The 53839-nt window shown below is 55.6% G+C and overlaps 6 protein-coding genes and 1 long non-coding RNA gene across 7 annotated transcripts; all 7 read left to right on the top strand.

Annotated features, from left to right (window-relative positions):
- The first annotated feature begins 9304 nt into the window (after positions 1–9304).
- Positions 9305–13226, top strand: LOC149914992 (keratin, type I cytoskeletal 14-like). Its single transcript, XM_090124852.1, has 8 exons — positions 9305–9882; positions 10889–10971; positions 11373–11529; positions 11661–11822; positions 11899–12024; positions 12108–12328; positions 12720–12757; positions 13020–13226. The coding sequence occupies exons 1-8, from the start codon at positions 9376–9378 to the stop codon at positions 13115–13117; spliced, it is 1392 nt and encodes a 463-aa protein (XP_089980978.1). The 5' UTR covers positions 9305–9375; the 3' UTR covers positions 13118–13226.
- Positions 13227–15872: 2646 nt separating this feature from the next.
- LOC116233661 (keratin, type I cytoskeletal 14) lies at positions 15873–19838 on the top strand. The gene is made up of 8 exons (XM_090124851.1): positions 15873–16593; positions 17418–17500; positions 17751–17907; positions 18039–18200; positions 18277–18402; positions 18486–18706; positions 19054–19103; positions 19588–19838. Exons 1-8 carry the CDS (start codon positions 16087–16089, stop codon positions 19683–19685), a joined length of 1404 nt encoding a protein of 467 aa, XP_089980977.1. The 5' UTR covers positions 15873–16086; the 3' UTR covers positions 19686–19838.
- A 3823-nt stretch (positions 19839–23661) lies between these two features.
- On the top strand, positions 23662–26348 carry LOC116233703 (keratin, type I cytoskeletal 19-like). The gene is made up of 6 exons (XM_031600765.2): positions 23662–24293; positions 24618–24700; positions 24937–25093; positions 25185–25346; positions 25645–25770; positions 25945–26348. The coding sequence occupies exons 1-6, from the start codon at positions 23799–23801 to the stop codon at positions 26203–26205; spliced, it is 1284 nt and encodes a 427-aa protein (XP_031456625.1). The 5' UTR covers positions 23662–23798; the 3' UTR covers positions 26206–26348.
- A 4696-nt stretch (positions 26349–31044) lies between these two features.
- Positions 31045–35970, top strand: LOC116233701 (keratin, type I cytoskeletal 19-like). Its single transcript, XM_031600763.2, has 8 exons — positions 31045–32188; positions 33071–33153; positions 33562–33718; positions 33943–34104; positions 34382–34507; positions 34614–34840; positions 35055–35200; positions 35734–35970. Exons 1-8 carry the CDS (start codon positions 31604–31606, stop codon positions 35757–35759), a joined length of 1512 nt encoding a protein of 503 aa, XP_031456623.2. The 5' UTR covers positions 31045–31603; the 3' UTR covers positions 35760–35970.
- Positions 35971–39328: 3358 nt separating this feature from the next.
- On the top strand, positions 39329–45185 carry LOC116233702 (keratin, type I cytoskeletal 19-like). The gene is made up of 8 exons (XM_031600764.2): positions 39329–41054; positions 41826–41908; positions 42422–42578; positions 42768–42929; positions 43369–43494; positions 43629–43855; positions 44331–44461; positions 45002–45185. The coding sequence occupies exons 1-8, from the start codon at positions 40566–40568 to the stop codon at positions 45025–45027; spliced, it is 1401 nt and encodes a 466-aa protein (XP_031456624.2). The 5' UTR covers positions 39329–40565; the 3' UTR covers positions 45028–45185.
- Positions 45186–45188: 3 nt separating this feature from the next.
- On the top strand, positions 45189–46765 carry LOC149914991 (uncharacterized). The gene is made up of 2 exons (XR_016459951.1): positions 45189–45873; positions 46173–46765. It is a non-coding gene; the product is annotated as an uncharacterized LOC149914991 (long non-coding RNA).
- A 1777-nt stretch (positions 46766–48542) lies between these two features.
- On the top strand, positions 48543–53377 carry LOC116233682 (keratin, type I cytoskeletal 19-like). The gene is made up of 8 exons (XM_090124862.1): positions 48543–49548; positions 50135–50217; positions 50649–50805; positions 51143–51304; positions 51406–51531; positions 51736–51962; positions 52188–52486; positions 52992–53377. The coding sequence occupies exons 1-8, from the start codon at positions 48940–48942 to the stop codon at positions 53129–53131; spliced, it is 1803 nt and encodes a 600-aa protein (XP_089980988.1). The 5' UTR covers positions 48543–48939; the 3' UTR covers positions 53132–53377.
- The last annotated feature ends 462 nt before the right edge of the window (positions 53378–53839 follow it).

Below are 53839 nucleotides of genomic sequence, written 5' to 3'. Positions count from 1 at the left end.
TCCTATCCCCACACACATTGCTCACACCACAGGACGGTGCTGAGCAGCACTGTGCTGGGAGCCCTCACCTGGGTGCTCAGCAGCAGCCAGGAGCAGCAGAGCAGCCCGAACTCACAGCAGGGAGCAGGGATTGGGATGGAAAGATGGGGAGATCCCCCCACCACACCCCATGTTGTCCCTGCCTGCCCTGTGCAGCTCCGCTGTGGAGCAGAGCTGCTGCTCTGGGACACGGTGATCCCTCTGCACGAACCGCCTCTGGGGATGCCCCCTCCTCACTCAGTGATGGGGATTGAGGCCAAAAGGTCTTCTGCTGTGGAGGAGCTGAGATATAGCACTAAGGCAGCTCAGGGTGCAGGGCAGGGGGCCGGGTGGGTTCTCATGCTGTCTCCTGACAGAGGCACAGGGCTGACTCAAAGCCATTGCAGCACACCAGGCACTGCTGTGCTCAGCAGCTCTCGGCCCCATTCCCACATGTCAGCAAAGGCTCTGCTGCCAGGTGTGCCCGCTGCCCTGCTGCTCACACACCGCTGCGACTGAAGGATGATAAAGAGGTGCTGTGAGAAGGGGCTGAGCTGCCAGGGCTCACAGCCAGATCCCACTGGGGTGCGGCAGGGCTGGGGCTGAGGCAGAGGAGCACAATGGGACATGGGGGACAGCGGGGCTGTAGCACATCTCCTGAGGAGCACAGAGACAATGGGAGCACACCGCTTCCCACTGCATGCCAGGGAGAGGTCATGGGGAGGTGTGAGCTGGGCCAGCCCTGGGCAGCTCTCAGCCCTGGGAGGTTGGTGCCATTCAGCAGCTGGGTCTGGGCCCCGTCCTGGGCGCCCACTCACAGCGTACCTCCAATGCTCTGGGCAGGACAGTGAGGCCCTTGGTGTGGTGCCCCCGTGCTCAGCCCCATTCTGCTGTGCACAGTGGGGCCCGAGGCAGAGCCCCTGTCAGCCAGGAGCTGCCCCGCAGCCAGCACAGCGCTGCGCCCTGCAGCCTCATGGAACGGCCTGGATCAGAAGGGACCTCAAAGATCACGCAGGGAAATGGGAGCGAGGTGCCGGAGTGCTGAGCAGGGGAGGGGGGAGCGGGGCTGCTGGGGGTGCGTGCAGCAGCAACGGCAGCGGCGGAGGTGGCAGCGCCTGGCAGAGTGCCACAGCCCGGCTCTGCTGACTGAGCTGGGGGCCGGGGCCAGGCAGCCGAAGTCAGCACCTGCTTCGCCCCACTTCGCGTTTCCCTTACGAGGCAAAACCCACGAGGTGTGTGCGGGAACGGGCGCCCAGCCCCGCGGCCCCTCCCTGCTGGGCGCTGCCTACACGCAGCAACTCCCCGAGGGCCAAACACGGGCCGCCCGCCAGCGCCTTCCGCGCAGCCCCGTCCCGGCACGGCCCGGCGCCGCGGGGATCGGCCGCTTACACAACGCGGCCACCGCCCTGCCGGCCGAGGGAGCGGCAGCAGCGCCGCGTGCTCCCCGTGCCCGGGCCGTGGGGGCGGCGCGGTCCCGTGCTGCCGTGTCCCGCGGCTCCGTCCCTTGTGCGCTCCGGCTCGGGGCACGGCAGCAGCCGTGTGCTCTGCCATGGAGCCCTGATCTCAGCCAGCAGTGCGTGCCGGCCTGGAAGAGGAACGGGGAACTTTCGTGGGCCGTGTGGAGGCTGGCCAAAGCCCGGCCGCTGTCCCTGCTTTTGGCTGGGAGAAGTCAGTGAGCACAGTGCCACCCCTGCAGGCCCCAGATCTCCTGCTGCCCTTCTGCTGGCGCTCGAGCCGGTGCCTGCATCAGGCCCCAAACCCCAGATGGGGACTGCTGTCGTGCTGAGCTGCACATCTGCCATGGGCACAGCTCTCCCAACAGCCAGCTCCAGGCTGCACCGACAGCCACACCACGACAACGCTGCTGCCTTTCCACCACGGTCTCAGCCCCACGCTCACCAGGACCCCCCTGGGTTGGCAGCAGGTGAAACCCATGAGGTCGGCTGCTCCCCACAGCAGCACCGCAGTGTGCAAACCCTGCCCAGCTCTGCGCTCTGCATCACCCTGCTCCAGGACGGGCTCCATGTGGATCTCAACCTTTCCTTTCAGACCCTGGCTGCAGCCTATCCAGGAGCAGCATCAAACACACGCTGGGAGCTTCCTCAGGCCGGGGCCCCACGCTGAGCCCATTGACTCGCAGCCCAGGGCAGGGGCTGCCCGGCAGACCCCTGGGTCGGGGGGCTCCAGCTGCACTCAGCCGGCAGCCATTTCGGGGACGTGGCCGTGCCCTGCCACGGCATGCCCAGGGCGGGGAGCAGAGAGGCGGGGGCCCCCCGGCGTGTTCCCATCGCTGTGTCAGCGCCGCCGCCCCGCCGCCAGCCGGGCGTGCCGGGAACCGCCTGCACCTCTGATTGCAAAACAGCCGGGCTGGGCGCTGCGCTGGTGCCACGTTCCCAGCAGCTCCCGGGAGACGCTGGAGGCCAAGGCGGTCCCCCCTTGCACCCTGCAGAGCCCCCGCGGATGTTCTGAATGCCATTTGGGGTCCCCGTAACGTCAGAGGAGGGGGGAGGGATGCGGGCATGGAGCTGTGGTCTGAGTGTGGAGCAGCAGCGGCTGTGGGAACCGCGTCCCATGCATGGCTGCAGCACGGCCACGGTGTGGGCACAACGGCTGTGCTCTGCGCCATGGCTGCGCTGCACAGTGCCCAGCTCCTGCCCTGGGCTGCAGGGGGTGGGCTCACTGCCGGGCTGTGCCACATGCCGTGCTGGCCTGGCTGCTGTCAACCACATCCCAGGGCTCACAGATGAGCCTGGGACTGCTGCTGGGTGCAGGGCCTCACTGCAGTGAAGCTCACATTCCTGCAGCAGCTTTTGCTGTTGCTCAGCGCTGCGGCACATGCTGGTCAGGATGGCAGTCCCACGGTGTCCCCAGCACAGGGTGGGAAGCAGGGTGGTGGCTGGAGGTCAGTGGAGCAGTGCAATGAAGCTGGGCCAGGGCTGCCCACGGCTCTCCAGGATCACAGGGATATGGTGAGGCTCAGGCAACAGGAGAGATGCAGAGCCTTCTCTGCTGGTTTAGCACCAGGAGGGCTGGCACATGTCTGATGGTGCTCAGTGAGTCCTGCCCTTGTGTACAGTGGGGGGAATGCTGACACCCTGCTCGTTTCTGACCCCTCAGCACATCCCACTTCTCTCTCTCCCACCACAGGCCTGGGCACGGGGCAGCCACTGTGGAGCCAACCCATGCCAAATAGGGCGAGGGCTGAAGGACCTCCTTGGCCCAACGCAGCCACTTGTGATGCTCCGATCTCCTGGGGACACCAGTGTGAAGCCCGCAGCTCTGTGTCACTGAGACCCACATGTTGTGAGCCCATGGGTTTGGCTGCTCAGAGCCCAGCTGTGCCGGTGGATGGACCTGCTTGGCACCACACAGGGACAGGGCAGGCACGAGCCCCCCGGAGCTGTGGGACCCCCGGGCAGCAGCACTGGGCTGGTTCTGCCCGCAGTGCAGGTGAGCCCAAACCGGGGCCGATGGGGCCGGTCTGCCCACCGAGCTCCTCGGGCGCAGCAGTGCGGGCAGAGAGCTGTTTCTCAGGCTCTGGCTGATGGTGAAAGCTGTTTCCCAGGCGTGGGCCGGGAGGAATGCAAACCCTCTGAAGTCCTCTGTAATTACCGCCGGGCGAGTTGCAGCGTGGAGCCGAGCCCCAGCCGCGGGCGTGGGAGCGAGCGGGTGACGCACGGACCCGTCCCCTCCTGCCCCAGGAACGCGCCGCGGTGACTCACGGGGCCGCGGGGCGGGTGGGGACACGCGGCGTGAATGGGAACGCGCAGAGTGCGGGGCTGCACCCCGCTGCAGCGTAGAGCCCCCCTGTCCCGCGGCCGCTCACCCCGTGGGGCCGAGCTCCCCGTGCTGCCCGCACCTCGGGCACCGAGCCCGGCTCTGTCCCGCAGTGCCACCGGGCGCAGGGAACGCCGTTCCCCGGCTCTGCGGACGGCTCGGGCCGCGCAGGGGACGCGCTGTGATGCGACCCTCGCATCCCTCCAGCACCCCCAAGCTTCCCTCTCCCAGCCCGCTCTCAGACACAGCCCCGGACGGTGTCACGCGGCCGCGTTTCGCACAGCCCTGAGCCAGCAGGTGCCGAAGCGCCTCTCAGCGCTGCGCTGCGGCCGGTGTTTGGCCACGGCCGGCTGTGCGGCAGTACGGCGGTGGGCCGGGCGGCCTCGGGCCTGGCAGGGAGCCGGGGTCAACGTGAGGGGCGTCCCAGCGGGAAGGGCTGGGGCGGGTCGGGGGCTGTGGCAGGGCAGAGGCGCAGCCACAGAACCGACTCAGAGCTGCCCGCAGACGTGCGTTCACGTTCTTGCACATACGTGTGCACCGCTCACACATATCCGTGCCGTCCCCTCCCCTCTCCGCCCGACACGGGCTCAGCTCTGTCAGCCGGGCACCGGCGCAGCCCCCGCTCCGGGACGCTGAGCCCGACCTGGAGCAGCACGAGGTGCGTGCGGGGCTCCGCGCCCGACGTCTGCGGGGTGCCGGCTGCAGGAGCTGCACGCAGCGCGCCCGCACCGCGAGCACTTGAGGGCCGCAGACAGGGAACGGCTGCCCGCACTGCAGTACCCCCGCACAGCGCTGTCCGCACCGCAGCCCTGTGAGCTCCAGAGCAGCTCCACGCTGCTGCACCCCCGACTCCCCCGCGCCGCTCCCCGCGGCCGCCGCCGCCCCGCCCCGCCGCACCCCGCCCCGTTCCCGTCCCGCTCCGCCGCCAGCGGAGGGCGCCCGTGGGCAGCGTTTGTGCCTCCGGCAGCGCCCGGCGCGTCCCCGCGGGGTTGGGAAGCGCTCATCAGCGCGTCGCCGTTGGGCTCAGGGGTCGCTGCGGGTCTCTCGGGTCCCAGCGGGTCCCTGCGGGAGGACCCGTCCCCGTCCCAGCGCGTCCCGGAGCCCAGCGCATCTCTCCCCGCTTCGTGTGCCCCCCCCGCCCGGGGACACCGCCGCCACCGCCGCCGGGAGCTCTCAGGGCGGCGCCGGGCCGGCAGCTCGCGGCTGGGGATGCCGGGCTGAGGGGTTACCCCGAGGGTTCACTTCCCTGCAGTGGCTGAGCGCAGCTATTTGGATTTTTAAAAAATCAAATAAATGATAATGAAAAAAAAAAAAACAAAAACAAAAAAAAAAAACGGGAAAGAGCTGATGCGAAGAAGAGGCTGATAATTACTGTTGCTTATCGGGAGGATCGGCCGCGCTCCAGGCGAGAGGAGCACAGCGCCAAGCGCGGTGCCGGGCCCGGGCAGATCCCAGCCCTGTGCCAGACAGCCGCCCGCGGCCCTTCGCTTTGAACGCCGCACAGAAAACCATTAAGGGCTGCGAGGCGTGCGCCGAGCCGGCGAGCTGGAGGCAACCCAGAGCCCGCTGATAGGGGGGGCCGGCAGCACCCAGGGGCGGCGGGGCGGGGCTGACGGCTCGGAGCGCACGGCCGCAGCCCCCTGCAAGGGGCCGGGATCACAGCCAGCGCCCTGCGAGGATTGGGGCTCCCCTGGCGAGAGCCTCGGGAACGCAGCGCCCGCAGCTCGGGGCTCACAGCCGCCCGAGCGCAGCGCCGTGGGCAAGGAGTGAGAGCGGCCGCTCTCTGCCCGCGGTCAGCGTAGGAAAGAATGCGCGCAGCTCCGTGCTGCGTGCCGGGGTGAGGGGTTTACAGACGGGGCGTGATCGCGTTTGCACGCTGCCAAGACGAAGGTGAGGAAATGCAAGAGCCTCTCGCTGCCTGGAAAACAGATCCTGAAAAAACTCCGAAAGTTGGGGAAAATAGAGCTGAAACACTTTGTGATAGCCTGAGAGTTTGGCTCTTCTCAGACACAAAGAGCATCCTCTTGTCTGGGGTAACACAAACTCGGTTTTGTCGTCCTGCCTCTCCCTTGCCAAGTCCCGGCCGTGCCCCTGACTGCAGCACGAAGGAATTCCCAGGAAGAGCTCTGGGCTCTGCACCAGGGAATCCCCGGCCTTGGGATGCTCTGCGTGCGGCTGCTGCCCTAAGTGCGAGCTGAGCGGGGCTGGGGCGGCACCGCAGCGCCTTCAGGGGCACCAGCGGAGCACAGCAGGCTGCCCAGGGCCGCATCCAGCCTGCTCGTGAGCACCTCCAGCACAGAGCTTCTCTGTGCCTCACCACTCTCGTGCTACAGACTTCCTTCCTGAAAGTCACCCCCGTGACCCCCTCCCATCAGCCCCTCGCCCTGCTGGTCCCACTGCTGCCTGTAACCTGCTCCATCCTGCTGTCAGCACGCTGGGAGCAGCTGGGTGGCCTCGAGCATCACTCATTGCCCATCGCCCACCGCTCATCTCTCATTGCCAGCGCCCCTCTCCCAGCTCCTGCCTGCCGGCTGAACGCCCCGGGTCTGCCCAGGAGGGAGTTTCCACTGCACACAGACCATGAAGATTCCTTTCATGGTAACAAACCTAAGAATGCTTTTTTCCAGATAATGTGTGGGGGCTGTCAGGACATGTCCTCGCAGATGATAAAGAATCAGCAGCCGAGATAAAAAGAAAGGCAGTGCATTTCACTCCACGCCTTGATGTATTTGTTACCCATCCTGGTGCTGTTCAGCCCTACGGAGCAGAGCTGCCAGCAGAGCACAGCCCGTCTCTTCCACGCAGCTTTCCCAGCCCCGCGTCCTTCAGCACTTCCTACAGAGCTGTGAAGTGCTGTGAATTGCACTTAGGAGAAGCTGGCCCATAGGGGAAACACAATGATTCCTAATTAGCTCTCATTCATTACATTAAAAGCTCAATTAAGTGCTATTGTCTGAGGCAAGCGCAGCACGCTGACCCCGGCCTTTCACCGCAGCCCTCAGCACCGGCTGTCCCTGCTGCAGCTCAGCCCCATCCCACGCCGCACACCTGCGGCACAGATAGCATCTGCGGCGCGCCTCTGGCTGGAACGGGCGCCGACGGCGTCTCCCGAATGTTGTGATGTATTTTTATCGCAGGGGAATTTACCGTGGGTGTCTCAGGAGCGCCTGGGAGGCAGAATTCTTCCACCACGAGCTGGGGAGGGCAGCGCTGGGGGCTGCGGCTGCGAGGGGATTCCGTGAGAGTCAGCCGGGGCAGCAGCGGGGTTAAATGTGGGCTGAACTTCTGTATTCCGATGGTATCGAACGAAGGCCCCTATTTCGGGTCTTTCTGCCCGTGGGGCTGTGGCAGAGTTTTGACTCTTTGTGGCGGTTGTCACCTTCGGGTTTGGGATGCGGTGGGGCACTGAGTGCGCAGGCAGAGCTCAGCGCAGGGTCTGCCCAGCGCCGGGGCTCGGGGCCGACGTGGGAATCGCTCACGGCACGAAGTGTTTGCTGGGAGCCGCAGCGTGAGCAAAGCCAGCACAGCTGCACGGCTCAGCGCAGGGGTGGCCGAGGAGCGCGGCTCCCACACGGCGCTGTGCCACCGGCGCTGCTGGGAAACGCCGACCCCCCTGTTTGCCAGAGGGCAGCGTGCCAGAGCGGGGTCAGAGCCACGCATCTGCCTGGGCTGCGGTGCGCTCCTCTGTGCTCTGCTGCTGCCAGGCCCCGGCTCTGAGAGGGACGTGGCACTGCCATCCCAATTTGCAGAGTGTGCGGTGTGGAGAATCAAAACACAAATCCGGAGCAAATGAGCCCCAAGGCTGTTCTGCAGAGCAGAGCCCTCAGCTGAGGGTCCTGCACTGGCCCCGGCCAGGCTGCTCCGTCTCACCGCCCTCTGCTGCTGCGGGACAGAGCAACTCCCTGCGAAGGCCTTGAGGTGCACCACGGATGCAGCTCGGTGTTGTTGCTGTTGTGATCTTCAGGGAATAGATGAAAGGAAGGAGGCACCCCGAATTACTGAGGGTGAGGCTCTGGGAACATTTTAGCAGCTCCAAAATCAGTTAAGTTCTTTAGAATGTGAAAACAGCCAGAGGGGCCCCGGGAAGGAAGGAGATCACCGCGGGAGAGAAGTACAAAAGCTGCCTAATCCCCATAACTCCATTGCTGCCTCACAGGAACCTCTGCTAAAAGCAAGAATCACTTCTCTTATCCGCAGATGACATCTCTGGAGCCAGCCAGGCCAGCAGCTTGGGTGTGCGATTTTCCACTGCATACTGCAACACCTGGCGCCGCATCACTGAAGGGATTGTTTTTTTCCAAGCAAAGAATACAACGGCGCAGTGTCTCCCTTCCTGCTTCTCTGCCGCCTTTCAGGCTAATACCCGTCCAGCCACATTGCTACAGCCACAGCGCCCAGTCTCTCTGTATTGGTGCAGGTGTGGCCCCGTCCCCCACGGCTCCGGGCGGTGCTGCTCAGCCCCCATTCCCAGTGGCTGCGGGGTTCTGCTCTGCGCCGCTCCCTGTGTGCCCCCACGCACCCCATGCAGGCAGTGCTGCCCCGAGGAGTTCAGCATTGCTGCCTCGCAGCAAAACACTGCCCCGTATGAGGCACAAGCACAGCTAAGGGCCGATTGCATTCTTTGCACTGGTAACTGTGTCTAACATGTCCTGGCAGGGGGTATCTAATGCAATTCCAGTTCTCTTTATCTGACCTCATCTGCCTGAGCATCACACCTTGCCACAGCAGTGAGACAGAGGGAATGGAGGCACAAGCATTCCCGATTCTACAAACTTTGCAGAAGCCACAGCTGCTGCTGAAGGCGCTGCAGGAAAGCAGTCAGGTCTGAAGCCATGACCCAGGTGCCACCAGGAAGCAGTGAGCATCTGCACCTTAAGCGACCGAAACCCATCGCTGTGGGGACTTTCCGACCTCTTCAGAGATTCGCCCTACACCGCTACGTCAGCAGAAACCACTGCAGTTTCTTCTCTTTTGAATTACAGGGTTCTGCCAAATGCAGTATCAGTACAAAGTACCGCCAGGTCTGTGCTTGTCCTGGATAGAGGTCCTGGCTGGAAGGTTTCCATCTGGCTTTGGCTCAGCCCTACATACAAATAATGGATGCTCAGAGCTCCTAAGTCAGCAGCTTATGTTGGCTTCGGGCACTTTAAAAAAGCAAATAGATAAATGTGTAGATCTTAAGGATATCGGGTGCTCGTGGACAGTGTCACAGGGGATTCACTTGTTGCTTCATGAAGCAGCGCAGGGTGGAGTTGGAGCGAGCACCTCCACGTCTCAGGTGCAATACTGAAATGCTAAAACGTAGCCCTGAGCGAGGAGCCTCCGTCCTGAATCACAGCCGTGCTGGGAACGAAAGCGGAAAGAGCAGATCCCGGTGTGCCTCAGCGATGCTGGTGGGAAGTGACAAAAGATGTGAAACAGGGGCGAGAAAAGTGATGATTCTGGAATTTGGCTGCGAGTGTCAGGGGTGACGAAAAGCAGCGGCAACGCCTCCCGCGTGGGCTATAAAGGGCTGCGGGCAGGGGAAGCGCGCACTGCTGCCTGCGCTGCCAGCCCGCTGTGCCCAGCCTCTGCCCCACCATGAGCACCACCGTCCGGCAGTTCTCCTCCTCCACCTCCCTCAAGAGCCTGGGGGGCGGCTCCAGCAGGCTGTCCTGCGGCCGGGCTGCGGGCTACCGGGCCCCCAGCGTCCACGGCGGCTCCAGCAGCTACTCCGTCTCCTCCCGCATCGTCTCGGGGCTCGGCGCCGGCTATGGGGGCGGCTACTGCGGCAGCGTCGGCGGGGGCTTCGGCGGGGGCTTCGGGGGCGGCTATGGGGCCGGCTATGGGGCCGGCTTCGGGGCCGGCTTCGGGGGCGGCTTCGGGGGCGGCTTCGGGGGCGGCGATGGCATCCTCCCGGCCGGCGAGAAGGAGACGATGCAGAACCTCAACGACCGCCTGGCCGCCTACCTGGACAAGGTGCGCGCCCTGGAGGAGGCCAACACCGACCTGGAGGTGAAGATCAGGGAGTGGTACAAGAAGCAGGGGCCCGGCCCCGAGCGCGACTACAGCCCCTACTACCGGACCATCGAGGAGCTGCGCAGCAAGGTGGGTGCGGTGGTGCACACGGTGGGACACCCAATCAGATGTTAAGCAGGATGCCGCCTCTCATTAGTGAGCACCAACGGTGAGAGCATCTCACATAACCTGTGCAGTGTCTGGATGGAAATTCACAGATTTCTCAATACCAGTCAGTTCTGATTGCATTCTTCTAGATGCAAATACAGATAATTTTCACTGGAAGAAACCGATGTAAAAGAAGATAACGCAAAAATGAAGAATTAGGGACAAGTCTGCTTTGATAATGTGCCTTTTTTTGATCCTTTTAAGCCAATACTTGGGAAGGTTGTAGGTGTCTGCAAACTGTGAAGCACTGCGGTGATATTTGTAAACACTGCTGTGAGATTTGTAAACATGAAGGTGGTATTTGTAAACACTTGGTCACAGACTTTGCAGACTGCTGTTCCCTGTTCCAGGGAAGGCCGTGCGCAGCAGAGATGCAGGGATGCTGGCATGGGATGCAGGAAACCCCTTCCTCTCTGTCTCCTTTGCACCAGAGCTAATGTTCTCCCAAACTCTGCCTCCAGTTTTCTCCCAGCGTGCATTCTTTGCTCCTATATTTGTAATACAAACATCAGAGGCTGTAGGCACCTGTTCTCTGCAGTCTCCTCCATTTCTGCAGTCAACAAATCAAATCCATCCCAGGACCAAAGGGCACCAAGTTTGCCATGCAGGAGCTCCCTGCTGACCTGTCGGCCTACCAGCAGAGCTGCTGTGTGCTGGGGTGGGAGCAGTAATTCCTGCTTGACCCTTGCACAACCACCGTGTGCCCTGGGGCATGGGAACCAGTGCTGTTATCTCATCTCACATCTGACATGACTCCTGTGCTGCCTTTTGAAATACTTAGTGATGGAATGTTGGAAACTGAGGTCACAGAGGTTTTGGAAAGCCCCAGGCTGCCCCAGAACTGTCTCTGTCCCCACAGCCTCAGTGTGCGTTGCTCCCTGGGTTCTGATGCTCATCCATTGCTTTCTTTTCATCCTCCCTCCTCCAGGTCCTGGGGGCCACCGTTGACAATGCCAACCTCCTGCTGCAGATTGACAATGCCAGGCTGACAGCTGATGACTTCAGGACCAAGTAAGTCACATCTCCTGGAAAAAGGGAACAAGGTCTGCAGAGGTGTTTGATGAAAAGTGGGAGAAAATTCCCATCCCAGACCCAGAAAGGCAGCTTGGAAACAAAGCCCTCAAAATGAAGATGTGATTTCCAAAGCAGCCAGTTACCTAAATCCTGTAGGCACTCCATACCTTCACTATTGCTTGTGTTAGCACTGGGCTTCTGCTGTGCCTCCACCTTCCATGCACACAGCTCAGAGCATTACCAAGGCCCAGTAATGAGCAAGGCTGTGCTGTGGGCTCAAGTGACACTGCTCTGCCAGCTGTGACACTGTGCACAGTGTGCGATGTGAGCAGCAGCCAAGGGGCTCTGCCCGACCAGATGTGATCTCAGCACACCTTGTCCCTCTGTTGTGTCGCCAGGTTTGAGACGGAGCAGGCCCTGCGCCTGAGCGTGGAGGCCGACATCAACGGGCTGCGCAGGGTGCTGGACGAGCTGACCCTGGCCAGGGCCGACCTGGAGATGCAGATCGAGAACCTGAAGGAGGAGCTGGCCTACCTGAAGAAGAACCACGAGGAGGTGGGCGCAGCGCCGGCGCCCGCTGGGGCTGTAACGTGCAGCCAGGGCAGAGGGGGTCAGGCACGGGGCGCGGGGCCGTCTGCCATTCGGGCTGTCACTCCTGTGTGCATCATGCATTTCCTTTTGCCCAGGAAATGAACGCGCTGCGCGGGCAGGTGGGAGGAGAGATCAGCGTGGAGATGGACGCGGCTCCCGGCATCGACCTCACCAAGATCCTGGCCGAGATGCGGGAGCAGTACGAGAGCCTGGCAGAGAAGAACCGCCGGGACGCCGAGCAGTGGTTCTTCAGCAAGGTGAGCTCGGCGCCCGCGGCTGCACGGCACGGCCGTGCCCACGCCGGGCTGTGACGCGCGGCTCGGCTTCTTGCAGACGGAGGAGCTGAACCGCGAGGTGGCCATCAACACGGAGCAGCTGCAGAGCGGCAAGACGGAGATCACGGAGCTGCGCCGCACCATCCAGAGCCTGGAGATCGACCTGCAGTCCCAGCTCAGCACGGTATGCGGGGCCGCTGCCTGCCGGCGTGGGGCCGGGGCCCTTCCCCGCCGCCCCCCTGAGCCCGTCCTCTCCTCCGCACGCAGAAAGCGGCGCTGGAGGGCACCCTGGCCGACACCGAGGCGCGCTACGGCACCCAGCTGGCCCAGCTGCAGGCGCTGATCACCAGCGTGGAGGAGCAGCTGGCCGAGCTGCGCTGCGACATGGAGCGCCAGAACCACGAGTACCGCGTGCTGCTGGACGTCAAGTGCCGCCTGGAGCAGGAGATCGCCACGTACCGCCGGCTGCTGGAGGGCGAGGACGCCCAGTGCGTGGGGTTTCGTGTGGCAGCACAGTGGGAGGCGATGGGATGTGGGAAGGGGCAGTGAAGCTCTGTGTTCCCTGTGCCCATGCCCTGATGCTGAGCATGCACGGGGTGTCCCTTTCTGCTGCTGCTGCTGCACAGTGGGGGCCCCGCAGTGCTGTGCACCTCAGGACAGGGAGCAGGCACTGCTGGGAATGGACTGCCACCTTGCTCCGATCCCCGGCACACACCACCCCAGCACTGTCTTTCTCTTAACATAACACAGAATGGTTTCCTGAAGGCCTTATAAGCATATTCTGGTACAAGAAGAGAAGGCAGGGCTTTAAATAATGGCTTTGTCTCAGTGTCTGCTCTCTTTTTTCCATTTTTGACCTTATTTCATTTCCCCCTGCAGCATGACCTCCCACTACGCCTCGCAGCCTGTGAAAGAAGGTGAGGACCCCTACGTCTGACGCACAGACTGCACTCATAGCACCTTCCTGCCATAGTCCCATGCTCTCTACCTTAATGCAATTACTATTTTATGACATTTTCAAAGTGTGAATTGGCAGGAATTGTTCTCCTAATATACCAAAAATGTGTTTTAGACGATTATCAGTGTAGAGGAACTGTAATAACAATTGTTAAGGTGTGGGTTAAGAGCAAACCCATGGCACAGCACCGCCATATGGAACACTTCCTTCTCCCCTTGCAGGGCCCGTGACCACACGCCAGATCCGCACCATCTTCGAGGAGGTGCAGGACGGGAAGGTGATCTCCTCCCGTGAGCAGATCACACAGGCTGCTCTCTGAGCGCTCCGCTCCCACAGCTTCGCTTCGTGCCACACCGCTGCAGCCCACCCCCCTTCTCTAAGCACCCTGCTGAGTGTGGGCATCAAATAAAGCTTCTGGCATTCGTGCACACCTGTGCCCCGTCTCACTGCTTGGCTGGGCCTCTCATTTATTCACCTGCTGGACGCGGGGCTCTGGTGAGCACCCTGTGCAGTGCAGCCAGTGGGGGGGCTGTCAAAGGAGGGCTTGGGGTGCAGGGGGTGACGCCCCTCTGGAAATACGGAGTCCAAATGGGCACAGCCCCTGCAGGTGGTTGAGGGCCCTCCTGCGAGGCACTGCCCGCAGCCCTGCCTGTTCCTGGAAAGCAGCTCACATTCTTGGCTGCATTCTGCCACATGACCTCATAATTCACAGAATCACAGAGATGACTCAGAAAAGTGCTATTCACTGTATGTAAGAACAGAGAGCTGGCCATGCAGTTTTAAGACCCCTTTCAACAAGCATCCATGGGGAGATGAGACAGTTCTGATGTACCAAAGCACTGAGGGATGCCGCTGTGCAGCCTGCAGAGCTGCCCTGCACTGGGTGGGTTCGGCGGGGCTGCAGCAGGGGGGTGGCACAGACACAGCCCCACTCACCACCCCATGAGGATCCCAATTGCCCCTGGCAGAGCACTGCCAGAGGAGCTGCACGTCGTTTCTCCCAGAAAAGTGAAGCACGCCCCTGCAGCTATAGGAACAGCAAACAATGGCTTGCTAACAAAATCCCGTTTTAATTACACCCGCTACTGCAAATTGTGAGGAAGGCGTGGAAAGCAGATGTCGGCTGTCCCACCTCAAGCAGCAATAAGCAGCACTGACCCCGCAGAGCTGTGGAGCAGGAGGCAGCTCCAGGCACGCCTGGCCGTGCGCTGGGGTTCCAAAAGGCACTCTGACTTCCCCAGCGCTGAAATCCTCTGACACAAAAGACCACTTTGGAAGCAGAAATGAAGGTGTGGCTTTGCAACCTTTTATGGAAGCTCTGCACAGTAATTTGATCTCTTATGAGCCCATTGAAGTCGCGTGGTTCCAGGACAGATGAAGGAGATGCGCTTTGGTCCTGCAGTTCTGGCTCCCAGATCTGCTGTAGTCGGAGCTGCTTCTTCCACCTCTGCTCTCCTCCTGCACTTGGACAGAAGTGCACACCTGAACAGCAGTGTGCTGCAGTGAAACTGCTGTGATGCCACAGAATGGGCATTTTGGGGTCAGAAATGTGTAAGAAATGGGCTCACAGTATGTATGGGAATCTGACTTGTTAATAGTTGGCCTTTCCTTCAAAGGAGAGTGCACAGTCATTGCGGCTGTGTGTGATGGAGATCGCATTAAAAATGTCTTAGAATTGTTAATTTGTTGTCTTACATCTTAATTAACAGCTCATCATTTTAATTGCTGCCGTGTGGCAGTATCAAAGCATCACAGATATTTGAGCTGTGTGTGTTCTGACGGCACTCGCAGCGGTTAAACGAGAGATGAAAGGGAGGCAATTCCATGCAAAGAAAGCTGTGCTGGGACGGGCACAGAGGGCACAGCAGAGCTGCTCTCCTGGAGGGCTCTGCTGGTCAACACGTGGTTCTGCAGGAACTTCTGCTGGTGTCACTGAGTACAGATGGCAATGGGGAGGGATGTGCTCCTTGGGGCCGTGTCGCTGCCCCCCCTGCCCCCACACTGTGTCCAGTCCCAAGGAATTGGAGTCCAAGGGAACATTTCACACACCCCCTCCCCATGCTGCTTTCCTCACACAAGAGAAGGAATTGCATCACCCGGAGCCACTCAGCAATGTACCTTTGCTGCTTATTTCCAAACTCTCCCCCCATCATTGGCAGATGATCTAAGGAACACTTGGCTGTTGGAAGGGGCTGTCGGGGCCTGTCGGGGAGCAGTCAGACAGCTCACCGTGCACACACATGAGAAATTCCTGCTCCTCCACACCCTGCACCACCGCCGGTGCCGCTCCGCTCGGTGACGCACGCGGCAGCAGCGCAGCCAGGCAGCAGCGCCCTGAGCCCACCGCCCTGCGCAGCGCACTGTGCGCCCACCGAGCTGTCAGCTGCAGTCCCACACGGCTCTGTCCTCCCGGTCACAGCAGCTCGGGGCGTTCACGCAAAGAGCAGCTTCACCACAAGCCATGCTGCTGCCAGCTGTGAGCTCTTACAGGGACCTGTAGTTCTTTTCCCTATGACCTTCAACTGCTGGATGCTGTTCTGCAGTTTCTCTTGGAGAATCTCATGGTTTTTAAGTTATTCCAGCTCACAGCCATCCCCTGCCCTTCTGGAGCACTTGCTAGGCTCCTGCTTATAAATTCACAATGGCACAGTTCCTCCTCATTGCCTTTCCATATTCCGTCCCTCCTGGGTGGTCTCTGAAGTGAAGAATTAAGCAAGCCCTGAAGGATGAACTCCTTTTAATGCCAGAGAAAAGCCCACCTGCAGATAGGAGAGGAGAGCTGCACCTCCGTGCCGGCTGCCCAGCGCTCCACCCCCGGACACAACACTGCACTGCGCCCTGCACGGCTGCTGCCCATGGGACAGAGGGGCTGAGCTGCTGGGGCAGATGCAGCAGAAGAGCTGCTGAATTCCTCCACTTAAACACCGCCTGAATAGATCCATTTCAGAGGTAGCACTACAAAGGAATATTAAAATGTAGCCCTGAGCAAGGAGCCTCCTCCTTTGAATCACACCTATTTACTTGGAAACGGAAGAAGCATAAAAACGCCCTTCGTGAGATAAGAGCTTTCGAGTGAAATATGACAAAAAGCGTGAACAGAACAAAGGAAAAATGACGAATCTGGAAGTTGGCTCAGATTTTAGGAGTGATGAAAATCTTCGGGAATGCATCAGAAAAAAAAAGAAGCAGCGGCAACGCCTCCCGCGTGGGCTATAAAGGGCTGCGGGCAGGGGAAGCGCGCACTGCTGCCTGCGCTGCCAGCCCGCTGTGCCCAGCCTCTGCCCCACCATGAGCACCACCGTCCGGCAGTTCTCCTCCTCCACCTCCCTCAAGAGCCTGGGGGGCGGCTCCAGCAGGCTGTCCTGCGGCCGGGCTGCGGGCTACCGGGCCCCCAGCGTCCACGGCGGCTCCAGCAGCTACTCCGTCTCCTCCCGCATCGTCTCGGGGCTCGGCGCCGGCTATGGGGGCGGCTACTGCGGCAGCGTCGGCGGGGGCTTCGGCGGGGGCTTCGGGGGCGGCTATGGGGCCGGCTATGGGGCCGGCTTCGGGGCCGGCTTCGGGGGCGGCTTCGGGGGCGGCTTCGGGGGCGGCGATGGCATCCTCCCGGCCGGCGAGAAGGAGACGATGCAGAACCTCAACGACCGCCTGGCCGCCTACCTGGACAAGGTGCGCGCCCTGGAGGAGGCCAACACCGACCTGGAGGTGAAGATCAGGGAGTGGTACAAGAAGCAGGGGCCCGGCCCCGAGCGCGACTACAGCCCCTACTACCGGACCATCGAGGAGCTGCGCAGCAAGGTGGGTGCTGTGAAAATCAAAGTCCTCATTAAAGTCACTTTTTAATAGATTAAATGGCAAGTGATTGGTCTGAGATGGGAAAACAGAGTGCCTGGAAATAAGTACTGAGCACTCCGCAGTCGGGGACACGCTGTGGCCTTGGCACTGCTTGCTGCTGAATATGACACGCAGTGATGCTAAAGCCAGATCCTGCAGTTTCTAGCTTAGTGCAAGGCTGTGGATAGAAGTTAACAAAGAAAGGAATGGCTCATGGGATGCTTGTTCTTTGGGAGGTGCAGACACAGGAGCAAGGAAAAACCGTGGGGAACCCAGCCATGGGGAGTCGGTGGTTCAGAGGTTCTTTGGGCAGAGCCTTCCTCCCCTGCTGCAGCTGGGACGCAAAGACATCCAGATCTGCAGCTGGATTCCTTCTGGATATCCCCTGGAGCACCACAACTCACTGCGAGCATTTCATTAGCTTGTGGCTACAGAAATTACTGCTCATTAAATGGCCAATCCTTCTCAAAATCCCAGAACAAATATTTGCACCTTGGTGTAATTATGACAGCCATTTGGGCGCCGTTGCTCCTCCTCAGCTCCTTTTCCTCCCAGTTGGGCTCTTTGCAGTGCCTGCGGTGACATAGGCACGCTGCAACCCGCACGGGCAAATGCTGCCAGGCAGGGGTGCAGCTCAGCATCACACTGTGCAGAGTCCTTGTGCAAAGCCAAGCCAAGGGGCAGAAGTTGGGTGCACTCTGGTCCTCTCAAACAAGATCTCCACCAGCAGCATGCGACATTGTGTAATGACTTTTTCATTCCCTTTTCTGCTTTTTTTTTTTGCCTAGATTCTTGCTGCAACTGTTGAGAATGCCAACATTGTCCTGCAGATTGACAATGCCAGGCTGGCAGCTGATGACTTCAGGACCAAGTAAGTGCAAAGCTCTCAGGGAAAGGAAGGGACAGGGCAGCATGCTCCACGCTGTGCTATTTGCACCTGGAGCTGCCCCACAGCTCCTGCTGGCTGCTGGTGGCCACGGGGTCCTGACAGTCCTGCACTGCGGAGAGCTGTGCGTGCACCCCTGGTGTGAGGTGCTGGCAGACATAGACAAGCTGGGGCAGGGAAGAGAAAAGGACTGCTATCAGCAGGACCCAAGCTGAGACCGTGTGCATGTCGCCAGGTTTGAGACGGAGCAGGCCCTGCGCCTGAGCGTGGAGGCCGACATCAACGGGCTGCGCAGGGTGCTGGACGAGCTGACCCTGGCCAGGGCCGACCTGGAGATGCAGATCGAGAACCTGAAGGAGGAGCTGGCCTACCTGAAGAAGAACCACGAGGAGGTGGGCGCAGCGCCGGCGCCCGCTGGGGCTGTAACGTGCAGCCAGGGCAGAGGGGGTCAGGCACGGGGTGCGGGGCCGTCTGCCATTCGGGCTGTCACTCCTGTGTGCATCATGCATTTCCTTTTGCCCAGGAAATGAACGCGCTGCGCGGGCAGGTGGGAGGAGAGATCAGCGTGGAGATGGACGCGGCTCCCGGCATCGACCTCACCAAGATCCTGGCCGAGATGCGGGAGCAGTACGAGAGCCTGGCAGAGAAGAACCGCCGGGACGCCGAGCAGTGGTTCTTCAGCAAGGTGAGCTCGGCGCCCGCGGCTGCACGGCACGGCCGTGCCCACGCCGGGCTGTGACGCGCGGCTCGGCTTCTTGCAGACGGAGGAGCTGAACCGCGAGGTGGCCATCAACACGGAGCAGCTGCAGAGCGGCAAGACGGAGATCACGGAGCTGCGCCGCACCATCCAGAGCCTGGAGATCGACCTGCAGTCCCAGCTCAGCACGGTATGCGGGGCCGCTGCCTGCCGGCGTGGGGCCGGGGCCCTTCCCCGCCGCCCCCCTGAGCCCGTCCTCTCCTCCGCACGCAGAAAGCGGCGCTGGAGGGCACCCTGGCCGACACCGAGGCGCGCTACGGCACCCAGCTGGCCCAGCTGCAGGCGCTGATCACCAGCGTGGAGGAGCAGCTGGCCGAGCTGCGCTGCGACATGGAGCGCCAGAACCACGAGTACCGCGTGCTGCTGGACGTCAAGTGCCGCCTGGAGCAGGAGATCGCCACGTACCGCCGGCTGCTGGAGGGCGAGGACGCCCAGTGCGTGGGGTTTGCGTGGGCAGTGTGGTGGGAAGGGCTGTGGGGGTCCCTAACGTGCTGCTTGGGGCCTCATCCTGACTGCAGCCTTCAGGCCTCGTGATTCTTTGCATTCCTAGCTCAGTTACCCAAAGGTTCCTTCCCTGATTGCTGCCTGTGGAGGGATGCTCAGTATCAGCACTCCCTGCTGCAAGGAGCAGTGGTCCCTCAGCCTGCAGGGGCACCCAGTGCAGCAGATGTTATCATAGTTCCTACGACTTTTCTTCTTTCCTCTCTTGCCTGCATACAGTGCTGATGAAACAACAAGAGTTTGTCCCTAACTTCCCTTTTGTTTTCTCCTCTTCTTGCAGCATCTCTTCCCAGTACTCCTCTGCGATGTCCTCACACTCTGGCAGAGACGGTAAGAATGCATCTTGTTCCACATGCCCACGGCACACAGCTTTGAGACTTCTCTTTGAGCAGCTGCCAAAGTGATGCAGGGAAAGGCAGCCCCCAGGGCGTTGCTGGGTGAGGCAGAGGCAGGATAGCACAGGAGCACCCCATAAAAAGCAACCACAAGGAGAAGCTGTAGGGGTGGGAGATGCCCCACGTTCCTTTATCCCAGGGGTGCTTCACACCAGACAGACCCTGTAGCTGAGCAGCCCCCACACTGCACAGAGACAAAGAACTGAACTACCCTGTGAAATCATAGAGTGAGCCCTTTGTGTTCCTGAGCCTTCCCATCAGGCGGGCGCTTCCCTCTTCTTGGCCAGTGCAGGGCTGTCCCAGGCTGCGTGTTCTGATACCCCACAGACTTTCCCATGTCTTTCTCCAGCCCACGTGGCACCTGACAGAGTCTTAAGGAATTTCTCTCCCTCCCCATCCCTCTCTGCCTCTCCCTGCAGCCATTACATCCTCGCGCCAGGTGCGCACCATCGTGGAGGAGGTGCAGGACGGGAAGGTGGTCTCATCCCGGGAGCAGGTGGCACTGACCACACGCTAGTGGGACCCACAGCAGCCCCAGGCTCTGCCCGACGGAGCTGCCGACACAGCTGGCTTCGCCCCTCTGCTTCTCCCCCAGCGACCCTTAACCACGTTCAGCTGCCATCGTGCACTCTGTACACATTTAATAAAGCTTTGTTTTTCATTCATGCAACTGCAGACTTGTCCGTCACTGACACAGGAGCTCTCAAAGCCGAGGGGCTGGGCACTCACGGCAGGGAAGTTCCAGAAATCCACAGCTGGGAGTGTGGGAGGAGATGTGCGTGCCTGGAGCAGCAGGAGTCCGGGCAGCTTGTTTGTGGAACTCAGTGCTGATGGGTGCAGGAACTGAGATGTGACCTGGTCATGTTGATGTGAGAAAAAGGCAATGATGTTTTTAGACGAAGTGCCAAATGAGAACGGACTGAAGCCAGCAAACACAAAGCTGTGCTCTCTGACGCTCAGTATCAGGAGGAGCTGCTCCCTCCCGCAGGCGGAACCCCAAAGAGCTCAGCAGGACCGTGGCTGCCACGTGCACTGCACACAGACACGAGCAAGCATCAGCTGGCAAACCTCATCCAAATGTTCCTCCCGCCTCATTTGACTGCCTTAAAATCACACCGTTAGGCACCCAGCACCAAGGCTTTACACAGCTATATTAATGTTGCCGACGGCTGCGTTTAATACCTCTGTAGTAACCACTGCTTAATCTGCAGGGGGTGAGCAGCCATAACTCTGTATATAATGATTCTGACACCCAGCAGATCCCTGCTAAATCCGTCCTGCAGCATTCCAGCACTGGGGCACTGACGCAGGGTGGGAGGGCTCCTGCCTGCACATCCTGGAGCTGCCGGGTCGCACAGGATGGAAGGGGCTGTTGGGGGAGGGCTGCTGCCATCACTGAGAGCGACTGCTAAGCAATTACAGAAGAAGGCAGGAAGTGAAACACCAACCAGAGGGCAGAGTTCACCGCGCCGCGCTTTGCCAGAACTGCAGGCCTTGCAGCAATAGGAACCATCTGACCCCATGAGCTACACCTGCCTCAAAATAGAATACAGATCAAACGAAAACAAACTTCAGCTCAGGTTGTCTTCATAGCAATGGACAACGGTGCAGGGTGAAATCCAGAGTTAGCTGAAAATGTACTATTTTTTGCCATTGGAAGACAGTGATTTTATCTCAGGTGTGCATGTTGGCAGCTACTGAACGCTTGAGCTCCCTGCAGAATGCCCCATGTGTGCCAAAGACAGAACGGAGTTCTGGAAAATACAGCCACTGCAGAGTATATGCAAGTGGAAGGCTACAGGAGCCCATCTGTGCCACTGACCCACAGTGCCAGAGCCTCCCATCCACAGAAAGGCCCAGCCTGAGCATTGGAGTTGCTGGGGGCTGCTGGGAGCCCAGGTCCGTAGAAAATCCATTTGGTTTCCTTGGAGGACTGCACCAGGCATGGTTCTGATTCATCCATGTATGTATGCTTTAGTAAAAAGGCTTAAATTCAGCACAGGGCTCTGCAAACCCTGTGATCACAAAGATGAAAGCCTGTGCTCAGCATGCATAACTGCTGTGCTATATGACAGCCATCTCACAGAAGGAAAATACCACCTACAGTTCACATCTGTGAAATGCGCACGGATTTCCACATCCACGACACAGAACGCTGCTCAGGAGTGTTCCACATTTCCTGCAGGATGCCAGAGCAGGAAAAGCAGTGACTGAATTCAGCAAGGAATTCAGATGTAAGTCCTCAACACACAATGGCAAAACTTGGATGGACAGCGAAACAAAAAATGGAAACCAGGAATATCTTCGAAAGATATTCCATCAGCAGGGACACCAAGAGACATGAAGGACGTGCCAGACTAAGTGCGAACTATAGAAGCGCACACAGCAACTGCACTCTGCACCAGCATTGTGTCCCAGCAGAAGGCTCTGTGCTTGCACTGCACGTTTCATCCTTGGGAAGGAGAGCTGTTAATAACTGCCATTGCTGTTCCCATCCCATCGAGCACCAAACTGAAACCCAGAGAAATGCAGGAGTGCCCGCAGTGACTCACAGTGCTGTGCTCAGAGCTCTGCAGCCCTGATGTCCCCATGAGCTGCAGGGCTCGGGCAGCAGCTCCTCCTGGGCAGCTTCACAGAGACAGCTGAGTCAACATTTAGATAAGAGAGCACCTGTAAGCAGCAGCACAAGGATTCTGCGTGGGTAAAACTGTCCTAAAGCACTCCGAGACCACAGAGGGCTCCTCCCAGGGGAGATCCAGTCCTGCCTTCTCATTTCCCTCACTCATTTGAGCCTGGTTGTTCCATGGGGCAGAGCAGCCCTTGGGAGTGACGGCGGGTGCCTGTCCCCTTTGGAACGTGGGGCATCGGGACACCACGGGAAGCCAGAGCACAATTCCTTTCTTTCTAATTTTTTAACAAAATTAAGAGGGAGCAGTACCTTTACCCAGGGGAGGCCTTTCCATCCTCATTTCTTCTTAAAGCAATAATGGTTCCTTGTTGGTCCTGCATGGCAGGCTGCAAAGTGCCAGTGGAGGTGCACACACACACTCATACGTATGCACACACACACCCTGTGCTGGGCTCACACACACACACACACACACACACACACACTGCAGCTCACTGCATCCAGCTGGGGAGCACTTCCAGCAGCGCTGCCATTACACACTTGGAGAGCATCGTTATCAAATTGCTCCATCAAAAATGAAAATCTCTTTTAGTAAAATAAAGACGGCAGCTGCTGGCAGGCCTTGAGGTGTGGCCTGGTGTAGATGCATGTCAAAGCTTCCCATTATGAAAAGGAAAAAAACCACTGTGAAGAACACACAAATTGCACTGAAATCCCCTACAATCACGAGTGAAACACTTCTCCATAGAAGTTGTAGTATTCATCACTGGCTACAGAGACCTACAGCTGTGTCTGAAGTTCAAAATGGACGCACACAACCCACACCACATGTAAGGTTTTCTGGATTTGCAGTGCCAGGATAAAACCAAGGCTAATGAACCTGGCTGAATGGCACGGCAATGCCCCAAAGCAGGCTGCACCGGGCGCGTCCTTCGTGTGACAGGTCTGGGTGAGTTGGACTCCAGGGACGATGCTGAAGAGCAGCCATGTGACAGGCACCACTTGGCTGTATTAATATTATTAACAAAATGAAAAACCTGGATGACAAAGCATTGTAATTATCTCTCCCGTCCCTCAATTCAGCATCCCTAGACTAAAAATATGTTGAATATCCTTTTTCTTTTGTAGTCTCTTGGACACGCTTCCCCCAAACTGTGCTTGGAGGAGCTCCGTGCTGCTGCCAGGATTGGCGTCAGACTGCTCCCAAAATTCTCCATGCTTCTGTTTTAGAAACGCAGAGCACCATCTCCTGTGGCTGTCCTCTCCTGGCAGCGAATAGCCATAGCTAACTGCAGTGCCTGGGAGGAAAAGGAAATATCCTTTTCTCTTTTACTTTGGGTAAATATTTGCATGTTTTGTCTAGCAGAACACATACCCTGGTGTCCCTCCTCTGGAAGGGGATGTCACGGTGCATGCTGGAGGAAGGGAAGCAGCGAGCCATCACTGCTCAAGCTCCATATTTTCTGTGCACTCCATTTCCATGGTGCAACGCCAGGGGCCCTGGCGGGACCTCACCCCATTGCTGCTGCCCAGGGGGTCCCCCCCCATCCCCTGGGGCAGCTGCACCACGGGCGCCTGCACCCGAGGGGGCCGAGCAGGCTCTGCCGGGTGGTGGCACCAGCCCACAGCGATCCCCTCCAGCAGGACTCGCCCCCCATGGGTAATTGCTGCTTCGTTCCCCAGGCAGTCTCAGTTATCGTCGCTGTTTGTGTCACTTGTTTGGTTGTCATCACAAGTCAGACCTGATGATTCAGGAAGTCACATTTTTGATGTAGTTTTGAAACACGCTGCTATTAACCAAAGCATCTTTCTGTTGTGGGATCGCCGGAGACAAACGCCCATAGGGAAATATTCCGGGCACAGAACTACCAGGTAGGGAGGAGGAAGAACAAACAGCGCTTCTCCAGCGGCAGCATCCACGGGGCGGTATAAATAGGGAGCAGTGGGACCAGAGGCCGGCAGCAGCTCCTGCACCGCCCGCGCAGCTCGCGCGGCTGCACCATGAGCTGCGCGCGGCAGTGCGGCACCTGGGGCAGCGCGGGCAGCCGGGCGGGCACCATGCAGGGCTCCTCTGCCTCCGCAGGACGGCACGCAGCCTTCGAGGTCGCGGCCGCAGCCGGGGCTTTCTCTGGCGGCAGTTTGGGCGAGGCGCTGCTCGGGCAGCAGCTGGGGGTCGGCAGCATGAGTGGGGGCAGCTTCGGAGCGACCCCACGGGCCTGTTCCACCCTTGGGTTCAGCACGGGGGGCGTGTGTGCGCGCGGCGTCGGAGGTTTCGGCAGGGCCGGCGAGGGGATCCTGTTTGCCAACAATGAGAAGGCAACGATGCAGAACCTCAATGACCGCCTGGCCTCCTACCTGGACAAGGTGCGGCTGCTGGAGAGCGAGAATGCCGAGCTGGAGTGCCGCATCCGGGAGTGGTACGCCAAGGTGGGCCCCAGCTGTGAGCCGCGGGACTACAGCTGCTTCCACAAGGAGATTGAAGACCTTCAGAACCAGGTAAAGCATCTCGAGAAACGTCTCACACTTCTTTGCGCCTCGCTTCCACACGTGGACAGACCGATGCCCGGCAGCAGCCTGGAGGAGCAGGAGGTGGCAGCTGGCATTCAGCGATCAGAGGGCAGCAGCTCACAGAGAGCCGACGGTCCTGCAGCCCGCCATGCAGGCTCCCCGCTGTGCTGCCATTTAACTGATTAATAACCCCCAAACACGAAACCATTATAAAATAACCATGTTGCAGTGCTCCGGGTGGACAATTCCTCCAGGCCTCCTGCAGCCGGCAGAACCTGCCAGCCCAAATCTCTTCCTGTGCTTTCTTTCCAGATCCTGTGTGCAGCCATGGAGACCAACAAAATCCTTCTGAACATTGACAACAGTCGGATGACAGCTGATGACTTCCGAGCCAAGTGAGCCCTGCGCTGGGCTGTGGGTCAGGGGAAGGAAGGGGTGGGCACTGAGGTGGTGTGGGGCTGAAACCTGCCCGCCCTACTGTTGTATTAAAGCACAGATCCCTGTGCAAGGCAATGTCCGCAGCATCACATGCCTGAAGCAAGAGAACTTGGTCCTAATTTCATCCCTCACACTCAGCTCAAGCACTTGCAGTGCTTTGCTGGCATGTTGAGTTCCTGTTCCTGTGCTTAAGGTATGAGACCGAGTGCAGCCTCCGGCAGAATGTGGACGCGGACATCTGCAATCTGCGCCCTGTGCTGGACCAGCTGGCCAGCTGCAAGGCTGACCTACAGCTGCAGTGCGAGGCCGTGACCGAGGAGATGTGCTGTCTCAAGGCGAACCACGAGGAGGTCAGATACCCCTCACCCTAAAGAAATCTGTGGGAAGAGGGGAACTTCCCCCAGCTGGGAACATGACCGTCCCGGTGTGCGCTGCCTGCAGGAAATGAGCTCCCTGAGGAAGCAGGCGACCGGAGATGTGAGCGTGGAGGTCAACGCCTGTCCTGGCCCAGACCTGAGGAAGATCCTGGAGGAGCTGCGCTGTCAGTATGAGACGCTGATGGAGCGCAACCGCAAGGAGACGGAGCAGTGGTTTGCCTGCAAGGTACGGTGCGCTGTGCGGCTCTGCCCTCTGCCTGCTGAGGGAGAGGGAGAAGTGAGAGAGCAGTGCTTCTCCACTTCCTGGCAGTGTGTGGACAACAGCAGTTCCAGCTAGGAGAAACTCAGACTGGTTCCACAGCCCCACTGCAGCGCTCTTCTGCTGGCGGCTGAGGAGCTGCAGTGCTGCAGGGTCACGGGGCATGTGGGCCTGGGCTGGGAGCACCTGGGGGCTGCAGCACAAGCGGATGTCCGGGGCTGTGGTGTGGGATGGGCAGGGCACACAGCGCTCCTTCTGACCTCAGGTGGAAGAGGTGAACCTGGAGGTCATCACCAGCAGCCAGGAGATAGAGTCGAGCAACAAGCAGGTCACGGAGCTGAGACGCCAGCTGCAGGGCCTGGAGATCAACGTGCAAGCCCAACTGACCATGGTGAGTGATGCACGATTCTGTCTCAGCCCCCAGCTCCCTGCAAAGAGCTGCAGGAGCAGAACCGCACGGATGGGTACAATGGGACAGCTCTGCAGTGGGATCCCTTGATAAGAAGTCCAGGCTGCCTGTGTCAGCTGCATAACCCATCCTCCTTTTCGTTGCTTCCATGCTCAGAAAGAAAACCTGGAGTCCTCTCTGGCTGAGACAGAATGCCGCTACAACAAATACCTCACTGAGCTGCAGAGCCAGATCTCCTGCGTGGAGCAGCGGCTGGCAGAGATCCGGGCAGAGATGGAGTGCCAGAACCAGGAGTACAAGAGCCTGCTGGATATCAAGTGCCGCCTGGAGCAGGAGATCCACACCTACCGCTGCCTGCTGGAGGGCGGGCAGCAGGACATCATGTATGCAGGCTGCAGGCAGAGCCGGGCACAGTGACATCCCTGGGCCGTCACTCACAGGGATATGAAAACCTGAGATACAAGCGGTAGAAGAACACAGTGGCGAGGAACCAGCAGCGCCCTGCTTCCAGGCAGGGCTGGGAAGCCAACCATGAGGAGCTGAGCATTTGCTCTGACCAATGTTCGGCCATGAGCTCCTTCTCTCCCCTGGGAAGGGGGTCGGCCCATCGCTCCCACCCTGCGCCAGCCCTGCCTGCGCTGCGGGGCGGCTCCCGCTGAGCTGGGGAGGTGCTTCGTGACAGCTGTCATTTAGCTGAGTCCTGCTGGCTCTGCACTGATAGACAGGATTAGGGACGGGTAGTTAAATTCCCTGAAACAATAAATTATCTAAATGTTTTCAGTTTCACACGACAATTTTAATTATGGTTTGGGGAAATTTAATTTGTATGCAAAGCAGCTGGCTCTTCCCTGCTTTCCATGAACTGAGATTTTGAAACAGAGAAGCTGTGCACAGAGCTGTCTGAGCCTCCAGCGCCCCGCAGGTGGAGGTGTTTTCATGGGGGCATCCCAAAGAGGGCTCTCCAGTCCCATGTGAGCTACACGAAATGTCAGCTCTCATTCCCAAAGCTCAGCTGCTGCAGTGTGAACAGCACTGTTACATGTGATGGAGTCACTGTGCCTGGAGCTGCTCAGGAGGTGTGTAGATGTGGCACTTGGGGATGTGGTTGGGCACAGTGGGGATGGGTTGCTAGTTCGATTTGGTGACATTAGAGGTCTTTTCCAACCTGAATGACTGTATGGTCCCACAGTCAGGCTGTTCTCCCAGGTGGGGCTGAAGAGCTGCAGGGGGAGTCAAGGCCTGCCCAAGCCATTCACCAGGGATGTAAGATTAAGCAAGCTTGGGGAAGGAGGGAGGAGAAATGCGGTACAAGAGGAAGTGGGGATGTGAGAAGGACAGGGGGGTGCACAAAGGAAACTCCAGACAAAGCCATGCTGAACCCTGAGCAGGACACTGCAGACAGGAGACGTCCCTTGGAGGGCTCCCAAAGAACAACCCCCAAAAAGTAAAGCAAACTAACAGGCAGTGCTCAGCTCCACGTGCAGCACCGGTGGGATGGGAGGAACCCATGGGACCAAACTGAGGGGACCTCAGCACTGCTGTGCCCCCGGCCCTTACCTGGGATGTGCCGGGATCCACACGCTTGCACCTAATAAAACTGTGCCACTACTGATACAGCTCTGAACCTGAGAAACAATTTCTACAAATAAGGAATTAAACGAGTATTTAGAAACATGTTACACAGGTCGTTGTGCTCTGGAAGGGATGTCTGCACTGCGAGAGCCCACGCTGGGAGCGGAGGTCGGAGGCGACGAGGAGGAGCGAGTCGGGGCTGCAGGGAGCGCGGGGCAGCCGACAGACAGCTTCTGTTGGAAGGGACTTTCGAGCGAAAGTCAAGCTTTCATTAAAGTGGGCGTGTGTTAATATAATCTAATATAAGACAATTTGCAGCACCTTTTGAGGTATTATGAATGTGTAGCAACAGGATAAAATCAAGAACAACAAGTTTTCCCAAATAATACTGAAGTAGTAATTTGAAAGCAAAGCTGTGCTGGACCCGACACGCCCTTCTGCCAGGGGAAGCGATTCCAAGAGAAAATGCTAAATAAGGAACCACGAAAGCATCTAAAGAGAAAAAGCGAGCAGGAAGAACCAGCTGGCAGCATGCGGGCAGATAAAAGGGCGAGACAAATTAATAGGTGGGAGAGAGAGGTTTTGAAAGTCAGATGCAGTAAACAGACAGAAAAAAAGTGGTGGTGGTCTATTGCACAGAGAAAGGAACGGCAACAGGCGGAGGAACTGCGCTGCTATGCTGCTGTGCCCAGCGCTGTGCTGCGGCCCCTTCCCTACCAGCGGGAATGGGGGGGGTCAGGGGATGAGCTGCACCAGCAACGTGCGACAGAAAGATCCCCGAGAAGTGATCTGCACAGCTGTGAGACGTCGGTGAGAGCAGAAATCAGACTATCAGCTCTGCAAAGTGTGAGCACTGGGCAGCAGCTGGGAGTGAAGGGCTGCACTGCACACACACTGACACTGATTGCAGGCGTTGGAATCGTGGGCCGTGAGCTGCTGTGTGGTACAAGCTCTAATTTCCCCATAAAAGTCTGTTCCATGAAGCACACAGACAGGCGAGCCTCACCCACCGCCCTGTCACCGTCTGTGGAACTTGTACTTGAGTTTATTGGGTTGTGTAACATTTGTAAAGAGTTATGTACATCAGTAATGTACTACGATAATCAAGCAGGAGATTTCTTGGCCCGGTGCACCAAATAATTTCATTTACACTGCCTGCAAGACCCACACCCTGGAGACGCACTGCAAGTAGCGATGTTTTAGTGCAAGTATTAAATAAAGGCACACAAAGAGTTCTCAGGGCCACGGCTGGCCCTCACTCGGGCTGCCTGCAGGGTCTGGGCTCTGCCAGGACCTGCCAGGCTCTGGCAGCAGCACCGCAGGTCACAGCCGCGCTGCCCGCAGCCCCAGGCTGGAGATCTCTGAAGCTGCCTGCTGCCATCAGTCCCCATCCATCCCAACACGAATGCCCTCACGCTCTGCTTTGCCATGAAGAGCAGCTGTGCTCCCAGTGGTGCAGAGGCTGTGCAGTGACTGTGCTCGAGGCTGCAGGCGCTCGGGGAACTGAAAGCCCTCGAGGTGTGGATCAGGCCGGGAGCTGCAGCGGGAGGAAATCCAGCTGAACACCTCGGCATCATGCAGAGCCTCATCGCTGCCACGAGCCCAGAGCTGAATTGGAGATGTGAGCAGTCTGCTGGAAAGGAGTGACCGCCTTTCCCAGTGCTCTCAGAGCACAGCACCGCAGCCCACAGCGCTTCCAGCTGCTTCCCAGCACCGCGGATCAGCGCGGGGGATGCAGCTCTGACTCACAGCCCCACAACATCACAGTCTGCATCTGAGAGCTGGGAGTGTGAGGTCTGGAGCCGGCTTAGTATCACTTCAAAGCAGGTTTTAATAAGTGATCCCCAATGGCTATTATGCAAATCATTACTCGTAATTACAAGTGACAAGATAACATCGTATTCCAGAGAGGTTGCACAAACATCACTGAAGCAATGCTTATGAAAGCAAAGTTCTGTCAAATTGGACGCACCCTCCTTGTAGCTGACACGAGGAGCACTATCAGTTTGATAAGCAAAGTGAGCAAAATGTGGAAGAGATGGTGGCACGGCACTCATGGCTGTATGCTGGGATCACCACAGTCCCACTGCCCTTAACAGACCTTGGGAACGTGGCACCACCTCACATCAGTGTAACTGCACCCCAGAACGAGTCCTGTGGGAGAGTGGTAAGATGGATCCAATCTTGGCTGGTAAATGGGACTGCAGCCCGTGGGGCTCTGAGCCAGGATGCATAAAAATGGCCCATCAGTGACACCAACCAGTTTGCTGTGTGCTGTAAGACCTGCTTCTTCTGTCATTGGTGGCTGAGGACACGAGCCACTGCAGTGCTCCATGTCTGCACTGTGCCTGCTAAACTGAGACTCTGAAAGGGAAAAAATGCGACCCGAGCCCAGAGCGCTGCTCTCTGTAGGCTGCTGCTGGGTAACATCTGAAAACCGACGCAGCAGAAGCAAAGCTCCAAGCAATTCAGACATTATATTAATTTCTGCTGGCTCTCACAGCCGCACCCTGTCTTCAATTATATTCCTCAAAATGTCTGACGAAAACCAGATTTATTTGCTATCCTCCTTTTTGCTCGTGATCTTCACTCCAATGAGTGCAGATCAGGGAGATGTGTTTCCAGGGGGAGGATGGACTCGTATTTCAGGCGCTGCAGTCGGCAGTCTGAGCTCTGAGGGACTGCAGCGCTGTCCCTGAGCAAGTTATTTCTCTGTGCCCCATGAATAATGAATATTCTAGGATGCTGCCAGCCTTAGGTAGGCGTCTTTTATCATTTTTGATCTAAACAAAGAAATAAATGAGCTCATGGAGAGCAGAATCCTAACGTATGCTCATGAGAAGATGATCACATCTACACATCCTTGGGGTCATTCGCCACCCTGGGGATGGGCGTCACTGCGGTGCCACTAGCAGAGAAGGGGGAGCGCATCGGTGTGGTGTCCCCTGCCCTCATCCCCAGGTGATGGCTGCTCTCAGGGCTGTCCGTGGGGTGTCACAGATTTATTCCAGCAGCTTCTGTAACTATGCACAGGGACATCCTCAAATGGAAGGTTGCCTGTGAGTAAGAGTGGCTGGAAATTCCACGCTGCAGGGAAGAGAAGCCTCTCTGTCCCTCGAAGAGCAGAATATCCTCTCATTACTGCAGCGTGCTGGACAAAGGCACCTGTGCTGGCTGAGCCAGTCCTCCCCACGCTCCCCAGCTCTCCAGCCCAGCCTGGAAGATGCTGTCCCAGCAGTGATGGTCGGGCTGTGCCAACACATTACTGCTCTGACAAACACAGGCAGTAAATGTGGAAAGCTTTCCTCCTTTTCCTTTTGTGCTCAATACAATTTTGGTTGTTGGTGAAGGCAGTGACCTGCTGGATCTCATCGCAGTCGGGACAGGGAACCCATGAATCGTCCATCACGCCTTTCCTGCAAGTTCCTTCTTTATCTATGGCCGGCACAAACCACAAACTGAATGATCACAGTAACAAAAAATAACTTCAGAGAGGCACTTCAGCCTGTGTGACACCTGGACCAAGGGGCAGACAGGAATTTCCAGTGCTTCGCAGACTGTGAGCGAGTTGAGTTCCTGGGCTGGCATGACAGAATCATGGGCTATGGATGAGGTGACTGGAGAAATCTTGCAGTAGAGGTACCTGAGCCCTCTGCCTGTAATTGCAGCAGCTGGCAGGCATCAGCACCGCGACACCCCGGCTCTTTTTGCTCCTACGGTCACCATTGTTCACGCTTTTCAGAAATGTAAATTTAAATTAACTGCCCACTTTGATTCCACGCAGTCTACTGTAGCACATGATACAAAAATGTTTGCTGGACTAAGAATAAAATAAATACAAATTAATAAAAGATAAAAGGGACTTTGATGTTATAAATACCAAGGCTGTTGCTTTGTACATAATCTAGGGCAACTTTTTTTCTTGACTTCTTGTAAAGTTTGCATCACACAAAAAGCTGATGACTCATAAAACATTATTTTACTTTTTGGAATAAGCTGCTGACATGTAAAGTATCTTCCTTGTGAACTGGGATTTCTAGAGGGAAACTGCCTATGGGTTATTTATTCCTGGCATAAACAGCGAGACTAGCCAGCCCCGTGGGAAGAAGAAACACCCCAGAGGTGGCACCCGCTTGGAAGGTATAAATAGGGATCTGCGGCAGCGACCAACCTGCAGTCTGACTCCGTATCACGCTGTGCATCTTGCTTTGGGCTTTGGGTTGGATTTGCAGCTGTCCTCACAATGAGTTGTAGTATTAAGCAGACAACTGGCTCTCTCAGGGGCAGGACCAGCGGTGGCAGCTGTGTTATTGGTGGTGGTGGTGGTGGTGGAGGAGCGCGGATTTCCTCGGTCTCCTCTGGAAGATACACGACTTGTGGGATAGGCGGTAGCCGAGGGTTCTCTGGGAGAAGCTACTGCAGTGGTGTGAATTACGGAGGAGGACTGAGCAGCGGCAGTCTGGTCGGTGGGAGCTATGGAGGTGGCTTAGGAGCCACTGTCCTCGGAGGATGTTCAGGCATTGGATTCAGCGGTGGCAGTGCCCGCTTTGGTGGTGGCATTGGAGGTGGCCTTGGTATCGGCATTGGTGGAGGGGCAGTTGGGGGGGGTTTTGCTGGTGATGGCATTCTTCTTTCTGGTGACGAAAAAGTCACCATGCAGAACCTTAACGACCGCCTGGCTTCTTACCTGGACAAGGTGAGGTGCCTGGAACAAGAAAATGCTGACCTGGAGTGCAGAATCAGGGAGTGGTACGCCAAGCAGGGCCCCTTCTGTGAGCCGCGGGACTACAGCTGCTATTATAAAGAGATAGAAGATCTTCAGAACCAGGTAACATCACTTCTCAGCTGCTTCCTTGCTTGTAAACTTCTCCCACGCTGTTGCTTCACAGCTTAATGCAGCTATTGAGAGTAACATTTCACTGTTGTAAAATGCTCCTCGTAAACAGACATTAAGACAACTGCCTGTGTAGAGCCCTGGAGCTCAAACGTAAAAGTCTTTAGAGTTTGGATTGTTTCCATTGCTTTTATTCATCAGATATATTAGAAAGGGAAAGTGTTGTGGGCATGGAATACATCTGGATTGGCTCAGCAGTCTGTCTGAGCTACATTCTGCCAAGGTGTTTGAGTGGACGATTGCCAAGAGGACGACTAAATGAGAGAGAAATAACAAGCTGCATGAGCTTATTCTGTCATTCATCTCGCAGATTTCCAGTTAAACATTGCTTCCTTTATTTACACATTTACTCTTTCATACAGAACTGGGAAGTAATGGACACCTCATTAAAAGTGAGAACAAAGAAAGCATTGCCAGAATAAAGTTAAAATTAAAAAGGTTTGTGCAGAGCATGTGTTTGGCAAAACTTCTAGGATCCAACACACTGAGAAGAAAATGAAAGGAATCCAGGAAACATAGAATGAGACAGAGCATAATTAGTCTCGGAAAAGCTTTTATATCTTTTATCCATTAAATTAAGGTTTAGACTGAAAAGGTTGGGAGGATCGTGGCAGGCGCTGGGCAGCACTGTCCCTGTCTGCACCTGAACTCAGTGTCTCAGCCTTTTAATGCCTCCCCTGTGCTGTGCTGAACGCTCACTGGCCTGCCGTGCTCAGCTGCCCCGCGCCCACCAGCCAACAGAGCCTGCATGCACTGCAGCCCGAGGGGATGGGGAAGAGGCTTCAGCAGTGACCATTGAACTCTCTTCTTTTCCAGATTGTCTGTGCAACCATAGACAACAACAAGATCATTCTGAACATCGACAACAGCCGGATGACAGCCGATGACTTCCGAGTGAAGTGAGTGCTCCAGGTGCTGCAGGCTGTCAGGATGCGGCTCAGAAGGGCTCCTGCAGCCGTCACCTCCAGAGCTGCTTCATGTCTGGGGCAACAGCATGGTTCTGTGTGCAGATGGGAGCTGTGCAGAAAGCACCCGGCAGGTTTTGCACAGGGAGCAGTGCGGGCTCACCCGGCTTCTTGTGGGAGGTTTTTTGTTTTCTCTTGTTAGAGCATGCAAATGTGGAGTGACCCCTCCACCAAGCTTAGAGAAAGTGGGTTGAGGGCTGACCTGGGAAGGAGATCCTCAGATCGCTTCCCTCAGCATCCCAGGAGGCCGGTTAGGAAATGGCTGTAAGAGAGGCATCTGCAGAAAAGAGCAGATGATGGGTCAGATGCTGACTGCTCTCTCTTGCTTTCTTTCTCACTCAGGTACGAGACGGAGCTGGCCCTTCGCCAGAGCGTGGAGGCTGACATCAACGGGCTGCGCCAGGTCCTGGACCAGCTGACGCTCTGCAGGTCCGACCTGGAGGCACAGCTGGAGTCACTGCGGGAGGAGCTCTGCTGCCTGAAGAAGAACCACGAGGAGGTAGGCTGATGGCCCCTGCCCAAAGCCTCCCTTTGCTCAGGATCTGTGCTCTCCCTCCCCTTGGTCGTACAGGGCTGATGCTGCAAAGGGCTTCGCTTCCCCTGCCACACCGCTGGACGGAGGCGGCACAGGGAGCTGGGAGCTGGCAGTGCCCCCAGCCGGGAGCCTCCCTGCTCTCCCCGGTGTTTTCCTTGCTTCTGAAAACCTGATATGGTTTGCTACAGGAAATGAACTGTCTGAGGAAACAGTCGACTGGAGATGTGAGTGTGGAGGTCAATGCCTGTCCTGGCCCTGACCTCAGGAAGATTCTGGAGGAGATGAGGTGCCAGTATGAGACCCTGATTGAACGTAATCGCAAAGAAGTGGAGGATTGGTATGAGTGCAAGGTGAGCAAAGTTATTCAGCTGTGACTTCTCCAGGCTATGGTTCCACAGCAGTTTGCCTTAGGTTAAAACCACACGTCTGTAACAGTATTTGGCACTGATTTTGACTGCCCAAGTGCCACAGAGGATGCTGCCTCTGCGTGTCCCTTTGGATTGAGAGAGTTCACCCAAACTGTTATCATTTCATGCCCTTTGCTCCCTGCTCTTGGCTCAATCCTTAGCCTGAGTTACAGTGAAACATTCCCTTAACAAAACTTTGCTCTGGCTTGGTGATTTGCAGATCGAGGAGGTGAATCGGGAGGTGATCACGAGCGGTCAGGAGGTGGAGACGTGCAACAATCAGGTCACCGAGCTGAGGCGGCAGCTGCAGGCCCTGGAGATCGACCTGCAGGCTCAGCTCAGCCAGGTGCGTGCACAGCTCACTGCTGCAGCTCTGCTTCAGGGCAAGAACCTGCAGTTAAGCGCAGTGTCCTCATGCCCGCGTTTCTGTTGTGCCACCTGTCACCCTTCAGAGGGACAACCTGGAGTCCTCTCTGGCTGAGACAGAATGCCGCTACAACAACCACCTCGGTGAGCTGCAGACTCAGATCACGTGCGTGGAGCAGCAGCTGGCGGACCTGCGGGCAGAGATGGAGTGCCAGAACCAGGAGTACAAGATCCTGCTGGACGTCAAGTGCCGCCTGGAGCAGGAGATCCACACCTACCGCTGCCTGCTGGAGGGCGGGCAGCAGGACCTCATGTGAGTACACCTGAGACACAAGAGACTAAAATGCCTTCCTTATGTGTATTTTAGAATAGTCAAGCATTGCCACAAGAAGAGAGCTCGCTGCAGTACTCAGCCACGTTTATGCCAAAGACAAAAACAGACCAAGAGCAAAGGGTCAATGCACAAGCTCTACTTCTAATTTATCCACCATTTCCTTCACTAAAACGTTCTCTTCCTTTCCACTCAGTCAGCAAGGAGGAATTAGTCAGTTGTCGGGTCTAGGAGGAGGAGTTGCACGAACAGGAGGAATAGGAGGAGGAGGCATCATCCGAACAAGCCACACGTACACTTCGTCTGCCCAGATGCCATCCTGTGCAGCTGCGGAGATACAAGGTGAGGGCTGCAGAACTCTGCTGGGCTTCGAGCCCTCTCTGCTCGACTGCAATGCTACCGGATGGGAGGGGGCAGAGGGGTAGGGAAGGGAAGGACAGAGCCGAACACAGGCAAAGTACAGACAGCAGAGAACAGGGAGAAAGGACTGGTCTGAAATCTAGGGCAAATGAATGAGCAGGAGACAGGAGTGCCCTGAAAACCAAAAGAGAAGTGGGAAGTGTGGGAACACACAAGTGTGGCAGCTGGTGCAGCAGAATGAGGATAAGTGGAGCACTGTGCAGTGCTCAGCCCAGTGCTGTGCCTGCAGCTCCCACCGCTTGGCACTGCTATGCAGAAGGGCAGAGCATGCCCAGAGCCACCGTGGGTCCCATCTGCCTGATTGCAGGCAGCAAGCAGCTCTTCCTGCAGGGCTGGCATTCATCTGAAATTCCAGCTGAGCTGGCTCCTGAGGTGATCATGTGTACAGAATGACAGCACGGGAAAGAATCTGGTTTTGCTCTAAACAAAGTCATGTTTTCCTTTGATCTCTCCAGTGCCTTGCAGAAGGATTTGTGATTAAACAGAGAAATGAGAATATCCAATGAGAGATCCCTGAAGCAGAGCCACGGATAAAGAGAGAGAATATTTACTGTATGCCTCTGCGAAGAGCAAGGAGCTGCACCTTTGTATTACTCAGCAATGCTATGCGATGTGCCAGAGGGATAAGCAGAGCGTTGGGCCACATTCCGCTTTATTTTGCTATTTGCTTTTTCCAGTCTGTATTGCTGCACCTGCCCAACCACCGTGACTGCTGCTGGAGGTCCCCAGTACTATGATACTATGATCACTAATGCACCTGCTGGTGAAAAAACTTCTCTAATAAAACTGTGCTTCTGCCTGATGCAATCAACAAAGCCGTGTCCACACTCTGATTCCTGCAGCCATGCAGGTGGTGCCCGTAAGCTTCCATGTTTTGCTAAAACATGGAAACCTATACACAAATATGTGGGAAAAGAAAGAGAGCTTAGCCTGGCTGAAAGACAGTGGCAGAACAGGGAAATTTGTCCTTCAGCTCCTGACAGCGTGGTGTGATCCTAACCCTAACCCTAACCCTAACCCTAACTCCTCCCCACCTGAGGAGTGGGGTCGGTTAGAGAAGCCCTTTGTCTTCACAACCAGTGCAGTTTCTGCTGGTTTGGTTTTCTGTCACGTTCAGAGCCATCCCTTTCATTTTATAGGAACCCTTCCACTGAAACAGGACTGGTGGCGAAAGGTTAATTTCCTACCTGCTCTCGCGTAGCCACTGAGTCACTTGCTGGTCATCATCCTATTTCAAAAAGTTTCAGCCTGAACATCAGAAACTGCTGACAGGTCATCTTGACACTTAGCACCCTTCCAAGAACTGGCAGAGGCAGTGGGAGCTGAAAATGTGCAGTTCCACAGAAAACACGATGGAGAAAATGCCAGCTAGGGTCTTTCAGTACCCAGAGCCATTATTTCTTAAAGCTCAGAAGCAAGGCAATGGCCCCTCTGCCTCTGGGCCCCAGAGTGACCTGCAGCTGATGCGGTCAGTGTGGATGGGCGCAGTAGCATGCATGCCTCCTGATGCTGACCTGCACAGAAGAGCAAGTGCAGCAGTTTGTCAGCTTGGGGCCCTGCAGCACTTTTGGTGGGTGTAATCATGGGATGCGTCCACAGAGAGCTTATAGAGTCATTCTGGGCTTGGAGAACATTCAGAGAAAAGCTGGTATGAGCTGGGGGAGTTTGGGATTACAATGTTTGCTGGACCAGAAAAGCAAGCAATGAGTTTACACATTCACTCCTCCCCACAGCTTTACAGCTACAGCCCTGGACACGGGCTGTACCCCTGGTGCACTGCCATGTGTTTGGTACAGAAAGTCACATCCACGTGTTCACACCTTCCCCTGTGGGTGGCTCAGCACAGCAGCCCTGCCTTGCTGCCGAGCTGGAGACATGAAGCAGTCACCCCCCAGGGAGGGGAAAGACAAAAGATTTTCACTTCCACAAAGACAAAAACATTTCAGGAGCAAGCAGTGCAGTGTGGCACACTTCTGCAGCCTCAGTCTTCGTATGGAAAATGATTTCTCTACAGACATACATTTACCGTGACATGGAACCTTCCAGATCAGTAGCAGATCAGAAGGCTCATACACAGCCAGAGCCTAAAGAGGTTCCATCGTACCAGGAGGTGAACAGTGCCCTCCTCCTGTAGAAGTGCATGGAGACAAGACCCAGCAGCCGTACTTTTTTATGTTATCTACCAGACTCAAGAACCACCAGTATTCAGGGACCAGAGCAAAGTGAGACATTGCAGCATTGGAACAGCTGCAATAATGACACATCAGTGGGTGTTTTCAAACCAAGACTCTACATCAAGTCTTCTATAAGGACAAGTTCCATGTCCAGGGAAAGTCTTGGACTTGATGGAAGACGTACAACGTGTGCTTCCCAGGAGACTGAAGGAGACACTCATTGTGGTTGCAGTGGAGAAGTTCCATTGCTGGACTCCTCAGTGCATTTCCATCCCAGTTCTCTGAGCTGGGGCTGTGAAGAAGTCACAGAGCAGATCTTCTCGTGTTCCTTCCCCACTGTATTCCCCTGCCTTGCTCAGGGCCAAGTCAGCAGTAAGACGATCTGCTGCCCCTTCTGGTCTTGCCCTTTCCCAGTACGGCAGCCCTTCCCTCGCTCATTGCTACATGAAGACACTGCACTGAGCGCTTCCAGCTTTCAGGCTCCTGGGATCTCCAGGCTGCCCCAGGAGCAGAAGAGCCGCGCTGCCCTCCTTCTGTGAACTGCTGCTGACATCCAGCTGAGCGCCCGCACCCATGGCAAAGGCTTCCCACCCTCCCAGGCGCCCGCAGGAGCAGCGCAGGCACTTTCACAAAGGAGCTGTCCTACATTCCTGACGGGTGAAAGAGACCTAATGACACGGCCAGAAGGACTCCAAACACCAGGGTTACGAATGTGCCCCTGGAAAGCCCCCAGGGACGCACAGTCAGCTCCTGAGACACCGGGCCTACGAGTTGGGATGCGTCTGGAAAGCAGCTTATGAGAAGGTAGCTTGGGATAAACAGTCCCAACAGAAAACACCCTGCAAATAACCATGCATTAGGGAGCTGCAAATTACGGAGCTGCAGACCTTGGGCTGGAAATTACATTTCCATGAGATTTCCATACTTGTTCGTGCTAGTTGGACCAGACCCAGGAACCTTATGAGCACACCTAACAAAAACAGGAGGAGAGGAAGCTTAGTTTATGACTTCTTTAGACCTTCAGAGCAGTAATTTCCCTTGGCCTGACCAGAGCACCCATTTCCTGAAGACAGAAAGGAAAATGCAGGAGAGTGGGCATTACTGTGCCAGGGAGAGCTGCCCACTGCGGGGCCAAGAGCCGTGCTATCACTGCAGCCATCAGCACAATGGCACACAGGCATCCTCCCATCCCACAAAGGGGTGTCCCGTGTTTCTGCCTGCATTATCCTGATGTGCTAAAACGATAACTGTGAAGGAGAGGAAGGAATGCGTGCTCACTCAGGAAAGATGCTTGCTGCAGACAGCTGTTGGGAAACGTCTGAAGAATCATATGCAGGACAAGGCAAAGCTTCCAGCAACGCAGCATTACATCAGTTTCGGTTCATTCTTACCACCACACCCTGACTCCAATTATGCTCCCCATTCCTCGCAATGAAATCTAGATATTCTGTTTCTAAGCACAATCGCTGTTTGCTGAAGTTTCACGTGTTTCTTAGCTCTGCTCTTGGTTCAGCCCTGAGTGGAGCGCAGCATGGTGGGACTGAAGGCATCAGCAGAGTGCCAGCAGCAGCTCCTTGTTGCTGATAAATCACTCTGAGCGTCTGCACAGCTCTGTCTCCATCTTGCTGGAGATAGCACAGGAATGCTGCTGGCTTTCATTGCACCACATTAGTAATGTCCAAGGATGAGAGATAAGAGAAGGCATCTTTATAGAGAAATCAGGAGAGTGAGAACAATGACGTGATGGGTAAATCCACGAATAGTGCCAGGCTTCGGTCTTTTGGAAAGGGGTGTTTGCTTGCCGTAAGAGCAGCTGCCCACCATCTAGACATGGAGCAGGAGTTTCACCACTCTGTGCTCTGCTGGCGTGGGCTCAGGGTGGCTCAGGGTGGCTCTGGGTGGCTCTGGGTGGCTCTGGGTGGATGCATCCCCAGCCCAGCAGCTGCTGCAGACAGTTCTCCCCACACAGCAGCCCAGCTCGGCGTGTTCACAAAGCAGCTGAGCCGGAATGTTGATGTCAAAAAAAAATGAAAGACTTTTGGTTTTCACTTTTTCTGCCCAGCTCAGATTTAGAGAGATGAGGGATTGACCAGAACCTCTATTTCACACTTAATCCATCTTTTCCAAGCCAGTCCAGGACTGTTCCAGGCAACAACTTTCCACCGCCTTCATGGGCAGTTCTGTCCTCACGTCTCCCAGCAGTGTCTGGAATTGCATTGAGCACACAGCACACTGACACAGAAATTGCCTGCAGGGTCTTTCCAGCCCCACTCAGTTTGAAAAGCCCACCTCCCCCAGCAGTGCTCATCTGCCATTACGTGAGAACGGCAGCAGCACCTTTCACTGAGCAGCAGGACAGTGTTTAAAGCCCTGTTGTGTTATTTTATGCTCTCCATAAAAACAAGCAAATCCTTTGTGAGCCACTGGGCAGCCACAGATCACACATGAAGAATCTTCGTCTGTGTCCATTAAGAGATCAGTGCACATCATCATGGCTCACAGCAGAGTGTTCTGGAATTGTTATTTCAGCAGTGGAGAGACTTAAAGGTTAATCTCTCCGTCTCTGATCTCTCCGCAAAGTTCTTACATCATTCTTCATACATCATTCCAGAATCCAACTTCGTACGTACGTTTTCATCTTACATATTCCAACATCAGCAGCTTGTGTGAAACCTGCTTATTCAACTCAAAATAAAATGAAAATAAATTAATGAGAGATAAAGAGCTCTTTGATGCAATAACCTTTAATGATTTCTTCCTGGTATATAATTTAGGACAGTGTTTTTCCTGGCTTAATGTTGTAAAGTTTGCATCATAAACAAAAAGCTGATGATTCATAAAACATTATTGCTAATGTATTTTTGAAATAAGCAAGAGACATGTAAAGCATCTTCCTTGTCTACCGGGAATCTTGAAAGGAAACTTCCCTTTGAGAAATTATTCTTGGCACCAATGGCTGGAGTAGCCAGCCTTATGGGAACAGGACCGGCGGTGACACCCACTGTGGAAGGTATAAATAGAGTCCTGTGGCAGCAGACAACTTGCAGTCTGATTCAATATCAAGCTGTGCGTCTTGCTTTGGGCTTCTGCTTGCATTTCCAGCCGCTGCCGCGATGAGTTGCAACATTAAGGAGACGATTACTGTGTCTAGCAAAGGCAGGAGCAGTGGTGGCAGCTGTATCATTGGTGGTGGTGGTGGAGCACGGATTTCTTCCTATACAATAGGCAGTGGCAGAGGCTTTTCTGGAAGGAGTTACTGCGGTGGAGTGAATTATGGAGGGGGACTGAGTGTCGGTAGCTTGGCTGGTGGGAGCTATGGAGGTGGCAACTGCTATGGCAATGGCCTTGGTTTTGGCATTGGAGGCGGTGTGGTTGTCGGTGGCCTTGGTGGCGACTGCTTGCTTTCATCCTGTGATGAGAAAGTGACCATGCAAAATCTCAATGACCGCCTGGCGTCCTACCTGGACAAGGTGAAGTGCTTGGAGAAGGAAAATGCAGAGCTGGAATGCAGAATCAGAGAGTGGTACGCTACACAGGGCCTCTCCTGCGAGCCCCGGGACTACAGCTGCTATTACAAAGAAATTGAAGATCTCCAGAATCAGGTAATGCCATTTTTCAGTTATTCCTCCCCTTTCTATTTTTCCAATTTGCATTCAGGACTTACTGCAATTGTTAGAGGTAATTTTATTGCTGTAGAATGTGCTTGCAAACATAAATGGCAGCAATTTCCTCCAGGACGTTGTTGAGTGGGTCATGCTGTGAGGCCGTACAAGTGGGATAATGCTCTTCAGAGAAAAAAGGATGCCTTGTTATACTGGGTTCTGATTGTATGGTTATGGATACAGCAAAGCAAAAGGAGCAGTAGAGTAAGAGAAAATCTCACCCAGCTGATGGTGACCCAAACGAGGCATTATAAAAGCTATGTGAGAAAAGCCAGGTGTTTAAAATGCTCTGTGCAGTGGCACAAAGAGCCTGACAATAAAATGTCCACACTGAAAGTTATGGAAGACGTTTTGGCTTCAAGGTACCTCCCAGATTCTCCTTGAAAACCCTTAAGCTTGAGGCCAAGCAGCTGCGTGTCAGCTGAGCTTTAAGTTGAAGCATCTCTGGAACTTGTCTTCAGACCCTGAAACTGGGAGTGCCCATCTCACAGCTCTCCAACTCCCAGCTCTGCCCAGCCCAGCTCTTCTCCTTGCTGCCTGCCCATCACGGAGGCAAAGCTGCCTCCTGCAAGTGCTCTGCTCAAGCACCAAACCTATGGGGAGAGAGGCGGTGGGAAAAGGGAATCAGAAAGAGCTCCTGCTTAGCATAGGTGCAACCATGGAGTACAGCAGCAGAGAAGGGAGCTGTTCTCATGCTCTGCTCTTTTCCAGATTGTCTGTGCGACCATTGATAACAACAAGATCATTCTGGACATCGACAACAGCAGGATGGCCGCGGATGATTTCCGTGTGAAGTGAGTGTCCCCGAGCACCAAACCCACACCCCCAGCCCCCATCCCACTGCGCTGCTCACAGACACTTCAGACGAGTCTCACTGCAACACCACGTTAGGACAGGATGGGATGATGAAAGGCATTTTGCTCTTGGTCATCAGCCCTCCCTTAATTACTGTTCTGAGGTAAAACATTTGGCAACAGTGTTTGCTGGTTAGGGCCAGGGACTGGCATTGCAGGGAGCGGCCCTTAGTGGTGCAGTCAGTGCATCCCCATCACACACCACTGCAGATTGGGATCAGCAAAGCAGCTGAGCGATGGGTGACCGACGCCAGACACTGCTTTCAGGAGAGGGAGGAAAACAGGTGGGGAAGAACAGCTTGCACACAACAAACATCAAATGCAGCGCAGAAATCTAATGCACAGCGCATTCAGCTTAGACAGCAAAACCCAGAACAGAGCACGTAGATGGAAGAGGAGATCTTTGCATAAGCAGAGAGCAGGTTCTCATTTTCTGCTTTCTTTCTCACTCAGGTACGAGACGGAGCTGGCCCTTCGCCAGAGCGTGGAGGCTGACATCAACGGGCTGCGCCAGGTCCTGGACCAGCTGACGCTCTGCAGGTCCGACCTGGAGGCACAGCTGGAGTCACTGCGGGAGGAGCTCTGCTGCCTGAAGAAGAACCACGAGGAGGTAGGCTGCTGCTGCTCTGCAGAGCCCTGGCACAGAACTTTTCACCTACAGGACCGTGCTTTAAGTTACCAACGGATCTGCAGCATCGCTCTGCACTTCGCAGCTGCACTGGGAGGCACCGCGCACAGCGAGCGCCGCCCAGCACCCAGCTCTGCTCCTTTTGTTGTCTAATCCAGGCTGTATTTCCAGGAAATGAATTGTCTGAGAAAGCAGTCTACTGGAGATGTGAGTGTGGAGGTCAACGCCTGCCCTGGGCCAGATCTCAGGCAGATCTTGGAGGATTTGAGATGCCAGTATGAAACACTGATAGCGCGCAACCGCAAGGAAGTTGAGGATTGGTACGAGTGCAAGGTAAGCAACATAAACCTGCTGCCAGACTGATGTGCACAGATCGGGGCTTAGAAGCACTGAAACAGACACAGAGACAACAAGCTGTTGTTCTCTGCAGACGCCTGAGATCAGCACAGGTTTACACGCTGTGCTCTGCGGGAGGCACAGGCCTGTCTGACCAGTTTGCTGCATCCCATCTGGCGGCAGCAGCTGCCGCAAGGCCTTGTGGTGCCGTGCTGGAACTGAAACCTTCCACGCTGGGATTAAAGAGCCCTGGTAGCCAGGAGGTTACTGCGATTTAAAAAGAGCAAACAGCCAAAGGCTGTGGTTAAGCCCAACACACACACAGCTCGCCGTGCCCACCTGGGGCTGTGCTGCTACTCACTGTGAGCTGTGCTGTAGAAGTTCAGCCTGCACAGACGTTCTCTGAGGGTCTTTGCTCTGGCTTGGTGATTTGCAGATCGAGGAGGTGAATCGGGAGGTGATCACGAGCGGTCAGGAGGTGGAGACGTGCAACAATCAGGTCACGGAGCTGAGGCGGCAGCTGCAGGCCCTGGAGATCGACCTGCAGGCTCAGCTCAGCCAGGTGCGTGCACAGCTCACTGACAGCTGCGTGCAGGCACTGCAGGGCAGCTCTTCTGCTCTCACAGTGGAAACAGCAAACGGTGCGCTGACACGCGAGTGAATGCTGTTTCTCTGTGTGGTTGTCTTCTTTATCAGAGGAATAATCTAGAATCCTCCCTGGCTGAGACGGAGTGCCAGTACAACACGCTGCTCGGTGAGCTACAGAACCAGATCACGTGCGTGGAGCAGCAGCTGGCAGAAATAAGAGCAGAAATAGAGTGCCAGAACCAGGAGTACAAGACCTTATTGGACGTCAAGTGCCGTTTGGAGCAGGAGATTCAGACCTACCGCTGCTTGTTGGAAGGAGGACAGCAGGACCTTATGTACGTAGATCTCTGAATCCAACAGAATCAGGGAAAAGATCAAGGATGTGCTTTACGGGTTGGGAATTATTTGACATCTCTGGTCCATCTCAATGCTCTGAGATGAAAATGTCTCCTGAGCTGCTTCACTACGATGAGTGTTCAGTTCTGAACTAAATGTCACTCCTTGGGATCTGCAAAGCAGAGAAACCAAATCTTCCAACATCACAACTTCCAGTGTTGTGTCCTCGTTTGTCACAGTGTGTTTTCTGTGATCAGATGGGTGACAACTGTCAAAAGAAGAAAAACATCTGCAGGGCTCTGCCACTTCCATGCCAAAGGGGGTGTGGAAAGCAAAATGAGAAAAGAACACCATGTAAAATGCTCCGTGACATTTCTAACCTGTATAAATGGCATGATGTGATACTTTGAGCCCTGGTAGCGCCATGTAAAGTTCTAACACTGTCCATCTCTCTCCCCACACGCATCCCATCAGTCATGGAGGAGGAATTGGAGTAGGGAGCGGTGTTGGAGGAGGAGTCATTAGGACAAGCCACACCTACACTACAACCACAGCATCCCACTGCCAGCCACAAGTCCCGCCCTGCAAGACTGGGGACATACAGGGTAAGAGCTGCTTCCACACCAGGACAACACCTTTTTGCCCAGTTTGTTCCTTTGCAGTAAGGCCAGGAGACAACGCTATGTCCTAAACCACCATTTATACATTCTCAGAGAGTTACAGTGCTGTAGTTTGGGCTGTTTGGCACTAGGGGCAAAACTGCAGCACCACTAAGAAATACGCTTAGACAGAGGTTGGGCACAATCTGGAGCAATAGAAAGAAAATGTGAGATGTGGGAGTGTGAGGAGAAGGCTGGGGAGATGAGGCACAGGGGAAAGGTGGATGTAAAGCAGCAGAGCCCCGCAGCGCTGAGCCACGGGGCTGCAATGGGCACAAAGAGCCAATCTGTCATCCTATGGTGCAGTTTGCCAACGAAGCACAATTATTTTGGGAGCTTCTGGGATTCCCTGGGCTCCCCACCATCCGCTCTTGTTTATCAGAGCCTATCACTGAAATAAGTGTCCTGCACAGCCCAATTTTTGTTCCTCTTTGAAAGATTTTCTCTCTGCCTGAATCAAAATAATGCTCTCCTTTTTTTCTGCAGTGACCTGCAGGAGAATCTGTGATTGAGGATAGCCGGACCAGGAGATGACACACAGAGAAACTCACAGACAAAACAAGAACACTCCGTGTTCACTGCATGCCTCCATGCAGACAAAGTAGAATTCAGCGACGCTTTGCCGTGTATCTCATGGGCCCCCGTGGGTCTCCTTTCCTCATTCTGCTGCTTCTGTAACGCTGCAATCTCTAGAAGTTACTCGTGTTAGTCAGGATCACTAATGTACCTGCTGGTGAAAAAACTTCTCTAATAAAACTGTGCTTCTGCCTGATGCAATGAACAAAGCCGTGTCTGCCCTCTGATTCCCGCAGCCCAGCAGTGCTGAGCGCAGCGCAGCCCCGGGCACAGCAGAGCAGGAGCCGAGCACAGAGCCCAGCACAGCAGCAGCCCTGAGGATGGGGCTCCGTGCCCCCTGCCCCCCGCAGGCACTGCCCAGGGCTCTGCACACCCTGTGCTCTGCACCATACAGGTGGCTGCCCGAAACAGCACCCAAAAAACCCGAGTGGGAAAAGCACCCACACAAAAGCCCATTTCACACCCTCTGTAAGCCTGTACGACCTAGCGCAAACACGACCCGGGGCTGAAGGCATGCGAAAATGCTGGAGTCCAACGGCGGAGACTTTAAACTGGGTCTGAAGCATAGGAGCAAATCCGCTGCCCACTGCAGCCCCGAGCGGCCCCGGGCAGCCACCGCCCTCCGGGAGCCACGGCGGCCTCTGGCGGCACGGAGCCGCTACGGCACGGCACGGCACGGCACGGCACGGCACGGCACGGCACGGTTCGGCACGGCACGGCACGGCACGGCACGGCACGGCACGGCACGGCACGCGGACCCTGGCGCTGAGAGATGCTTGGAGGTAAGAGAACGAACAGGAGGCACGGCCGGCGAGTTTCCCACGGCGCGAGCAAAGCACCTCATGGGCGCTGGACGTGACTGCAGCCACGGCCCGACGAGCTGCACTCACAAACCCGGGACGCGCCCGCAGCGCCGCTCAGCGCTGAGCGCCCGCACTGCGCCGCCGTGGGAGCCGTAGGGCAGCGATCAGCTCAGAGCTCTCAGCTCACGCGCTATTAAGTAATAAACATGATCGAGTCCTAATACGACCCAACGAATCTGAATCCAGTTTTCTTTTTTTCCAACATTCTGATCTGACAGAGATAAGAAGATGTCTGTCTACGTCTCAGCCCAGAGGAGAGCGCTGCGCACGGCAAGGAGGAGCAGCGTCTGCCTGCAGGACGAGGGCAGAGCTCCTCTCCGACACAGTCACACTTCAGGGGCCGGTGTCCTATTTACTATGAGGAAATACCATCCCATGCGATTATCTGGTGCCAATAAAGTTGATTGATGAGCATATAATGGGAGTTAGCTTGTAACGTACGATTATGTGAATGACCTGTATTCCCCACATGGCTCTTCCACCGTTTTTCTCCACCAGAACACTGAGCAGAAGGACCTTTTCCGACAGACCCGACCGCAGGACGGAGGGGCCGCGCCGGGCACAGCTGCAGGCACAGCTGCACTCATTGCTCTCCTGGCCTCGCAGGTCGCAGCGCTGGGGGCACGCAGCAGGCAGCACCGGGAGTGCCAGCCCTGCACTGCCGGCCCCCCTCCCACCCTCCTGCGGCCCCAGCGGCGCCCCTCCCTCCTGCCATGTGCAGCCCAGGGGACACAGACCCTGTTCTCTCGCAGCCTTTGCTGCCACCAGACACGGCCGTGACCCTGCAGGCTCGCTGATGGACTGAACTCGTGCCCACGCTGTGTGAGCCCTTCGTGCTCAAATACATCGCCCACTGCTGGGCAGCAGCTCAGGTTTGTCACAGGAAAGGGAAGGGACGCGCTGCAAACAGCCGAGGTGCCGCCCGCCCTCAGAGCATCTCCTCCCCTCCACCCCCTTCTGTTCTGGCAGCCCGTGGAATGCAGGACGGTGGGTTCTTTTGCTGCCATGAAACCTTCAGCTGAGGGTATGCTGTGCCCGCGTGTTCTCTCCATTAGCTTCACTTAGTGACTAAAAAAAAGCTCAGTTTCACAAGTGCCATGTTGCAACCTCACCTTGCACTGCCATTCACACCTCGTTCCCCATACTGCGAGGGGCAGAGGCAGCACAGCTCCCCATGGGCACCCTTCCAGAAAAGACCCCAGCGGAGTTGTTTGGTGCTGTACCTGGCACAGTGGGGGCTCTGCCTGAATGCCTGCAGCAGGCAGGGCTGGGATGTGCACCACTGAGAGTGGGAGACCTTCGCAGATGGCACATGGTGACTCCTGACAGCTCCATGACTGTCATGGGCCAAAGGAGCTGATAGTGCAGGAGCACTTCAACAGAGAAAGACTTCTTACTGGAACAAGCTAAAATTACTTGATTTAGACTCCCCCAAGCTTTGCAGTGGGGGCTGGGAGGGAGGGCCTGGCTTCCCAGCACAGCTCAGAAATGAAGTCCAGCAGAGGATGAAACTCCAGGTGTGTCCCTGTGTGTGGGTGAGGGTGTGCTGGGAGGGGTGTTTATAAAGGATGTTTCCACAAACAACTGCTATGAGCCACAACACCCGCATCTCCATTAGCAACAATCAACATCCTGAAGGCTCAGCGAGGAAGAAATAACAGCAGATCAATACAGGAAATTGGGTGTCACAAAAGCGGCTCAGCGCAGCGCGGGGCTGCAGTGGGGATGGCAGCACAGACTGCTGCAGTGCGGGGGGCTCAGCTCCGCTTCCCACGTCTGGAAAAGTCACAGCCACATCAGAATAAGATGGTGCAGTGTTCCTGGCCAGCGTTCCTATTGCAGTCATGCTGTGTCCAACAGAAAACAAAACTGAAGGGAAATGCTGTCCTGATGTACATCTGATGGACACAACCCCCCAAACTGCAATTTCAATGAATTCTGGAACACAGCCACACAGCCCTGACACAGCTCACACAATGCACCTCCTTCAACAAAGTGCTTATCTTTTACTGAAGAGATCTCAAGAAATGCAGAGTTCCTTCAGTGTCTTCAGATTGCCATAAAAGGGCTCGTGGAGCTGCAGCAGTTGTTTGCGGGGCACCCGGCATCCTCTGTATGGAACTGTGGGAAGATGGAATAACTTTCTAACACATTAAATGTTTTATTACATCCACCTTAATATTCAGTATCATCTTCGGAGCAGCAGCCCACGCTGCCCTCACAGCCCTTCCACGTCGGTTCCGATGCTTTTCATACTGCAGTGGCTATTAATGAAACGTAACTGCAGCTGCACACTCAGAGCAATGGTGGACAGATGGTGTGTGCCAATGTCCACTTTGTTTGCAGGATAAAAGATTAAGTCCTGGGGTGTAGCTCTGCAGCAGTAGTGGCTCTTTGTGGTGGTTCTACAGAGCACTCTGCAATACGTGTTCCAAAGGCATCGAGCAGTGATAGCCTGAAATGAAGGAGCGTGAGGCATAAGGCAGCAGAGCGCATTAAGGGAGCCCTGCATGTAAAGAACAGCTGGATTCCCTGACACACATCCAAAGGGGGAAGGAGTGTGAGGAAGGATGGCACTGAAGGACACAGAGCACTCAGTGCTGTCACACTGCGATGGTTTGTTGTGCTGGGAGGTGTGTGGGGTGAGGTGAGTGGGATGAGTTTAATTCAGATGAGTGTCAGTGGACTAGATACTGAAAATAGCTGCCTAACTCAGAGCCACCCAGCAGAAATTACACGCTTTGTGCTAATAAACAAACGGTCACAAACACGGAGTGTGGGCTCAGCTTCCTGAACTGCCAGATATCTCCCTTTGGCAAATTACTCTTGGCACCAGGACCACGGCTTGCCACTGCACATGGAAAGAAGGTGCTCCCTTCGGAGGTGACACCCACGGCCCCACTATAAATGCAGCCCAGCAGGGCAGGGGCCGGAGCTATGATCCCACGCGGCTCTGACACTCGCTGAGCCCCGACTGCCGACACCATGAGCTGCTCCCAGAGATCTTCCAGCTGCCTGCGAGGGGGCAGCGGGGGCAGCCAGCACGGCTCTGCAGCAGCACACAGATACACCGCGTCCAGGGCGGGCGGGCGGCCCGCTGGGGGCAGCTGCAGCGGGGGCAGCTCCAGGAGCAGCTGCGGGGCAGCGAGCTTTGGGAGGATGAGGCGCAGCAGCTACGGAGGGGGAATGAGCGGCGGAACGGGGGGCAGCTCCTATGCAGGGGGATGGAGTGCAGGCAGCTACGGAGGGACGATGCGCTGCGGCGGCATGGGAGGCGGCTTTGGGGCAGGAGGGAGCGGGTTTGGCGCTGGGTACGGAGGGAGCTTTGGCTTGGGCGATGCTGGGTTCAGCGCTGGTAGCTTTGGTGGCGGTGGCTTTGGTGGAGAGAACATGGGAATTCTGTCCAACGATGAAAAGCTGACCATGCAGAACCTTAATGACCGCTTGGCTTCATACCTGGACAAGGTCAGAAGTCTGGAAAAAGAAAATGCTCGGCTCGAGCAATTGATCAGGGAGTGGTACCAGAAGCAAGGTCCTACAGGAAGAAAGGACTACAGCCACTACTACACCACAATTGAAGACCTTCAAAATCAGGTAGGGGGCCCTGTCACAGACACTTGCACATCTGGTAGACCTTTTGCAACAGGGGCACCAGCACGGATACTTCTGTGCTCACCAACTGCTGCTCTGAAGGCACCTCGTGTGCCTCAACTCCACCTTCCGCACACATCTGACTACCGACCATGAGAAGAGAAGCAATGCACCCTCTGCAGTGCACCCCCGGGCACTCAGCTGGCAGTGAGATCAGACCCTCAGAGTGCCTGCAGCAGATTTCAGAGCATAGGAAAAGCGTCAGTGCTGGCCTCCAGGCTGGGCAGTGTCCGACGTTCGGTTCGTCCTCATGGGCTCACAGAGAGCACAGCGACAGCCCCAGGCCTCCTGCAGGGCTCCTTCCTCCCTGCTTGCATTCCCCAAATGCGTCTTTTGCAGTTCTGATGCTATTTTCATAGTGGCATCTCTTTGCACTGTAGATGGCCTTCTCAGGCCTCTCCGTGTAGGAGCTGCTGCTCCTCTCATTCACCTACACTACAATGGGAAGATCACATTCCAATGTGTCCCTCCTGTAAGTCTGAGAGGCTCCCAGTGAAAGCTGTCCTCAGCCCATCATCTTCTCTTCTAGATTCTGACTGCGACTTTGGAGACCAACAAAGTACTTTTGGACCTGGATAACACAAGGATGACTGCAGAAGACTTCAGGACAAAGTAAGTACATATCTCCCATTTCCAGGCACCCACTTCCTTTCTCCTCCTTTCCTCAACCTACCCTCAGAAATAACAGTCCACAAAGCCGAGAGCTTCTGGTTCCATGACAGCACAATTGAAACAACCTGGAAGACTTCAGGTTCTTAATTATTTCTGTAACAAAGCAGAAATACTCCCTATGGCTGTGAGAACAAAGATCATTGTTTTAGGGAAAGCTGAAAAACTGTTTTATTTTTAAGGAGAAACAAACTGTGGTTCTCTCTCACTGAAAGTCAAATGAAATGCAGATGAACCACGCTCAAAGTTTACAGTAAGAGGAGAAGACGACAAAGACGTTTTCATATTAAAGTTTAATTTTTGTAAATAAAGTTAGAAGGAGAAGAACCACGAGCCCAGGATCAGGGCTGACCTGTCTGCATTGCGCTCTGTAGGTATGAGACCGAGTACGGACTGCGGCAGAACGTGGAGGCCGACATCAACACCCTGCGGCCCCTGCTGGACAGCCTGAGCCTGACCAGGTCTGACCTCGAAATGCAAGTCGAGTCCCTAAAAGAAGAGCTGATTGGCCTCAAGAAGGACCATGAGGAGGTAAGAGCCAGCTCCTTGAGATGCAAACTGTGGAGGCGAATGAGAACGCTTCCAACACTGGGAATGTGGGCAGGTGTCCCCAGTGACACCTCCCCTGCCCTCCTAACACAGCTGAGCTCCTGGCCCAGACTTTTCCAGGGTCTCTCTTAGCACAGGGCCTCCCACCAAGCAACAACAGGAAAGTCAAAGCCAAGCAACAGCATTAAAAAAATCTACATTTTTGAGAGGATCTGGAATAGTTAATGATTCCGGAGGAAGCTGGCTGGCTCCAAAACTCTTTCACAAAGTAATTTCACCATTTTTGTTTGTGTGCCTTGGGTCTGGGTTTTCTCTGCAGGACATGAAATCACTGCAAGCACAATCCAGCGGTGACGTGAATGTGGAGGTCAATGCTGCTCCAGGAGAGGATCTGCTGAAAAAACTGAATGATATGAGACAAGAATATGAACAAATTATCCAGAAAAACCGTGAAGAGGTTGAAAGTTGGTATGAGAGCAAGGTAAATGAGCAAGCATTGAATGCCTCAGCTCCTCGTGCAGTTGGATGCTTCCACAATAATTGTGGCCAAAAAAACTCCAACGATATCCATTCATTTTTCAGATGGAGGAGGTGAGCCAACAAGTCCACTCAAGTGGTCAGGAGCTGGAATCAAGCAACAAACAGATCTCTGTGCTGAGACGTGACTATCAGAGCCTGGAAATTGAGCTGCAGTCTGAGCTCAGCAGGGTAAGTAGAGATTGCTTCTAAGCCTGATACGTGAGTTGCTGCAATGGCAGGAGAAGCAGTTCTCTGTAGCTAAAGCTAGCACTCCATTTAGATAATAGGATGTTTGCCACATGGACGTTGTGAAAGGTTTTTCTCCTTTGGGGCACAAGAATGGGCTAATCTTGCCACGTTCCATTAAAAAACTACTTTTCATTCTATTCTCAGGTAGGGGCTTTGCAGTCCAACCTGGAGGACACAGAACGCCGCTACAACATGCAGCTGCAGCAGATCCAGGGCATGATTGGCCCCTTGGAGGAGGAGCTGGCCAGCATCCGCTGCGAGATGGAGAGCCAGAACGAGGAGTACAAGATGCTGCTGGGCATCAAGACCCGCCTGGAGCAGGAGATTGCTCAGTACCGGTCACTGCTCGAGGAAGGACAGCATGGTATTAGGTATGCACGTGTGGAGTAACTAATATGCAGAGCAGTTAATTTGTTCCCAGTTAGGATAGTTTAGAAACAATGCCCTTGAACACGTTTCACACAGCAGTACTTTCCCAGTCATACAAGGAGCTCAAAGGAAGGCAGTCAGGGAGTGGCCCCGATAAGTTGGTAGGATGTCACACATCAGCCATGTTGCTAAGAATCTCAGCCATGCATGCCCTGTCCTCCTCACAGCACCTCGCAGGGAGGAGCTGGTGGTGGATCTTCTGGAGGACACGGACACGGAGGAACGAGTGGGTCTTCTGCACGAGGTGGAAGTGGAGGAGGAAGCAGCTGGTGCTCAGGTGGAGGAAGCAGCGGAGGATCTGGTGGAAAAACTTCTGGAGGTGGAGGAGGAGGCAGCAGCAGAGGAGGAGGCTGTGGAAAAGCTTCAGGAGGAGGAGGGGGCAGTGGTGGGGGAGAAGGGGGCAAAGGCTGCCTCTCCCGCTCATCATCCTCCCACTCCCAGTCTGGCAGCTCTTGTGAAAGCCCAGGTAAGAACTGGAAGAAAGGAATACATCCTATGTCCTTCCATTAACTCTTGTCTCTGAACAGTGGCAAAGGACATGATGACATCCTTCCTTATTTGGAAATCTGGAGATGTTTTTTATGGCTTTTTTTCACATTCATGTTTTAAGTCCATTTACTTCTTACACAATCACATATCAAAATGGTTTCATTTTCACAAGCGACTCAAATTTAAATGATGATATGAAGAGTTTTATCAGACAAGGTACAGAAGTAGAAAATAAAGGAGGAAAAGGGAAAATAACGCCCAGTTGAGAGCAAGGAGCCAGAGAAGTCAGAAGTATCCTGGAGCCAAACATTAGAAACTTAATTGCTATTAAGAGAGAAACACAATTAAAGCCGAGTGGAAAAGTTGGAACACTCACAACATTTAAAATATAAAGAGTGTTAGCTGCAAAAGTCTAATGCAGCAAAAGATGGAGAGTGACCAAACGGTCTTCTCTGTGTCTGACTTCATGGCTGTGGTTCCAGGAGGTGCTGAAAACTTGAAGCTCTGCCTGGAAGGGAATAAAACATTGGAGAGAGGAGCAACAATGGAGGAAGTGTCCGAAGCCATAAAAACTTTGAGATCACATAAGGCTTCAGGACCTGACAGCATCTCAGATGCCTAAAAATGCTGAAAATGAACAGAAGGTTAGCATTTCTAGAAAGCTTCGATCAGACATTCTACTTGACCTGCAGCAGTCCTCCATGTGATAATGTTTGGCAGGCAAGAGCAGGCTGACTGAGGCGGCATCTCTTCAAAGAAATTCTTGCCTCCCTTCATCTTTCCCCAGGGAGCTTCAGGAGGTCTGAGCACTGATGGCTGCAGCTCCCGGGGGCTCCGGCCACGGCGCGATGAGAGGAGCATCCCTGATCCATCCCAGCTGCTCTGCCCAGCTGCCTCTCCACCTGAATTTCTGTGCTGAATCACTGTTACCGCTGTTAATCTCTACCGTGATTGGTATTTCTCTGGGAAAAAGATTACTCTAATTAATAAATCTTTACTTCTCTCTGATGCAACCAGATAGCTGTATCTGGCAGCAGTCTCCTTTAGCATTCATTTTTGCATGAATTGGTCACAAATGTCACACCCTGCCTGTGGAATGCACAATAACAACTCAATTAGATTACTCAAAAGACCCCAGAGCTCTCAGCAGCATGTTCACCATTTAAGAGAACTGCCAAGGCCTCCCAGCCGTGCCGTGATGCTCACAGTGTGAGAGCAGCCACCAGCACTGCATGGCACAGAGTGGTGGGAGGGGGTGGCTGTCCCCTATGGGCTCTGGAGGAGCCGTGCTGGAGATGGAGAGTGACCCAAACTGCACCCATGGTGTCTC

The sequence above is a fragment of the Phasianus colchicus genome, chromosome 26 (assembly GCF_987193195.1).
Source record: "Phasianus colchicus chromosome 26, bPhaCol1.hap1.1, whole genome shotgun sequence".
Taxonomy (NCBI): domain Eukaryota; kingdom Metazoa; phylum Chordata; class Aves; order Galliformes; family Phasianidae; genus Phasianus; species Phasianus colchicus.
Note: the sequence above shows the minus strand (reverse complement) of the source record. Positions and strands in the feature narration are given on the sequence as shown.

What these genes read in the sequence shown, in the direction of transcription:
- LOC149914992 (XM_090124852.1), top strand. Translation starts at nt 9,376, where the DNA reads ATGAGCACCACCGTCCGGCAGTTCTCCTCCTCCACCTCCCTCAAGAGC. An exon ending in GCTGATGACTTCAGGACCAA is followed by an intron (nt 10,972 to 11,372) that starts GTAAGTCACATC and finishes TTGTGTCGCCAG; the next exon opens with GTTTGAGACGGAGCAGGCCC. An exon ending in AGCAGTGGTTCTTCAGCAAG is followed by an intron (nt 11,823 to 11,898) that starts GTGAGCTCGGCG and finishes GGCTTCTTGCAG; the next exon opens with ACGGAGGAGCTGAACCGCGA.
- LOC116233661 (XM_090124851.1), top strand. Translation starts at nt 16,087, where the DNA reads ATGAGCACCACCGTCCGGCAGTTCTCCTCCTCCACCTCCCTCAAGAGC. An exon ending in CTGGAGGGCGAGGACGCCCA is followed by an intron (nt 18,707 to 19,053) that starts GTGCGTGGGGTT and finishes CTCTTCTTGCAG; the next exon opens with CATCTCTTCCCAGTACTCCT. An exon ending in CTCACACTCTGGCAGAGACG is followed by an intron (nt 19,104 to 19,587) that starts GTAAGAATGCAT and finishes CTCTCCCTGCAG; the next exon opens with CCATTACATCCTCGCGCCAG.
- LOC116233703 (XM_031600765.2), top strand. Translation starts at nt 23,799, where the DNA reads ATGAGCTGCGCGCGGCAGTGCGGCACCTGGGGCAGCGCGGGCAGCCGG. An exon ending in TTGAAGACCTTCAGAACCAG is followed by an intron (nt 24,294 to 24,617) that starts GTAAAGCATCTC and finishes CTTTCTTTCCAG; the next exon opens with ATCCTGTGTGCAGCCATGGA. An exon ending in TCAAGGCGAACCACGAGGAG is followed by an intron (nt 25,094 to 25,184) that starts GTCAGATACCCC and finishes CGCTGCCTGCAG; the next exon opens with GAAATGAGCTCCCTGAGGAA.
- LOC116233701 (XM_031600763.2), top strand. Translation starts at nt 31,604, where the DNA reads ATGAGTTGTAGTATTAAGCAGACAACTGGCTCTCTCAGGGGCAGGACC. An exon ending in TAGAAGATCTTCAGAACCAG is followed by an intron (nt 32,189 to 33,070) that starts GTAACATCACTT and finishes CTTCTTTTCCAG; the next exon opens with ATTGTCTGTGCAACCATAGA. An exon ending in TGAAGAAGAACCACGAGGAG is followed by an intron (nt 33,719 to 33,942) that starts GTAGGCTGATGG and finishes GGTTTGCTACAG; the next exon opens with GAAATGAACTGTCTGAGGAA.
- LOC116233702 (XM_031600764.2), top strand. Translation starts at nt 40,566, where the DNA reads ATGAGTTGCAACATTAAGGAGACGATTACTGTGTCTAGCAAAGGCAGG. An exon ending in AGGATTGGTACGAGTGCAAG is followed by an intron (nt 42,930 to 43,368) that starts GTAAGCAACATA and finishes GGTGATTTGCAG; the next exon opens with ATCGAGGAGGTGAATCGGGA. An exon ending in CAAGACTGGGGACATACAGG is followed by an intron (nt 44,462 to 45,001) that starts GTAAGAGCTGCT and finishes TTTTTTCTGCAG; the next exon opens with TGACCTGCAGGAGAATCTGT.
- LOC116233682 (XM_090124862.1), top strand. Translation starts at nt 48,940, where the DNA reads ATGAGCTGCTCCCAGAGATCTTCCAGCTGCCTGCGAGGGGGCAGCGGG. An exon ending in GCAGAAGACTTCAGGACAAA is followed by an intron (nt 50,218 to 50,648) that starts GTAAGTACATAT and finishes TGCGCTCTGTAG; the next exon opens with GTATGAGACCGAGTACGGAC. An exon ending in CAGCTCTTGTGAAAGCCCAG is followed by an intron (nt 52,487 to 52,991) that starts GTAAGAACTGGA and finishes CTGTGGTTCCAG; the next exon opens with GAGGTGCTGAAAACTTGAAG.